The 72,089-nt window shown below is 40.1% G+C and overlaps 1 long non-coding RNA gene across 1 annotated transcript; it reads right to left on the bottom strand.

Moving 5' to 3' along the window:
• Nucleotides 1-26,188: 26,188 nt before the first annotated feature.
• Nucleotides 26,189-44,994, bottom strand: LOC141378399 (uncharacterized). The gene is made up of 3 exons (XR_012392964.1): nucleotides 42,649-44,994; nucleotides 42,422-42,550; nucleotides 26,189-28,439 (listed from the first exon to the last, which is right to left on the bottom strand). It is a non-coding gene; the product is annotated as an uncharacterized lncRNA (long non-coding RNA).
• Between the last annotated feature and the right edge of the window lie 27,095 nt (nucleotides 44,995-72,089).

Raw genomic sequence — 72,089 nt, 5'->3', positions numbered from 1 at the left:
AGCTCATTGTGGAGAATATGTTTTTACTTTCATTCTAATAGGCTGGATTTTCAACTGGGAGACAATAAAATGACTGAAAAAACTTTTATACTGACCAGAAACGGCACAGAAAATGCAGTTGTAATACAACAACTTGCTGTTCAGCACACATGAGAGATACTTTCCATTTCACGTCACGTTTCACCATGTGCAAGTTTTCGTGATAAAGCAGAAAGCGTGTGGTCATGCCATGCCTGTTTTGACCCGGTCTGTGGAAAATTCCTTTAGCTTTAATCATGGCATCATGGGTGAATCAGGAAAAATCACCACAGGGGCACCAACGTTTCCCACTGTCTCTGGGAATCAGATCTTCATTTGATATATTTAGCTCTGACAGTGATATAAATTTTTTGAAACTGGTTCGATAATGACAGTAGAAAATAGCATGAATACTGTATATATGGGGCAGCACGGTGGCGCAGTGGGTAGCACAATTGCCTCACAACAAGAAGGTCGCTAGTTCAAGCCCTGGCTGGGTTAGTTGGCAATTCTGTGTTTGCATGTTTTCCCTGCGTTTGCATGGGTTTCCTCTAAGCGCACTGGTTTCCCCCACAGGTCCAAAAACATGTGTTATGGGTAAATTGGATAAGCTAAATTGTATTTAGTGTATGTGTGTGAATGAGTGTGTATGTATGTTTCCCAGTGATGGTTTGCAGCTGAAAGGGCATCCACTAAACCTATGTAAAAAATATGCTGGATAAGTTGGCCGTTATGGCAACGCAGTGGCGCAGTAGGTAGTGCTGTCACCTCAAAGCAAGAAGGTCGCTGGTTCGAGCCTCGGTTGGGTCAGTTGGCGTTTCTGTGTGGAGTTTGCATGTTCTCCCTGCATTCGCGTGGGTTTCCTCCGGGTGCTCCGATTTCCCCCACACTCCAAAGACATGCGGTACAGGTGAATTGGGTAGGCTAAATTGTCCGTAGTGTATGAGTGTGTGTGTAAATGTTTTTCAGAGATGAGTTGCAGCTGGAAGGGCATCCGCTGCGTAAAAACATGTGCTGAAAAGCCGAAAAGAAAATGAATGAATAAAGTTGGCGGTTCATTCCGTTGTGGCGACCTCAGATTAATAAAGGGACTTAGCCGAAAAGAAATTGAATGAATGAAGTTGGCGGTTCATTCCGTTGTGGCGACCCCAGATTAATAAAGGGACTAAGCCGAAAAGAAAATGAATGAATAAAGTTGACGGTTCATTCCGTTGTGGCGACCCCAGATTAATAAAGGGACTGAGCCGAAAAAAAAAATTAATTAATGAAGTTGGCGGTTCATTCCGTTGTGGCGACCCCAGATTAATAAAGGGACTTAGCCGAAAAGAAAATGAATGAATGAAGTTGGCGGTTCATTCCGTTGTGGCGACCCCAGATTAATAAAGGGACTGAGCCGAAAAGAAAATGAATGAATGAAGTTGGCGGTTCATTCCGTTGTGGCGACCCCAGATTAATAAAGGGACTGAGCCGAAAAGAAAATGAATGAATAAAGTTGGCGGTTCATTCCGTTGTGCCAACCTCAGATTAATAAAGGGACTTAGCCGAAAAGAAAATGAATGAATGAAAATGGCGGTTCATTCCGTTGTGGCAACCCCAGATTAATAAAGGGACTGAGCCGAAAAGAAAATGAATGAATAAAGTTGACGGTTCATTTTGTTGTGGCGACCCCAGATTAATAAAGGGACTGAGCCGAAAAAAAAATAAATGAATGAAGTTGGCGGTTCATTCCGTTGTGGCGACCCCAGATTAATAAAGGGACTGAGCCGAAAAGAAAATGAATGAATGAAGTTGGCGGTTCATTCCGTTGTGGCGACCTCAGATTAATAAAGGGACTGAGCCGAAAAGAAAATGAATGAATGAAGTTGGCGGTTCATTCCGTTGTGGCGACCCCAGATTAATAAAGGGACTTAGCCGAAAAGAAAATGAATGAATGAAGTTGGCGGTTCATTCCGTTGTGGCGACCTCAGATTACTAAAGGGACTGAGCCGAAAAGAAAATGAATGAATGAAGTTGGCGGTTCATTCCGTTGTGGCGACCTCAGATTAATAAAGGGACTGAGCCGAAAAAAAAATGAATGAATAAAGTTGACGGTTCATTTTGTTGTGGCGACCCCAGGTTAATAAAGGGACTGAGCCGAAAAGAAAATGAATGAATAAAGTTGACGGTTCATTTTGTTGTGGCGACCCCAGATTAATAAAGGGACTGAGCCGAAAAGAAAATGAATGAATAAAGTTGACGGTTCATTCCGTTGTGGCGACCCCAGATTAATAAAGGGACTTAGCCGAAAAGAAATTGAATGAATGAAGTTGGCGGTTCATTCCGTTGTGGCGACCCCAGATTAATAAAGGGACTTAGCCGAAAAGAAATTGAATGAATGAAGTTGGCGGTTCATTCCGTTGTGGCGACCCCAGATTAATAAAGGGACTTAGCCGAAAAGAAATTGAATGAATGAAGTTGGCGGTTCATTCCGTTGTGGCGACCCCAGATTAATAAAGGGACTGAGCCGAAAAGAAAATGAATGAATAAAGTTGACGGTTCATTCCGTTGTGGCGACCCCAGATTAATAAAGGGACTGAGCCGAAAAGAAAATGAATGAATGAAGTTGGCGGTTCATTCCGTTGTGGCAACCTCAGATTAATAAAGGGACTTAGCCGAAAAGAAATTGAATGAATGAAGTTGGCGGTTCATTCCGTTGTGGCGACCCCAGATTAATAAAGGGACTTAGCCGAAAAGAAAATGAATGATTGAACTCTATATATCAGTATTTACCTTACATGATTGCCATCCTTTACATGAGCACACTTCTGTTTCTTCAAGGTGAAAAGAGACCATTACTATAAACTAAACAATGGCCACATTAAACTGTAAGATTATCCATCTAGGACTTTTGTGGGTGGCCATGAGAGCTAAAATAATCTGCAAGTTAAGGAAATACATGTAAATAAACAATGCTAACAAACTGAGAAATGTTTGACAGCTTACATACGCAAATTCTCCCAACACATGCAAATACAGAAACGAGCTGCAAGTCAGCAGTCTTGTCGGAGAGGTGAATTTTTGACTATATTAATGTTTTGGTCATACCGTTCCTTGTTGTTTGTATATGTTTAATCCCAAAAACTGCTGTATTAATGTTAAATGAAATGTTACTACATAAAAGTGCCACCATTTATTTGTTAATTACATAAATAAATAACAAAAAATAAATACTCATGTCAGCAAAACCTACAGTAGTTTGAAGTGCTTGTTCTCACTGCGATTTCTAAAAATTCTAAATGATTGTCAGCTTTTTAAATGGCTTCAAAATGTAGTTATGACGAAATAAAGAAGAAGTTTTGCTGCTGATGTAGAGATTTCTGAGTAGAAACAGTCATTGGTTTTTACATGTACAACAGTTCTGTCTGGTTCTTGAATCTGATTGGCTGATAGCCCTGTGATATTCTGCAATAACAGCCCTCGTACAGCCTCTTGACCCTTGTGTATTACTCCGCCCACATAGAGTAAGAGCAGATCAATAAATTCAGTACAGTTTGACAAATATTGGACAACATATTGTGCTTTTGATGCTTTTTAGGTGAGAATGTAGTTGTTTAGTATGCAACTATGCATTTTTTGTGAGGATAGTGCCTATTTTAAATATTTATAATTTCAGAGATTCAGCATGTCGACAGACATCAGCCTGTCATACTGAGAATAGGGTATATGCCGAGCTAGTGTTGTTCCCATACTGATAAACTTACTGTGACCTGGAATTGTTTCCTTTTACAGCATTGATGTTGTAATGTATTTAAGGGTGCTTTCACACCTGTGAATCGATTCAGTTGTTCCGAAACAGAGATTACAATTGTTACATTGTTGCTTTTTGCTCTTGGAGCGGTTCGCTTTCACACTGCAAAGTTTCTAATCGGACCAAAAGAGCTAAAACAAGTCACGTGCGAGTGAACTCTCCTTACATTGGTCAGAGTGTCAGGGTTTATTTTGCAGCGTCCCGCTCAGCTGTCAGGAGAGGTGGTGGTTTGGTGGTGATTGACAGGGTGCGCGCGCGTGACGTGTCTGAGGAGAGACACGGTGGGGAGGGGTGAGAAGGGTGCGCGACGATGCCTATTTGAGGACCGGGAGGGAGACGCCAGATTACCGGGAGATCATCACTCGTTTGCGGGCATCCGGAGACTCGCGAAACTTCCCGCCCTACTCATAATTCTCTCTTCATATAGCCGTAAGCCTATTACATATCCATGAAACACTGTGATATAACCGCGCTCGGATCAGATCGCTTTCTCACTGCAATCGAACCGCTCCAGGGTTCGTTTCAATCGAGCCGAGACCACCTCATTCAAGCAATCTCGGAGCGATTACTTTGGCGCGGAACAAAGTGCGATTGCCCTGTTCACATATGCCAAACGAACCACGATAACTGGGCAAACGAGATACGTTCCGAAACAAAAGTGTAGGTGTGAAAGCACCCTAAAATACATTCAGTTAAATAGACTTTGGCATTCATTTAGTTGTTCAAGCGTAAAACGAGACAAAAAGCCGTTTAATCGAACGCGCCCCTCAGAATCGGCAGGCTAACACAGAAGCTCCATTGAATATACTGGGGTAAAATAAATGCTCATATTATAAAGATATGGCGGGGGAAATGTAATTTAATGCGGAGCTTCTTGTACAACCTGAAACCCACTTTATATCTATCACTAAGTGGAGATCTTTGATTTTTAAAGAAAAAACAGACCTTAAATTCGCCGATTTTGCAATGGCATACAGTTCAACGGAAGCGCTTAACCCAGGTTACTAGCAAATTAAAAGTCCTATTAGTACCCCATTTGTAATGTAGTGAATTTTTGTGGAACATCATAAAGTTTCTGTTAAAGGTTGTTCATGGAGCCATCAATGCCCATAAAGAAACTATATTTTTAGAAGTATTCGTGTTTTGTCTACAAAGTGTTTTACAAGTACAATCCTCAAGTCACAAGTCAATGTAGACATTCTCAGACTCTCTCTCTCTTCTCTCATTTTGCTTGCCTGGACTTTCAGTGAATATATTTCTAAGCTTTTTTCTTGGCTGTTAACCTTGTTTTTGATAACACTGTATTGTGCTCATCTTTAAACTGTTATACAGAACTGCTTTACAATATTCTTCATTAAAACATTGTATAACAAGTCATTTAAAAAGTCATTTCAACTCAAATAAAAAGAAAATCTCCAATATGTATTTGGTAGACAACTTCATTAATTAGCTTCAGACCAGCTTAATCTAAAAAGATCTCTGTTCAATGGATATGGTTGTTCCTTTTCAGAAAGCTGGTTTCCAAATAAATGTACTCATGCTTTTTTTCAAATGATGGAACTTTTGGATGGGTCGCACCCTTAAAAGGCAAGACATCGTGATCGCTGACGTATCAGTCTAGCTCTTTGTTTGGTTCAGACATTATGTGTCTTCTGGGAGGCTTGCAAATATTTATTTGAGAAACGTGTGGCTCACTGTCTCATAAGGCCTTCTTTTTTACTTCCCATGAAAGATGAATACAAATACTACCGTTGGACACTTTAGAGTCACAATCTCAGACTATTTCTCTGGCACCATAAAGGTGCAAGTTAGGCCTTCAACTGGTCTGTTGCAAACGGATTCATTGTCTGATTTTACAAGACCAACACCATTCCTGTTAACATCTCCATTTGTATAGTTTTAAAAGGATTTGTAGGCATCCAGTGAAGATTCTCCACATTCCAGCAACTAATGAACGCGGTGTTTGTTGAGTTTTTTACCCCATCTGTCTGTCTTACAGGGTTTACTGGTCAAATTGCCCACCAATTAATTACAGGTCTCCAACATAAGGTTCACATTCATGCAAAATTTAAGCATTCCAAGAGCATCAGCTCTTCTCTCAACTTCTGAAATGGTTCATTCAAGGATTAGGGTAGGGCTCTCTGAATCTCGCCTAATCAGCTCTGACTGGTCAGATGGTTCAGCCTCATGTGACTGGTCCACCACTTACAGCATATGTAAGAAATTAAATGTCAATTACCATACCTTAATTTCAGCTACTCCTTAGCACTGATAAACCCATGGCTGCGTCCGAAACCGCATAGTTCCATACTATATAGTACGCTAAAATCAGTATGCGAGCCGAGTAGTATGTCCGAATTCATAGAATTCGAAAATCTGTATGCGAAAAGTACAAGGATGACTTAATACTTACGGCGAGGTTCTGGAGTGTGCATCCCATGTATGCTGCGCTATCCCATAATGCCTCGCGAGAGAATTCATAAATGGAAGTGAATCGACGCAACTGATGCAGGTAGACCACGTGGCCATTACAAAATGGTGGATGTAGTACGTCCAAATTCCATTCATACTTTTTACATTCATACTGTACAGAACGTACTTTTCTAACGGCCGAGTAGTACGTTTAAATTCAAATGCAGTACCTACTGAGTAGTAGGCGGTTTCGGATGCAACCCCAAGTGAAGGGAGAATCAAAGCTTTTTAAAGCTTACCTAAATGATTCACTGAGTCGACTCAGCACATGCTAGGAACACCTGCTGGTCAAACTTATGAAAATGCTATATCAAACTTTGCATTAAAATGCTTTTTCAAACGGTGCAAATATTCAATTGAAAGTATAACCCATCAAACGTCTTTAGTTTATCGTTTAACATCAATACATATGGGCTGTTTCTCAATATGCGTGCTTCAGCGGTCTTGCGTCCTCATGTTCTCGTACAACGTCATCATCAGCTGCCTAAGTTTAGTTCCAATACTCAAGACCGCAAATACGGAGGACGCGTGAAACTTCCCGGATGTGTTCTTGATATCGAGGACGCACCGATGCAGACTTGAGCGGCGAACTTGCTCTGGAAGTCCCAGAAGTCATTGCGACTGGAGGTGGGAAGCGCAGCATTTTATCTAGATTTATTATTAAAGTTCATAGATATGAATTATTTACCTCAGGAGTTTCCCTAAATGAAACGGTGAAAGTAAACATTACCATGGACTTCTTAATAAAGGAATAAACACATTAAGGGTGTTTGCTTGCTGAAATTCGTATTAAAATCTGTTTTATTTATATTGTGCAACATATATTTATAATGTTTTATGCAAAGTATATATTTTGAAAAGGGGAAAAACAATAAATCGTTGTATGAAGGCTGTAATGTTTAAATAATTTACCATTTAAAACGCGTGAAGGTCATGTGACCATCAGGAAGAACGCAGCATCTCAATTCTCAAAGGACGCATTCTTTGCCCTCGCAGTCTCCTGAGTTCGTTCTTCCTAGGACACCTGGCAAGACCGATCTCCACAAGAACACAAGTCCGTTCTCTGCGTTCTTGGAATTTAGAAACAGCCATTAAGTGGGCAACACATTGGCGCAGTGGGTAGCGATGTTGCCTCACAGCAAGAAGGTCTCTGGTTCAAGCCCTGGCTGGGTCAGTTGGCATTTCTGTGTGAAGTTTTTGCATGTTCACCCTGTGTTTGCCTGGGTTTCCTCTGGGTGCTCCGCTTTCTCCCACAGTCCAAATACATGTGCTGTAGGTGAATTAGGTAAGCTAAATTGTCCATAGTGTATGTGTGTATGTCCTGGCCCTTCAGATTAGGGGTTGAGCACTGGGCTAACCAATCACCTCATAAAAACTAGATGTCACGAAACACCAGTATGATGCGGTTAAGTATCAACTTCGATATAAATGGCCCTGGAAGTAAGTTAGTAAATATTAAGTGTCTGCATAATTTGTTCTTTTATCAATTTTTTAAGGATTATATGGTTTTTGTTGTGGGAAGAGGACAAGACATTGTTAGCTTTACATTTAAATTATTTCATTTGACTGCTTTTATTACTCACAAACGCTAATCTTTAGAAATTTCCAGGTTCTGAACTTGATTGAGTTTGCTTTTTGAAAGAGAATAGACTATAAACACTTATTACAACAATAATAAACTTCTTTACATAAAAATGTACAGTTATTTGTTTGGCAGACACTTTTAGCTTAAGTGAATTACAGATAAAGGTTGAAAAAGAATCCAATACCCCAGCAGACCAGCAATAAATAGATCCTATGACAGTAGATCCAGAGGGCTCTATTTTGACGGTCCTTCCGCAGAGCGCAAAACGCAGGGCGCAAACGTTTTCAGGGCATGTCAGGACGCGTTTTTGCTAATTTAAGGACGGGAAATCTGCCTTGCGCCGCAACGCATGTTCTAAAAGGGTTCAGTTTATTTTCTTTATGAGTTATAGGTGTGTTTTGAGAATAAACCAATTAGAGTCTCATCTCCCATTCCCTTTAAGACCCAGCTGTGTCGCGCCAAGAGCGCATTCGCTATTTACAGGACGCAAAGTAAGTCTAAGTGGAAAAACTGAGCATTTCACAAGCAAACAGTTAACAGTTTTTTAACAGAAAACTGTTAAACAGAGCATCTACTGCGAGAATGAGAGATAATAGATCTACTTTCACTTTCGCTCTTGGATAGGGAAACCTTTACGCACAGACATCAATTAGTCTATAAATAAATACTTTTGTTTGTTAAGCGCAAATATTCGTTTCAAAACTATTTCTAAATTCAGTTTTAATTTCCAGCAAACGAATAAATGAACAATAATAACAAAGTGTGCTCAAAAACCTGAGATATATCCTAAAACACATGCTGTGCCCCATATAGTCTAAAACCTGACAGGTGGGCAAATCTAAGCTTGTTTTTTAATAAAACAAATATAAATATGGATATAATAAATAATACTGCTAATAATAATAACATTATACAAAAGCAAATTGTTATGAATGAACTGAAAAAGCCTCCCGAGATGAAGAAGACATAAAAGCAGTGATTTTTCATATTTATGTAGGCTAGAAAATAATATGTTTTGTAATATTTTAATCCTTTATATTTATATTCTATATCTATTCTTATTATATCCTATATATATCCTTAATATTTACATTTTTTTATATGTAAAGATATTTGCCTATTACTCTTTTGTGTGTATTAAGCAGTGTGTAAGCGAGGTGCAACTTTTCGCCGGAGTTTAGACCAGGTTTGTTTTGGTCTAATGAAAAATCTATTATAGTTTTCAAAATAGCAACGCGCCAGCGGTCCGCCTCAGAACGCCTCCCTTTTTAGACCAGAACACCTATAGGCGCACAGATGAGCGTTAATGCATTTGCTATTTAAACAGCGTAGCGCAACGCCTCAAAAAGACTCTTGCGCCAAGCTTAAACTACCAAAAGACTATTGCGCCGCGCCTTGCGCCACATTGCGCCGGGTGTATGATAGGGCCCAGAATGTTTATAAGAAAGTGTCTGGTGCACGTTGAGAGGGAAGTATGTGCCTTCTGGAGGTGGTTTGTCAAGCCCACTCACTTGCCTTCTATATGGAATAGAGAGAGTATGAAAGTGTAAGAGAGACCTTTGCACACTTATCTTGATATGTATGAGAAAATAAGCTCTTAGAACATAATAAACCTAGTAAGTTTATGTATTAACACACACGCTATAATTTGCTGTTATACTATATAGATGTAACTTAAGGATGTTGGACATGTGTTCCATAGTAGCTCTGAAGATGTGTTTGTGCGCTGATAAATCTGCATCACAACAACATTACCCATAACAGCTTCCCTCATCTGCGCTCCAAATGGAAAATGTTACAGTGTTGTTCTGCTAAATGAATGCGGTGTGTGAGCTGGTCATTTTACGGCCCGGTCAGCTTTTGAAGGCTGATGGAGCTCTGAGATAATTGAGCGAGTAATGAGAAGTCGATAACTAGGCCGTGGCAAGCCGTCAAACGGCTCTCAAGAAACATTTTCCCTCTTCTCCCCTTTCTTGTGGAGTTTTCTCAGCTTCACGTCCAGACCCTGAGCCATGCTGTTTGCCATTAGGAGGTCAGTCTAAACGTTCCTCCTCCTGTAACTCGCAGACTGCATGAGCTCAGCTTCTGGAGCGCTCTCGCAAAGCTGCTCCCAAGATATGTAATACAATTTATTGAATTGTAATCTCACTGAAAATGTGTTTCTGTTCCTTTGGCATAATTCAGTGAAGAAAGCCGTTTGTCTTCTTCTAACAGTAGGCCTATACTGTCATGTTGGTAAGGTTTTATGGCATTGCGTTTTGCTTAATTTGTGCAATGTCCTCCAACTGCTATGATGAATGTGTTGAAGGGATGAAAGCCTCATTTTTGACTGTGATAAATGAAGTGAAAGGATACAACTTAGAACGCATGCCCAAAGTAGTTCTCTCTTTCACTTTAACTTCATGAATCATATATGAGCATTGACAGAGACTACAGAACGCAGTGTAGCACATCATGCGAATTGATTTATCCTTGCTTTTCATGTCACGTCTAGTGCCTTCAGCCAGTCAACTCTGTCTGTGGCCAGGCAGGGGTCGATCTTAGGCCCAATCCCAATTTTATTTTAGTACTCCTACCTCTTTCATTTCCCCTTGAAACAGAGTGTGAAGGGGAAGGACTTCCAATTTTACCCCTAAGAAATGGGAGACCACTTCAACACCTGCACAGTTCATTATATGTCATCGCGTTCTCATTCATATGAGATCAAAGATCGCGACTAGTTATTCCAGTTCTACCAGAAAGACTCTAGGAGGCAGATAAACGTTTGAACGTTTATTGTGAATTGTTTGCATGAATGAGAGTTCGTTACGGTCCTTTCATAAAGTTCTTTGGCGTAAGCCCCGTCTATGGTGCTGAACTCTGGATGAGCTGGCAGATCCTGCCTGAAGATGAAGGCAAGGCGAAGCCAACCCCCTGAGTGGAGACGAGGCCAACCTGGTGGTGGTGGTGATGGGGAGGATGGAGGGAAACTTCCGCAACGTCACCTGAATACAGCGAAACAGATTGTTTAGATGAGCTTATATACATGGCTTGCTTGGTTGTTATAGGCTGACGAGATAATTATTTTGAATGACGTGACATCTCAGTCTTCCTGGTAGAACCTTCGCTAAAGCTTTCATTTCCATTATTTTTTAATATTTATCTTCAGGAAATCACTGAAGGCAACAATATCATGTTGTCATAAGGCAATAAGATCAACTGTCCTGTGCATTTACACTGTGGCCTTATTCATTATGTAAACACACGAAAACATTATAGCCTACCAGACACTGTAAAAAGCTCATTCCCAGCCACTACACTTTTCTGGCAGGGTATTGGAGAGTCATTGAGTGACAGATGGTAAAGTATGTTGTGAAACTACTATACAGGAGTTATTATGATGGATTATAGGTAGCGAAATTTAATGTTTTGTAAATCGTTTTTTACAAAAGCATGACGGTAAATCCCGAACGCGGTTATGAATATAGTAAAACATGTGCTTGTTTGTTGTAAAAATTCAGAATAATGACAAAAAAAGACTAATTTGTGCATCACCTTGCTTCCGTGTGCAGCCATGCTGCCGTTGTAGATGGTGTAATCCGGGAAATTTTCGTACCCGTTGGTTTTGAGTGTGGTCCTGAAAAATCTCAGTTTCATGGGCCAACAAGCCTTTCCCCTTAGCCCTACACCTTTAAGCTAAGGAGAATTAGGACACCCCTAGTCTGAATGCGCAAATGAAGGCAAGGGGTAGAATTGGGATTGGGCCTAACTCTGCATTCACACTAGCAGCGACTTTAACTGTATGTTGCTCTTGGGGCCATTGAGGTCTTTAGTATGCGTTCCCACCCAGATAACATTTATTATTATATTCACCAAGAGCGAACGAGTTTGCATGCCACTGAAGATAAACATTCTTAAGAGAAAATGTTAAGTAAAATTGGAATCGGTACATTAAGTGTGTTTTCTATCACTGTGGCTATCTATCTGCTGTAGTCTGTATAGGTCTACGTCACTAAGAATACAACCAGCTGCTTCACAGGAGCTCTACTGATGCTCGTATTGGCTGTCACTTGCAAAAGTCACTCCTCATTTGCATAAAGTTAAAAGATTTTCAAGTTTGTCATGTTGCTTGAACCACCCACATCCAATTGCAAACGATAAATGTCAGACAAGTCACTGGAAGTCACTCGTTCTCTATTAAAATTAATAGTTGATTATCGATTTGTCCTGCATGTAGTGTGTTTGGAGCATTACAGGATGAACTACCTCCATATTACCAAATATAGTTATAGTTTTAAGTCTAATTTCGAGAGGATCACGTGCTTATGATTTATCACGGCCAGTCTCGCATTTGCTAATCACTATCTTCCAATCATATGAGCCCTAAGCTACTATAAATAGCCACAGTTTTCAGTTCACTTTATCTTCGTTTGGAAAAAACCCCCCTCCTTTCCTATTCTCCTTCTTTACCTTTGATTAGGCGGCACGGCGACCCAGTGGTTAGCACTGTGAGCCCCACAGCAAGAACACTGCCGGCCCTGGTTCCACAGGACCGGTGGGTGTTTCTGTGAGGAGTTTGTATGTCCTCCCCGTGTCCGCGTGGGTTTTTCCCGGGTTCTCCGGTTTCCTCCCACCATCCAAAGACATTCAACATGCATAACAATCAAGCTTTGTCTAATCCCTTGTGTTCCCTTAGCTACCGCAGCAGGGGAGTTCTGAGATCCACCGAGCTCAGGCTCCCCTCTTGCTCTGCCAACGGGAGGAAGCCCCGGGCTCGAGGAGCCCTTGAGCTCGGGGCTCTCTCCCGGGACAGCATGCCAAACAAGCTTTTGTAAATTATCAGCTAAGTGTGAACTCTTGAATAATATATTTTAGGTATATTTAAAAACATTGTGGCAAAATGTCACAACTGTGGTCTGCTTCCATCTCTAAACAACAGCTCCCTGTTAACATTCTGTGTCCTCTGAAGAGAGGCAATATAGAGCGACTGAAGACATCAAGTTATGAAGTGTATCAGGTGTAATTTTGTCTCATTCTTCTCACAAACAAGTCTTAAACAGTAACAGTAAAATGTCATTGTTGTCGCATATTGCATTTTAAAATGCGCCACACATTTTCAATTGGAGACAGTTTGGGACTGCAGACAGGCCAGTCAAGTACCTGTATCCTCTACCTCCACAGCGAGAATGTGGTTTTGCATGGTCTTATTGAAAAATGCATGGGCGTCCCTGGAAAAGAGGGCAACATATTGTGCTCCAAAATCTTTTAGTACTTTTCAGCATTCAAGAGTTCACACTTAGCTGATGATCTATCAAAAGCTTGTTTGGCATGCTGTCCCAGGAGAGAGCCCGGAGCTCAAGGGATCCTCGAGCCCGGGGCTTCTTCCTGTTGACAGAGCGAGAGGGGAGCCAGAGCTCAGTGGATCTCAGAACTCCCAGGCTGCGGTAGCTAAGGGATCACCTGAGAAAAGGGGTTAGACAAGTGCTTGATTGTTATGCATGCTGTATATCTGGATGGTGGGAGGAAACCGGAGAAAACCCACGCTAACACGGGGAGAATATACAAACTCCTCACAGAAACACCTACCTGCCTGGCAGGACCAGGGCCGGCAGTGTTCTTGCTGTGGGGCTCACAGTGCTAAACACTGGGCCGCCGTGCCGCCCGATCAGTGGTAAAGGAGGAGAATAGGGGAGGAGGGGGGTTTCTTCCAAACGAAGATAAAGTGAACTGAAACTGTGGTTATTTATAGTAGCTTAGGGCTCATATGATTGGAAGATAGTGATTAGCTAATATGAGACTGGCCGTGATAAATCATAAGCACGTGATCCTCTCGAAATTAGTTTATGAATAAACTTCACGTAATGGTGCATCACAGAAGTGAAAGCTATCTTTGCCAAGGGCACTGACACAACCCCCATATCATGGCAGACCCTGGCTTTTGGACTTGTTGCTGGCAACAGTCCGGATGATCCTTTTGTTATTTGGTCCAAAACACAGTGTCCATTTCTTCCAAAAAATACCTGAAATAATGATTCATCTGACCACAGTACACATTTCCACTGTGTGATGGTCAATCCCAGTTGTCTCATAGTCCTGAGGATTAACGGCGCTTCTGCACACTGGATGTAAACTATGTATTGTGGTACTTGACAAAAGTTTGCCAAAGTAGTACTAAACCCATGTGTTAATATCGCTTATAGATGAATGGGGATTTTTGATGCAGTGCTTCCTGAGGGATTGGAGATCATGGTTGTTCAGCTTAGGCCTGCGCCCTGGTCCTTTACGCGCTGAAATTCCTCCACATTCCTTGAATCTTTTAATACTGCTATGTGAAGGTGAAATATCCAGATGTATTCTTATCAGTCTTTGAGGACAAAATATTTTAAACATTTTATTAATTTTCTCAGATATTTGTTGGCAAACTGCCGATCCTCAGCCCATCTTTGCTACTTTAGGACTAGACCTTTCTTGTATGTGGGTTTTGAACCAAATCATATGTACAGTACAATCCCCTGTTTGACATTATCTGTATCAAATCACATCATTATTTAACTAATTTACCTGAATACTAGCTAAAATTGCGACTAAATTTCTCCTGTTGCAACTTTTTTTGGAATGTGTCGCAGGTCTGAATGACAGGACAGGATGTATATTTACAAATGATGTAATGTAATGTAATGTAATGTAATGTGTATTTATATAGCGTATTTATTGTGTTTGGCCGTACACCCAAAGCGCTTCACAATCATGAGGGGGGTCTCACCACACCACCACCAGTGTGCAGCGGGAGGGACTTTGGCCAGGACACCGGGGTTACACCCCTACTCTTTCACGAGAATTGCCATGGGATTTTTAATGACCACAGAGAGTCAGGACCTCGGTTTAACATCTCATCCGAAAGACGGCACCCACTGACAGTTTAGTGTCCCCTTCACTTTTACTGGGGCATTAGGACTCACATAGACCACAGGTTGAGCGACCCCTGCTGGCCTTACTAACACCACTTCCAACAGCAACCTAGTTCTCCCTAGTGGTCTCCCATCCAGGTACTGACTAGGCTCAGCCCTGCTTAGCTTCAGTGAGTAATCGGCCTTGGGCTGCAGGGTGACATGGCTGTGGCAATGATATGAAGTTGACAAGACAAAACATGAAATATTTAGTCTTCATATTGTCTGCAATAAAATACAAGTCAAAGAAAATCTGGAAATCACTACTTTATTTATTTGCGTTTTCCATACTGTCCCAACTTTTTCTAATTTAGGGTTGTAGTGTACATGCACAATTATATACTTCTCTTCATTTTCATTATTGTTTTGCACACAAACACACACCCGTGTGCAATTATCTTACAGTACACTGGCAAACTATCATAAATAACTCTGATAAACTTTAAAATTGTAGTTGTAATATGCATAATTTCTATAATATCAAACAGGAACCCATTCCAGACTTTCTCTGATTTGCTCTTTCTGCAGTAGTTTCCTAAATCTAATAATAAATTTTCTTTAGTACAAAGTATGACATTAGGTGACAGTTAAAGTCATTTTAATACTGATTTATTCATTAAAAATGTAAACATTTACTGTGACTTTGAGATTATAACTCCTGTTTTAGGAGAAAAGTATTACAGACACATTAAAATAGCCAAGAAGTGACAACATTTAGAAAAGTTCTCTCATGTGCTGCACTGTCAGACAGACGCACAGCTGCTCTCTTCATTATGAGCATGATGTCACATGTATGGCGTAGTGGAGACAATCTTTCTCAGGGCTAGAATGACCATATATGTGTGTGTGTGTGTGTGCTTTATCAGAATGATTCATCTCTCAGTTATGACAAATCAAATCTCTTTCCTGAAAAAAATAGATGAATTATTACCAGAAAAAAGTTCTTCAACAGACTTTGAAGAGCACTAATGCACAAAACGGCAGGCATATAAGTGGTTATATAAAAAAAAGGGGGGTCTTTTTAAATTATTCTTTTGGTATGATGCATTGGGCTAAAAAAAACTGATCAACCAATGAAATTGCTGCTTTTGTTCACATAACCAAAGCCATAGAATGAGTTGCAACTACAAAAATACAAAATGTTGTATTTTCAAACAGACTTAAATGGTTCCAGGATGTGCTTCAGGGTTAATTCTAATAATGTTTCATAAAACCTAGAGTTGTCACAACTCTTTCTCTAAATGGCTTTGAGCCTTGAGTTGCTGAAGTTATTGTAAAACACCAATTGGTGGCACAAAATGGTCTATTTGAGCAAATGGGAATGGGCTTTATAGACAAAAGGGCTTTTTAAGCCATCGCTAAACTTTCAGTGAAAGGTTGATGGGACTAGTTTAATTTCAAATGATTCCTTTTACAGCATCAGTAATTGAACTGAATCAAAATATCGCCAGTTAAATAGACAGGAGCATTCATTCATTCATTTTCTTTTCAGAGTAGTCTCTTTATTAATCTGGAGTCGCCACAGCGGAATGAACAGCCAACTTATCCAGCATATGTTTTACACAGGGGATGCCCTTCCAGCTGCAACCCATCACTGGGAAACATCCATTCACACACACTGTAGACAATTTACCCAACCCAATTCACCTATAGCACACGTCTTTGGACTTGTAGGGGAAACTGGAGCACCCGGAGGAAACCCACACCAACACGGGGAGAACATGCAAACTCCACACAGAAATGCCAACTGACCCAGCCGAGGCTCGAACAAGCGACCTTCTTGCTGTGACGTGCTACCCACTGCGCCACCGTGCAGCCCAGATTTAAGCACTCATTTAGTTTGTCAAAGCATACAATGAGATGAAAGGCTGTTTAAAGATAAGCGGATCTGAAAATACTGCGGGAAAATAAATGTTCATATATTAAAGACATGGTGCTGATCAATGGAATTTAATGCAGTGATTCTTGTCAGTGATTGTACAAATGCTTGTAATTCGCAGTGTGAGACCCACATTATATTGTGTCTCATTCAAGCAGTGGAAATTTTAAACAAACCAGTTCTTTAATGCGACGAGTGTGTATAATCACAGTTCACCGGAAGCACCTGGGCGGGCTTATTTAAGAATTGATAGCAACCAAAGCTCATTCTGAAAATGTTCCTCTATATTCATATCTAGAGGCTACCAAATACATCCTAGGAGCTACGTTTTTTGCAGTCTTTGTTTTGCCATATCTTCTCTGGGCCGCTATTGGCTCACAGCCACATTAGCCAGAGCTAACTTTGCCAAATACTTGCCAAAAGTGGCCCACGTTTGTTTTTGGATAACTGGGCCACATTTGCCATATCTTCTCTGGGCCACTCTAGGCTCAAATCCACATTAGCCATAGCTTACTGTGCCGAATATTTACCAAAAGTGGCCCACATATGTTTTAAAATACCTGGGCCACATTTGCACTTACACGGTCAAGCCACTTTAGGTTTTGACCTAGATTACCCTTAAATGACTATGCCACATTTTTGCCAACTGTGGCCCACATTTGTCCATCATTTGGGCCAAATTTGCTATTTTCCACATGGGTCGCATTAGACTCACATTCAGATTACATTTTGCATTAAATACCAAATCTTTGCCTTAAATGCCCTATATATGAATTTGAATCTTAGGCCCCCCTTTGCCATTGTACAGGTGGGCCACTTCAGGCTCACATTCATTTGTCTGGGCTAAAGGAACACCACTAGTGCCGCATAACTGCCTAAAGTAGCCCACATTTGTATGCTTTTTGAGATCTTTAATTTCTCTTGTGAGTGCCATTCGTACCTGCTTTTCTCGCGTTAACTCACCACAGACTGATTTCAACTGAATGTTTGACTGACTGACCGATCGACTTACCCACCCTCCTCCTTCCCTTAACCAACCATGAGCTCATTTGGTTGACCAATCAGAGGAAAATGGTAGTTTCAGCACCGCCTACATGTGTATAATGCATTTTAATTATGTTTATCTGTTTTCCTACCCTACAATAAAGATACGAAAATCGAGTCAAAATCCTGTTTTTTGTTTTGTTTTTGTGAGCAAACAAAAAATGGACGTTTTCTTAGTTTTCCTTTTCTTTGTTTGAAAACAGATATGGAATAGACAGAAGATACCCTAATTTTCCTGCTTCAGCAAATTACATACTACTTTTTGGTATTTGGCGCCAGTTTAAATGGAGGTGACAATTTTATTCTTTTTGACTCGCAGGATGCTTTACTCGAAAAGGTTTTATGAAATTCTAATTTAAATAATCGAATTTGCATATTCGAATGGAAACATAGCTAGTGATATTCAAAGAAGGAACTAAAAAATACTAAAGGAGTCAATGGCTGTTTTTACCCCAACATTCTTTAGAACATCATGTTCAACAAAAGAAAAAAACATGTTTGAAACAAGTGGAAGATGAGTAAATGATGACTACACTTTCATTTTTGGATGAACCGTCTCTTTAACTGTGACTTACAGTATCTAGTAGCTTGAGTTGTAGAGTTTGTCTGTGGTTATCGGTCGCCTCTACGGGCATATACCATGATCAACAGGACACTATCCACAGTTTTTCCCCCCAAAAGACAGCGACTCACTCTTCCTTCTTGGAAACGTCAGCATCTGTCCTGAGACTTTAACATGTTTAGGCTACTTCGACATCTCCTGTCTCACAATCCCCTAGTTACTCACTGTTGTGAAATGACTTGATGTTTACAGGAAACTGCCCCTGACCCCCTTCCACAGCATCTCTGTTAAACCACTCGGCAATTCCATTCACATTTCTGTTCCTGTTCCTCCCACACATCCAGTAACATTCAGAGGAGATTTCCACCTCTTCTCACATTCTCACTTCAACCCCTCAGCTCTTACCTCACTCCTCCTTCCACTTTTTCCTATGTAATATATCTGCTGACACAACATATTCCCCAAAACACCCTCGTGCTCCTCCATAAAATTCCAAAGCCAACCCACAAATGTGAATCTAGCCAATCACTTTGAGGAACGAAGGCAAAGCTGATTTTTGCCACCCATTATGGAGCAAGCTGCCTCTCAGGACCTGTCCTCCCTCTCCAACCCTTTTCTCCAGCTCCACACTGTTCATATATCCAGCAATACAATCTGTAGCAGTGTTTGTGTTTTGCATTTTCAGCCTTGTCTGTTTGTTGTTTTGTAATTCCGTACATTAGTACTTTTTTTTAAAACTTTGAAGTTCCTGTTTCTGTCTTTGATGATTATTTCCAGGTCTTCTTTTAAATCTTGCTTCCCTGCTTGTTCTTGAGTATAAATGCCTCTTTGTTTCCTAATCCTTTGTAAGGCCTTGCGTCTTTCAAAGCTGCAATTGTGGTGGGTCGTGCTTATGGCTTTCATTTTAGATCACGGCCTTTCATCTTGGTTTTTGTTTGCTTCAATGAAAAGCTGCATTTAGATCCTAAAATCTGCTTTCTGAGAGTCATGGCTGTGACGCTCAATAATCAGGACGTGGAACCCAATTGCAAGTAAAAGTTATTTAATGAAGATCACAGACAAAAGACAGAGAAAATGGTGAGTGGCTGGAAGTACACAGTCTTTTAGCAGGAATAACAGTAGCGATCTTGGTCGGCAGCGCCGATAGAAAGTTCATGACACTCGTCAACAGAGTGAATCAAACAGTCATCATCAAAGGAACCGGAAGCATCCGAAAGTGAAACGAGGAAGCAACCGAGCCACTCACCACCAGCGAGAATCAGCGAGAGGATCCTGACAAGAGACAAAACACCGTGAGCATACAACGAACTGACAAAGTGAGACAGGAACGCTGAACATTTATAGGCACAAAAATGCGCTACACCTGTAGCGCGCTGATTGACAGCCGAGCGGTGACACGCAATAGTTCCGGTAACAAGGATCATGTGACCGCTCAGCTGATGCCACGAAAACAAACACCCACTGACAGGCACGCGAGTCCCACACAAGCACAGAGAGAGAAGCACACACACTTAGAAACACATACCATAAATAATGAACTGTCACACAACGCAGACACTTCAAATGAAGAGCAGATAGATCCACAACCGTGACATTACCCTCTCCCCTACGGACGCCTCCTGGCGTCCCCAGACGAGCCTACCTGGCGATTGTAATCATCGATAAGAGAGTGGTCCAATATGTCCCCGGCCGGAACCCAACTTCTCTCCTCCGGACCGTAACCTTCCCAGTCCACCAAGTACTGAAATCCTCGTCCCCTCCGTCTAGAGTCCAGAATGCGCTTAACCGAATAAGTAGTCTCCCCATCTACGAGACGCGGCGGGGGGGGAACTGGTGTGTGCGGATTAATTGCCGTATGAAAAACGGGCTTTACTTTGGATACATGGAACACGGGATGAATTCTCCTGTACGCTGGAGGTAATTTGAGGCGGATTGCCACAGGATTAATGATCTTAGTGACAATAAAAGGGCCAATAAATTTAGGGGCTAACTTATTGCAGACGGTGCGGAGCGGAATGTTTTTCGTAGAAAGCCACACTTTTTGACCGACAACGTAAACGGGAGGCTTAGACCGGTGGCGATCGGCTTTAGCCTTGGTGCGCTTCCCCACTTGGAGGAGGGTCTGTCTGGCCCTATTCCAAGTGCGGCGGCACCTCTGGACAAAGGCGTGAACAGAGGGAACCGCAACTTCAGATTCCAGACTAGGAAAAACTGGTGGCTGGTAACCTAGACTACACTGAAACGGAGAAAGGCCCGTGGCAGACACTGGTAACGAATTATGTGCGTACTCCACCCACGAAAGTTGTTGGCTCCAAGAGGATGGATTCTGCGAGACCAAACATCGCAATGTGCGCTCAAGATCCTGATTGGCTCTCTCGGTCTGGCCGTTACTCTGGGGATGAAAACCAGAAGAAAGACTAACAGTGGCCCCCAATAAACGGCAGAATTCTCTCCAAAATTTAGAGACAAACTGAGGCCCCCTGTCAGAGACCACATCCGTCGGGAGGCCATGAATGCGAAAGACATGATCAATGACAGCAACCGCTGTCTCTCTGGCTGATGGTAATTTGGGCAGAGAGATGAAATGAGCAGCCTTCGAGAACCGGTCCACCACGGTCAAAACTACCGTGTTACCGTTAGAGGATGGAAGACCCGTAACAAAATCTAGCGAAATGTGTGACCAGGGTCTCGAAGGCACTGACAGCGGTTGGAGGAGTCCAGCAGGTGGGCGATTGGAAGACTTGGAAACCGCACAGACAGAGCAAGCCAAAACAAAATCACGCACATCGCGAGCCATAGCTGGCCACCAAAATCGTTGTTTGATAACAAATAATGTGCGACTCACCCCTGGGTGACAAGCTACCTTGGAGGAATGACCCCACCGGACGACGTCGGACCGTAATCCCTCTGGCACAAACAAACAACTCGGTGGACATCCGATCGGGGGCGTTACCCCATCCAGGGCTGCACGGACCCTCGACTCGATCTCCCAAGATATGTTAGCTACGACGATGTTCTGAGGAAGTACAGAATCAGAAGATGACTTGCGATCTGAAGGATCGAAAAGACGTGATAACGCATCAGGTTTGATGTTCTTGGAACCTGGTCTGTACGAGATGGTAAAATTAAACCGTCCGAAAAATAATGCCCACCGAGCCTGCCTGGAGTTCAATCTTTTAGCGGATCTAATATATTCAAGATTTTTGTGATCGGTCCAGACGATAAAAGGCACCCCCGAGCCTTCTAACCAGTGACGCCACTCCTCCAAAGCAAGCTTGACGGCCAACAACTCTCGATTACCAATGTCGTAATTTCTTTCTGCAGGAGATAATCGATGAGAAAAATACGCGCAAGGATGGACCTTGCCATCCGAGGCGGAACGCTGGGACAGGATGGCTCCGACCCCAACCTCCGACGCATCGACCTCCACCACGAACTGCCTGGAAGGGTCAGGGGCAATGAGGATCGGGGCTGAAACGAAACAGCCTTTTAGTTTGGAGAAGGCAGCCTCGGCTGCACTGGACCACCTGAACGGCGTTTTGGAGGAGGTCAAGGAAGTCAGAGGTGTGGCGAGCTGGCTGAAATTGCGGATAAAACGCCGGTAGAAATTGGCAAAACCCAGAAACCTCTGCAGGGCCTTACGGGAATCTGGGGTTGGCCAATCTACCACAGCCTGAATCTTCTCTGGATCCATGCGCATCCCCTCGACTGACACGATATGTCCCAAGAACTGAACCGACTGTGCATGAAAAACGCATTTCTCCGCCTTGACATAAAGCCCATTCTCTAACAGCCTCTGCAACACTCGTCTGACATGTTGAATGTGCTCCTGGAGAGAGTGGGAAAAAATCAGAATGTCATCCAGGTAGACATAAATAAACTGATCTATCATATCTCTCAACACGTCATTGACGAGTGCCTGAAAAACAGCCGGAGCGTTGGAAAGGCCGAAGGGCAGAACGCAATACTCAAAATGCCCTCTAGGGGTGTTAAACGCTGTTTTCCACTCATCCCCGGGTCTTATGCGAACCAAATGATAAGCATTGCGAAGATCTAATTTTGTGAAAAAGTTCGCCCCCTGCAGACGCTCGAAGGCTGAAGACATCAGCGGCAAAGGATAAGTATTCTTAACCGTGATGCTGTTCAGCCCTCGATAGTCTATGCACGGACGAAGGGAACCATCCTTCTTTTTCACAAAAAAAAATCCCGCCCCCGCCGGTGAAGAAGACGGGCGGATGATCTTGGCTGCTAGAGAATCAGAAATATATTTCTCCATGGCCTCCCTCTCTGGAACAGACAGCGAATATAACTTGCCTTTAGGCGGAGACGTACCTGGCAATAAGTCTATAGCACAGTCATAGGGACGGTGAGGAGGTAGAGAAGCAGCCCGGGACTTACTGAACACTCTCTTCAGGTCATGGTACTCACGGGGCACGTTTGACAGATCCACCTGCTCTTCCTGAAACACAGAACAAGACACAGTGGAACAAGCAGACAATAGACAAGACTTATGACAGCTCTCGCTCCAAGAAAAGACTGTGTTGTGGCCCCAGTTAATATGTGGCTTGTGTAACACCAACCACGGATGTCCCAGAATGACAGGATTCTTAACAGTCTTAGTGAGAAAAAAGGAAATAGTTTCAGTATGATTTCCTGAAGTAATAAGTCTAATAGGGGCCGTGATGTGCGTGATAGTAGGAAGAGGTAGTCCACTAAGTGCATGAACAGCTATGGGTGAAGAAAGAGGAAAACAAGGAATTTTTAACTTATTAACTAGATCAGAATCGATAAAACTCCCTTCAGCACCTGAATCGATGAGCGCATCACAGGAATGAAAGTTCGAGTTAACTCCCAATTTAATGGGTAGAAAAGTGGAACCTGAAGTGTCCTTCCCAGTCAATATTTCGCCCACCAAAAAACTCTTACCAGTGGATGGTTTGTTCTTGACTGGACATACGGCTGCATAATGACCACCAACCCCACAGTACATGCACAGTCCCCCTGTGCGACGACGACGTCTCTCCTCCGACGAGAGGCGAAATCTTCCCACCTGCATGGGCTCAGGTTCCGGATCGGGGGTTGTAGCCTCTGGAAAGCAGGCCTGAGGACGGAACTCCTTGTGAACGCCTCTGCGCTGCAGACGGTTGTCCACCCTTATAGCCAGACTGATGAGACCGTCCAACGTCTTGGGCAGCTCCAAAGCATAAATTTCGTCTTTTATGTGGTCCGCGAGTCCGTGAAAGAACATGTCCCACTGGGCTTCACTGTTCCAGCCACACTCAGCCGCCAGGGTGCGGAAATCAATGGAGTAATCCGCCACACTGTGATCCTCCTGGCGAAGCTCCGCGAGACGTCTGGATGCCTCCCTCCCCGAAGCAGCTTGATCAAACACCGTCTTGAGCTCCTCTGAAAACGACTTAAAAGACAGACAGCAGGGAAGTTTCTTCTCCCACGCCGTGGTTCCCCATAATGCCGCTTTGCCAGTCAATAGATTAATTAAAAACGCCACCTTGCTCTCTTCGGTGGGAAAAGATGATGGTTGAAGAGATATGTAAAGTGAACATTTGGCAATAAAGGCTCTACATAAATGGGGTTCACCTGCATAAGGTTGTGGTGGAGGTAGTCGTGGTTCGGTGGTTCGGGGAGTTTCGTTGACCAACGGGCTGGCTGGTGGGTCGACGGAGGGAGCTGGTAAGGAGGATCCGGCGCTGAGACCCGAGCTGAGTCGTTGGACTTGTGTAGTCAGCTCCGAAACTTGATTGACCAGTGCTTGGATGGCTTGGCTGGTCATTTTCATCTGTTGGTCTTGATGATCCATCCTGGCGACACTGCGTGAAAGCACCTCCTGAATTTCTGCGGCACTTGCTGGGTCCATGTTGGTCAGTTCGTTCTGTGACGCTCAATAATCAGGACGTGGAACCCAATTGCAAGTAAAAGTTATTTAATGAAGATCACAGACAAAAGACAGAGAAAATGGTGAGTGGCTGGAAGTACACAGTCTTTTAGCAGGAATAACAGTAGCGATCTTGGTCGGCAGCGCCGATAGAAAGTTCATGACACTCGTCAACAGAGTGAATCAAACAGTCATCATCAAAGGAACCGGAAGCATCCGAAAGTGAAACGAGGAAGCAACCGAGCCACTCACCACCAGCGAGAATCAGCGAGAGGATCCTGACAAGAGACAAAACACCGTGAGCATACAACGAACTGACAAAGTGAGACAGGAACGCTGAACATTTATAGGCACAAAAATGCGCTACACCTGTAGCGCGCTGATTGACAGCCGAGCGGTGACACGCAATAGTTCCGGTAACAAGGATCATGTGACCGCTCAGCTGATGCCACGAAAACAAACACCCACTGACAGGCACGCGAGTCCCACACAAGCACAGAGAGAGAAGCACACACACTTAGAAACACATACCATAAATAATGAACTGTCACACAACGCAGACACTTCAAATGAAGAGCAGATAGATCCACAACCGTGACAATGGCACTGCCAAAGTGGTAATGATTTACTAAGAGAATAGAGCAAATGAGCTTAAGATAATATTTTTCTGCTACGTTATCTGTCTGCATCCAGAGTTCAGGTCAATTCCTCTATAAAAATGAAGTCTTCTTTAACAGAATTTTAGAATTGTTATCATGGAAACTAATGGTGATACGTCTCCCAACTTGGTTTTGTAAGAAAATTAAATATTAAACAGTAGATTACGATTATTTAAGTTAAAAGAATGACAAAATAAACAAGAAAAATATTAATCACAGGCAGCACGGCGGCTCAGTGGTTAGCATTGTTGCCTCACAGCAAGAAGGTCAATGGGTCAGTTGGCATTTCTGTGTGGAGTTTGCATGTTCTCTCCGTGTTGGCATGGGTTTCCTCTGGGTGTTTCGATTTCCTTCATGGTCCAAAAACATGTGCTATAGGTGAATTGAATAAGCTATGGCCATATATGTGTGAATAAGTGTGTGTGGGTGTTTTCCCAGTACTAGGTTGCAGCTGGCATCTGCTGCGTAAAACATATGCTGGATAAGTTGGCGGTTTATTCTGCCGTGGTGACCCCTGATAAATAAAGGGAACAAGCCTAAGGAAAATTAATGAATATATTATTATTATTATTATTATTATTATTATTATTATTATTATTATTATAAGCAGAGATAAATGTACACCTAGGCAGTTATTTTCTCAGAATTAAGCTCTTAAGATGCTGATAAACCTGGCTTTATAATGTAAGATCAACTGCCTAAATGTACATTAAGCTAACCTACAAAATGTGGACCTTCTTGCAAGATGCCTTAAAAGTGAACGTTTAAGAACTAGGGATGTAACGGTATCAAAATTTCACGGTACGATAATACCTCGGTATGAATTACCTGATCACTGAACATATCAATGACATACAAAACAGCCATCTATCTGTAAGTTTCGAAACAGAACTTTAATTTTTCAATTTTAATAACAAAAAAACTATTAAACCATATAAAAAAATAAAGTTTCAATTTAGTATTGTTGAAAACTCATCACATTCAACATTTAATCACTCACTCACTTGGATAGAGATGGGTTTTTAAGGAAAATGATCATATAACTATAATCTGGTAAAAGCTGGGATCTCTGGGCATGTCCCCTGCAACAGAAAAAACCCCTCTCATTTGGGACTGAGGTTTCTGGGACAGAGAGATATGATTTAGCCAAGGTTGACAGCAGTGGGTAACGTTGTGCATTGTCTTTCCACCACTTGAGAGGACAAGCCATGAGTGAGATAGAGGTCTCTTTGCGGTACTAGTCAATGTATGCATCAATCTAACAAGTGTGCTGTGTTCTGCAGTCCCCATGACTGTTTTTAGTCGTATTCCCCGACTTATATTTCACCACAGTCTGGCAGTGCCTGCATACTGTTTTTTTCTTTGTCACCTTTTTGTCTGTCACTGTCCTTTTTCGTATCTTTTTAGAAAGAAACTGAAATACTTCCACACATCCGATTTAAAACCCGCTTTAGGTTTGATCATTTACAGCTCTTTTTCTTCCCCGCTACTAGCAGCACACTCCATTTTCGCATTACTGGATCTGTAGTGACAACAGACCGCAAAGGATGATGGCCATGCCTAGGCTGATGGGAATTGTAGTTCCCGCTACCTCCCGTTCGCTTCATTCGCCTAAGCAAACTTTTCTCCGAAATATAGTTTTATTAAGTCATGCGCCTACGGTAATATTGAAAAAAATTACTATTGCGGTATGACGGTATTTACAATATTGTTACATCCCTATTAAGAACATATTTGATTTATATACAGGCATATTTTATCATACAGGAATTATAATTCTCGGTCAAAACTGTATCCCAGAACTAGAGAAAAAAAGTGTTGTGTTAATTGTGTTGTTAATCAATGGATAACACCTGTGTAATGCATTATTATGCTAAAGAGAAACATTCGTGATTATTTTGAGAAGCTGCTGCACAGAGCTGAACTGCTTATAATGCACATTCTTAGACCTACTGACTCATTTCTCAATGATGTAAAGTCTGGTTTATGTCTTTGAGTTGAAACTAAACGAGTGTCTCGCAGATAAAACCAAAACCACAAATGTCAAAGAGCTCACTAACCATTAAATACATAACAATGACTGTATAGAGTAACCTCATTAAATCTGGCTTTTGTCACTACTTCAGATTTCACAAGCAGAATTCCCACTCAGCTCCACATCTGTCTACTATGTGCTAACAAGTATTCATAGTCCACTTACTGTGCGGATGAATGCATTGTGATAACAAATAAAGGCATGCAATTAAATCTGGTTTTCATTTCTGTAAATATAAACATGAATTACAGAAGCTTTCATTTATTCAGTGATTACACACATTGCCAGCCAATGATTTGCAAGTTAATCAGCTTGCCGACAGATTGGGGGAAAATCTGTGTGGTCGTTGGCTGCATTCCAGTCAAATGTTTTATTCCCTTCACTCCATCTTGTTCCCTTGGATGTACATCATTGATTACATTACACAAGTGCCCACTATTGATGGAGCATCTGACTGGGTTTAAATGAAATGCCATAAACCCTTGCGCATTTGGGCACTACATTGTTGACACATTGCATTCTGGGATAAAATAGTGCTGAAGTGGATATATCAAGCCGACTTAATCCCTTGGTCAAAAGCTTGGAGGGTAAGCTTCCCTCATACACTTAATGAAGTGGAACAGACTTTAAAATGGCAGCAGGGAAGCCCTCGAGGGAACATGTGGAGGAAAGTTTGCGAGTGCAGGTCGAAAAGTAAACTGGAATGCAGTCTTTATGTGTGAACTACTGAACAACGCATCAAAGAGCTCGCTGACAACGAAAATCTAATATCTAGCTTGTTAAATATTCCAGACCAGTTGGCCATCTCAACCCAACTGCAGCCAGTGAGAGAGAGCAATTTATAAGCTAAATGGCCTTTGTGTTCAGGAGCGCAACAGAAATGTTATTGGCCAGAATGGCCAATGATGCAGGAGCATATTAAAGCCACATCTATCAGCTGAACTGTGCAGATATATGAGTGACCACTGTTATGTATTTAATTGTTAGGCTCTTTGACATTTGTGGTTTCAGTTTTATCTCGAGACACTCCTTTAGTTTCAGCTCCGCTCATAGAGACATAAACCAGACTGTTGAGTCATTGATCCATACACACTCATTCACATACATACACTAAGGACAATTTAGCCTACCCAATTCACCTGTACCACATGTTGTTGGACATGTGGGGGAAAGCAGAGCACCTGGAGAAAACAACACGAAAAAAACACGGCAGAAATGCCAACTGACCCAGCCAAGGCTCAAACCTTTTTGCTGTGAGGCAATCGTGCTACCCACTGCGCCACCGTAATGCCCTTTGACAATACTTTTTTTTAAATTATATTTTTACCTTTATTGTATAGGACAATGAGGAGAGAGACAGGAAATCATTGGAGGCAAATGGGAAGGATTAGCAAAGGATCTCAAGCCGGGAATTGTTCCCGAGTCACCGTAAGAACCAACACAGACCCATTCTGAAAACGTAGTCCAGCGGACGATTCTGGAGACGGAAAATTATGTAGCTGGAGGTACGTATGCCAACATTTTATTTTTTGAAGCGAACGCTACGAGGCGGTATGACGCTGTTCCTTTTGGCGCTTACCTATGGAAGGCCGTTGGGGCCAAAACGTCTGCAACAAACGTGTTAACGCGTAATTGCGTGTTAACACGTAATTTACGCGTTAACACGTCATTTACGCGTTAACACGTTGGTACGTGTTAACACGTCATTTACGTGTTAACACGCAATTTACGTGTTAACACGTTTTTTTTAACTAGTCTCATTTTTAAAGTGCTATCATTTACTAATTACTCCAATTAACCTACTTATTATACTATGTGTAAAGTAATTTCACTTAAATCACAATAAATGCTTTGCAGTCAATGATCTGTAGCAGATATTTAGCATTATAAAAGGCCAGACATCTTCTGTAATGTTATGTTTGATGGCATAATAATGTAAAATAATAATGTTTGTTATTCAGCTGCAGTGATTTCTCTGAAATGTGTGCAGAGAAATCAGAATGAGATTAATTTGACAAGTGTGTGCAAACACACTTTTTTTTCAGGAACACAAACTTACAGTATATACAAATCAACACAAGAACACAGAATGACATAAGTGGATAAAGTAAATAATAAAACATTGGTTACAAAATCATATACAATAAGGGTTGTGTATATGTATGACTAAAAACAATAAGCAACTAATCTAATAAAAAAAGATCTATAGAGATAAAGATGTGTAGAGATCTGGAGGTTGGGCAGGTGCAAAGCAATAATCCTCTCCGCTAACCTGACAGTCCACTGCAGTCTTCTTGTGTCTGATTTAGTGATTTCTAAATGGCACTTGAGAGTTTTTTTTTTTTATTTGAACTTTTTATACATTTATTGTTTGCAAAACTTTACACTATATACTTTTGGTCTCTGTACTGGAAGCTCCAAATCACCAAGACAAAACACTCTTGTGTGCAAACAATTGACAATAAATAATTGACAAGTTTTGATAAAACTGTAAGCTCTTTTCTGCCTGGTAAGAACAGCCCAAGTTATGATATACTAAATCAAATTACAAGACAAAAAGTCGAAAAAATGATTCATTACTCAAAATATGACTAAAATATGTAGAAATGACATAACGACAATAGATGGCGACAAATCACCATCTAAATGTGTAACTTAATTCTCTAAAGGTGATTAATCTAATCAAACTTTTTTTTTCTTTTTAAAAGAGTTATTGAATCTTTAACTGAATGTCATTTTTTTCATTCATTAGCTTATGAAAACTGCATGCAAGAACTTAAACTCAAATGGTCCATGGTAACTTTGCAACGTAGTGGGTAACACATGCAGTTTAGGTCAATTCAATATGAAGTGAATTTAAAATCATATTTCCCACATTATCTTTAACTAACCAAGGACATTTTCACAGTATTATGCCACAGTATCCAATAAAACAAAAATTCTTCTGTAGTCATAAGTCTTATTTCTTATAGTTTATATAAGTGATATGGGTCGATCAATTGTTACTTATGCAAACTTCAATACTTTCTTTAAAATATTAAAGGTGCTGTAAGCAATTTTTCATCTTAACAGGCTGGCACAATTCGGCGACTCTCAAAAAAAAAAAAAAAAATTGTGGTTAGGCATGCACAGAGCATCTTCTTTCTCACAATGAGTTTCTTCTATCATTCATCCAACCAAGTTCGTTCTTCCGAAGTGATCTGGGAACAAGGTCAGTGCTGCAAAGAGCTTGTAAAGCCTGCCCTGGCTCATTTAAAGTGACCAGCGCAATGAATGATAAATGTCAGTAATAATCAAAACAGTTTAAAACGGGGTTCTCTAGAAATGTAAATATTGCACATAATATGAAGATACAAGAAAGATACAAGTGTATGTTTTTGTTCCTGCCCATGAATAGATGATTTCTTTTGTTCTGTGGGAAATAAGGGTTTCTTTAATGCTCCACTGTAATTGGGTCACAAACCCCTGTCATTTGTTTGCTACATTTTTAATTTGTCATTATGTTAAAGATTGTCATAAGCATCTGATTTTTCCTCATTCTAATGTGCTTTCATTTTCTCCTAACTTGTTACAGGAATTTTAAAATCCCAACGGATAATGAAATCTGGTTACAGTGCACACAAACCTTAAACGTGCACACACTACAAGACAAAGAAAACTGTGGCATATAGCACACTACAAGATACTATTAAGATTGTGCCTGATGGAGCACATAACCTGATTGCAGAATAACTCTGCTTTTTAATGATAGGCTAGCTAACAAATATTTGACCAGCTGCCAGAGCGAACAGCCTGCAGAATTAAAAAAAAATGCTGCTTGAAAAGAGCACGTCCAAACAAATGTCTAATATTATTATAAATAACTATAATAAACACTACTACTACTACTACTACTACTACTACTACTACTACTACTATTATTAGGGACCGAGCACCGAACGGTGCAAGGCCCTATTGGAATTGCTCCGTTTATTATTATTATTATTCTTCTCTCCAATGAATCGCGATTTTGAGGGGCTAAACATGCCCGAAAACTCACGCAACTTTGCACACACCTCAGAAGTGGCGAAAATTTACGTTTTTTATGGTCTTCGGAAGTGGGCGTGGCAAAATGACTCGACAGCGCCACCTAGAAAAATTAAACGGACAAGCCCCCGATCCACGAATCACGCACATGCACGAAAATTGGCCCACACCTCAAACATGCCAAAACATACAAAAAAGTCTCTTGGAGCCATATCTCAAACCCAACAGGAAGTTGGATATTTTTGACTTCCTGCGACGAAAAAGTGGCATTTTTGCCATTTCCAGGCGTTGTATTTTAACGAACTCCTCCTAGGGATTTTATCCGATCGACACCAAAATGGGGTTTTGTCATCTAAAGGCCTTGGCGATGTTAAATTGCGAAGCTTTAGAGTTTTTGTCGATGGGCGTGTCCGTGGCGGCCTCGCAAACTTTGACGATTCGCCACAAAACAGGAAGTCGTTATAACTCAGGCATGCATTATCCGATCTGCCTCAAAATTCACACGTTTGATAAGAGCCCTGACCTGAAAACGTTTACATGCCGATATCCAGATACAGTTACAGCGCCACCTGCTGGCCACAGGAAATGACATGTTTTACATCATAACAAACTCCTCCCACAAATTTTTTCGTATCAGCACCAAATTTGGGTTGTTTTATCTGAAAGCTCTAGCGATGATATATTGTGAAGATCTAGAGTTTTCGCAGAGGGGCGTGTCCGTGGCGGCATGACAAACCTCAAAGCTTCGCCATGGAACAGGAAGTCCTTATAACTCAAGCACACAATGTCAGCTCTGCCTGAAACTTCACATGGTTGATAAACGTCATCTCTTGAACACATCCTCATAACAATAATGAAGTGGGCATGGCAAAATGACTCTACAGCGCCACCTAGAAAAATTAAACGGACGAGCCCCCGATCTACGAATCACACACATGCACGAAAATCGGCACACACCTCAAACATGCCAAAACATACGAAAAAGTCTCTTGGAGCCATATCTCAAACCCAACAGGAAGTCGGATATTTTTGACTTCCTGCGGCGAAAAAGTGGCGTTTTTGCCATTTCCAAGCGTTGTATTTTAACGAACTCCTCCTAGGGATTTTATCCGATCGACACCAAAATTGGGTTTTGTCATCTAAAGGCCTTGGCGATGTTAAATTGCGAAGCTTTAGAGTTTTCGTCGATGGGCGTGTCCGTGGCGGCCTCGCAAACTTTGACAATTCGCCACAAAACAGGAAGTCGTTATAACTCGGGCATGCATTATCCGATCTGCCTCAAAATTCACACGCTTGATAAGAGTCCTGACCTGAACACGTTTACATGCCGATATCCAGATAGAGTTATAGCGCCACCTGCTGGCCACAGGAAATGACATGTTTTACAGTGTAACAAACTCCTCCCACAAATTTTTTCGTATCAGCACCAAATTTGGGTTGTGTTATCTGAAAGCTCTAGCGATGATATATTGTGAAGATCTAGAGTTTTCGGAGAGGGGCGTGTCCGTGGCGCCATGACAAACCTCAACGCTTCGCCATGGAACAGGAAGTCCTTATAACTCAACCACACAATGTCCGATCTGCCTGAAACTTCACATGGTTGATAAAAGTCCTCTCCTGAACACATCCACATGACAATGTTGAAGTAGGCGTGGCAAATTGACTCAACAGCGCCACCTAGAAAAATTAAACAGACGAGCCCCCGAGCTACGAATCACGCACATGCACAAAAATTGGCACACACCTCAAACATGCCAAAACATACGAAAAAGTCTCTTGGAGCCATATCTCAAACCTAACAGGAAGTCAGATATTATTAACTTCCTGCGGCGAAAAAGTGGCATTTTTGCCATTTCCAGGCGTTGTATTTTAACGAACTCCTCCTAGGGATTTTATCCGATCGACACCAAAATTGGGTTTTATCATCTAAAGGCCTTGGCGATGTTAAATTGCGAAGCTTTAGAGTTTTTGTCGATGGGCGTGTCCGTGGCGGCCTCGCAAACTTTGATGATTCGCCACAACAGGAAGTCGTTATAACTCAGGCATGCATTATCAGATCTGCCTCAAAATTCACACATTTAATAACAGTCCTGACCTGAACAGGTTTACGTGCCGATATCCAGTTACAGTTATAGCGCCACCTGCTGGCCACAGGAAATGACATGTTTGACACTATAACAAACTCCTACCACAAACTTTCCCGTATCAGCACCAAAATAGAGTGGTGTCATCTGAAAGCTCTAGAGATGATATATTGTGAAGATCTAGAGTTTTTGCAGAGGGGCGTGTCTGTGGTGGCATGACAAACCTCAACGCTTCGCCATGGAACAGGAAGTCCTTATAACTCAACCACACAATGTCCGATCTGCCTGAAACTTCACATGATTGATAAAAGTCCTCTCCTGAACACATCTACATAACAATATTGAGTCAGTAATAGCGCCATCTGCTGGCAGAAGGTAGTTTGGCTTGTAACTCGGCCACACCATGTCCGATCTGTCTAAAATGTCACATGGTTGATGAAAGTCCTCTCCTGAGCACATCTACATAATAATATTGAGTTTTTAATAGCGCCACCTGCTGGCAAAAGGTAGTTTGGCTTATAACTCAGCCACAAAATGTCCCATATGCCTGAAACTTCACATGGTTGATTAAATTCCTCTCCTGAAGACATCTACATGCCAATCTTGAGTCACAGGTATAGCGCCACCTGCTGACAGGAGGAAGTTTGGCATAAATCTGTATTTTTCTTAGGTTTTTTATATATATATCGGCTTATATTATTATTGTTCGCTGTTCTCTGTCATCGTAAGGTCACCGGGCGGCGGTGAGCCCGGGTGCGAGGTCCCTATCATCGCTGCTTGCAGCTTTAATTATTATTATTATTATGGATCAGAGAGAAGACAAAGGCAGATTAACAGAGAATGGATATTTAATGATACTTTAAACAATTTTGAGGTTGTTCAGAAAAGAAATATCATCAATACCAACAAAAAGAAAACAAACAAACAGAACTTAACTTCGGGTTGTAACTGAAACAAGATGATGCCAGTGGAGGTAAACACCATACAGGATTCACAGGACAAGATAACAGACAGGATAACAAACTGGTGAGCAGGCAGGCAGGCTACATTATCAGGTAAATGCTGTCACACTGTAGAAAAATGAGTCTGGGTAATAACAAATAAATCAGACCATAAATGAGTGATTGTTCCAGGCTTACAGGCTTATGTAGTGTGAGCGATGATGAGCAACAGGAGAAGGTGATTGGTGATAAGTCTGGTGATTGGGGCTGTGCAGGTGCAGTGAATGAATCTGATTGTCCAGAAGGATTCCTGACAATTATTATTATAAGCTAATATCATAATACTGGAATGTGCCATGCTTTGACTGGCTATTTATTTCAAAAGAAAAATTGTTAGTTGTTGCACTGCATAGCCTATAGTGTGGAAAAATATAATTCACAATGCAACAAAACCCTGGTCTGCAGTTACAGTACTGTCTCTCCCTGGGAATTTTATTTTCTATACTTTAATTTTCTAAACCTTACATTTTAATGTTTAAGCATTTTGTTTCATTGGCTACACATCTGGGTCATAGCAACCACACACACAGAATAAAGTGTGGCTAATAAAAAAAAAAGATGGTTTAAGCATATTATAAATTAGCTTATTAATTTATTCATTTGTTAAAACCAACACAATTCCCACCAGCTTTTCTTTTTAGGCTTTCAGGATGTTGTCACAGCCATGAACAGAATAACTGGCTTTATTAATAGCCTTATTGTTATTATTTGACCAACTGCCTATAGGCACAACCTCAAAATGGTTTCTGGCAGTTATAAAAAAAAACAAAAACAAATGCATGCACTCAAGGTGTGCTGCAATTGTCTTTCATATATAAAATAAAAGTTTGTATGTTAGAGGGAAACAGAATTGCGGCTCATCTCGTGTATTTACTTAATTTTATAAAAGCCAGTAAGAGATATGCAAACCGGGACATAATGACACCTATTTTAAGGTTTTGCTTATAGTGGCAGGTAATCAAATATTACCATAATAATAATAATAATAATAATTTATTATTATTATTATTATTATTAGCAGGTTGTTGTTATTCTGTTCATTGTTGTGACAAGGTCCTGTAAGCCTAAAAAGAACAGCTGGGGAGAATCATGTCACTTAACAAATAAATAAATAAATATATATAAGCTAATTTATAATAAGATTAAATGATAGTTTTTTATAAAATAGTGTAAGTATAAAAAAAATTTAGTCCCATAGCCTAAACTGAAACGAGTTGGCTATAGGCTATAAGATTTTTTTTTTCAGAGAGAGATAACTGCAGGGCCAGGGTTTTGCATTGTGAATTATATTTTTTCAATACAATAGCTAACAATTTTGCTTTTGAACTACATAGCCAGTCAAAGCACAGTATAATAAGTAAAACTGGCCACAATTTAGTTTGGATGCGATAAATTGGAAGAAAATATATACATTAAATACAAAGGCTGGTTATTTTACTGGTGATGAGGCACACTACAGTGTAACCTTATATTTTACTCATTATTTTAATTGATAATTTGTTAATTAAGACTGGGCGAGGCAGTGGGGCAGTAGGTAGTGTTGTCGCCTCACAGCAAGGTTGCTGGTTCGAACCTCAGCTCAGTTGGTGTTTCTGTGTGGAGTTTGCATGTTCTCCCTGCCTTCGCATGGGTTTCCTCCGGGTGCTCTGGTTTCCCCCACACTCCAAACACATGGGGTACAGGTGAATTGGGTAGGCTAAATTGTCCGTAGTGTATGAGTGTGTATGTGAATGTGTGTATGGATGTTTCCCAAAGATGGGTTGTGGCTGGAAGGGCATCTGCTGCATAAAAACTTGCTGGATAAGTTGGCGGTTCATTCTGCTGTGGCGACCCCGGATTAATAAAGGGACTAAGCCGACAAGAAAATGAATGAATAATTAATACTTAAATGTAAAAATGGTATTGAATCAACTTAGAAAGATTTTTTATTTACTTTAAAAAATGTCTGGTGCAAAGTTTAATAGCTGTTAGTTGTGAAAGTTATTGATGTACTCTGGCTCCTTTAAGGGAGGTGCACCGGAAAGTAGGAGAGAGGGAAAAGAAGGAAGTGGAGAAAAGTTCGGCAGATGCAATGCTGTAGTAATGCTGTTTGTGAATGTTATGTTGATGCTCCAAATTAAAGACAAAGAAATGAATTATCACCCTGGTAACCCGCGTTTAATTATGATACCCACGTTGGAGAGACTGGTTTGTAAACAGCCAGAAACAATGGTTACAACAGATTTTCAACAAAAATATTATAAGGAAACTTATTTGACAACAACAGATCCTATAAATGTTATAACAAATGCCCTTAATTACCTAGCCTAGTTGACAGCAAGCATCAAGTGTTTATTGAGATTGTGTCTGTCATCTTTCTTTATGAAGCATTAAACAGAAGGGCGTACGTTGACCAGAGTGATGTTCCGCTGACGAGGTGCATTTTTTTAGCCTGTAACCTACCCTATAGATTTTTTTTTTTTTTGCACATAATGTTCTTAAAATTTCATTAAAATGTATATTTATAGTTTTTATATAAAATATAAATATATAAAAGGCCTGGATAAATTATGTATTTTATAAAAGGTTTGTTTATGGACTATGCGCGTCTTGCTGGCGCATCTGTGACCATGACAGAACGTGTTTATTTGAGATGATCAAGACCCACGGTATCCAGAGTAAACCACCAAATGAAAAAGAAGAATAAGAACCACATCCATCAGGAGGAACTGTGGATGCCAGAGGAATCTGTCTGAAATAGATGTCTTTTTAGTGAACAAGCATGAATAACATGCAGGTTTTAGAGTATGTGGAATTCCCAGCTTCAACTTACATGTTTTTCATGTTTGTTAACCATTTATTAATATGATTTACCATTAACAAAGCATTTGTTAGTGTAATTATAAACCTTATTATAGTCTGAACTCCAGCATTATAATGTAATATTGGTTCATTAATGGTTCTTGTAAGCACTAATTTTAATTTAACTAACGTATTAATTAACACTGTAACAGACGTAAATAAGCGTTATCTTACATTTCTTTATGCTGAAGGATCACTTTATTTCTATTGTTTATGGGGGACTTTTATTTTGACAAGAAATCGTTTTTTCAGAGCTAAAAAGTTATGATGAGAGAACAGTATGGATAGCGGACATTTCATGACGGTTTAACAGAGCTCGTATTAAAAAGGACGGTTTATAAGTTTATTCCTTGCTGCCAAATATGTTGAGCTTCTTTAAAGGAAGTGGAGCAGATGACGTAGGCTCAACGTAGCCATTGTGTAACGAAACGATTGAGCGCATCACCACATTAATATTCACGAGAAGGATTACAAGCTGCTACGACAGACACAATCATCGTGACACCACAGCTACGTTTTACTTGAATTATTCATGATGCAGTGACCGAAGCACTACGCTGAGCTTACGGTGACCTTACCTCATCATCCAAGATCATGACGAGAGAGTAACGAACGCGGAAGTGCGTTAAGAAATACAAACCGAAAGCAGCAAAATACAAAGCAACAGAGTTTTGCTGCTGTTTAATGTCGTTCATCATGGGTAACACTTTACAATAACAGCATGAATAATGATGTATTAATATGTAAACTAAACATTACTTTATTATTAACTAATGATGAGTTAATGCATGCCAATCATGAATTAACTTTAATTACAGCATGAGTCACGAGTTCATGTGTGAATAACGGCTACCTTAATTGTTAGTACATGTTTATGCCTAACGTTAATTTAACCATCATGAACTCATGCTATCTTAATGTATAATTATATTGTGACTTTACTTGGAGGGTCACATCATCATTAATCCATTCTTAACTACTCATGAACTCCTTATGCACGTCCATCTAGTATGTTACACTGAATAACAATAGAAAAGTGTTCTGGCAGCATCAACATGAACAGGAATTCATGAGTAGTTAAGGATGAGTTAACAGTAATGTGCCCCTCCAAGTCATGACATAATTATACATTAACAACTTATGAGTTCACGTTAATTACTTTTAGCTTAAACTTAAATGTGAATTAATACATTAATCAACAGCATGTACTAACAAGTAATTAAGGTAGCTGTTATTCACACATGAACTCATGTGACTCATGTTGTAGTTTACGTTAGTTCATGATTACGGCATGCATTAGCTTATCATAAAATCATTCATTCGTTTTCTATTCGGCTAACTCCCTTTATTAATCTATGTTTGCCACAGTAAAATGAACCGCCAACTTATCTAGCATATGTTCTATGCAGCAGATGCCCTTCCAGCTGCAATCCATCTCTGGGAAACATCCATTCACACTCATTGACACTCATACACTACGAACAATTTAGCCTAATTTAACTGTATCGCATGTGTTTGGACTGTGGGGGAAACCAAAGCACCCGGAGGAAACCCAAGCGAACCCAGGGAGAACATGCACACAGAACTCCACACAGAAATACCAACTGACCCAGCCGAGGCTCAAACCAGCGACCTTCTTGCTGTGATTCAACAGCACTACTGTGCCACCACGTCGCCATCATGAATTATGAATTTATAATAAACTAATGTTTAGTTTGCATATTAATACATCATTATTAAAGTACTGTTATTGTAAAGTATTACCAAATCAATTATATAATATAAAACAGTATATAATTACAAATAAATATCATATAAATAAATTTATAAATATATCATTTAATTTTATATATATATATATATATATATATATATATATTCATTTTCAGATAATGATAACTCTTATAAAGACATATTTCTTTAATTCTTTTTTATTTTTTTAATTATGCAGTGTCACATTTAGTTGGATCTTATATGAAAGCAATTGGCATGACTAGAACGCTATTAAAAGGATTTTCACTCCAGTGTGGTGATACATTAAAGTATTTAGAGGCCTAAAATCACCAATAATACACATGGCCACATCTTATAGTACACATATATCACACAGAATAATGGAAATATAAATACTTTGTGCATGATGTATTCAAATAACTGTAAATATGATTTGCTATCAAGCCATATAAAATGTGATAAAATGTGAATATCTGCAAAGTATATGAAATACAAGTTCATATTTAAATTATATATATATATATATATATATATATATATATATATATATATATATATATATATGTTATTTTTTTACATTTTGAAAAATTGGGCAACACGGTGGCGCAGTGGGTAGTACTGTCGCCTCACAGCAGGAAGATTACTGGTTTGAACCTCGGCTGGGTCAGTTGGTGTTTCTGTGTGAAGTTTGCATGCTTTATGAAAATGGTTTTATATTTTGTATCAAAATACTTTAGTGTCTTGTATTTTTTATTTTTTAAATACTGTAAAATACTTTGAAAGTCTACATAATGACATAAAATGCGGCCTCTGATTGATGTTTTCTCAGTTGTTTGCCCAGACTTGAGATCAGAACAGAAAATGTATTAAGAAGGTCATCAATGCTTGAAGTATTGATGGAAATTATGCTCATATAAAGAAAATAACAGACAAATGACAGGGGTATATTTGAGAGCAAGGCAACAATCATTGAAAATGGTATACTGCACAATACCATGAAAAAATATAATGGAAAAAAAACACCTAAAGACGGAGTACTGGAGTTCACCAAGGGGGTAAACGAAGACTTTAAGTTAAAGAAGAACTGAAAAAATCTTCAGAAAATGAGTAAACTGCACAAATGGATGGATTGCTGATGTAGATGCCAAGACAATAAGACACACCACATAAAAATAAGTCCTACAGTGGTGACACCTATACTTCATTGGTTCTTTCAAATGTCAGAATTTTGATCTGCAGGTGCACTTATATAGTTAATGAAGAGGAAAGATGTCAGTCTAAAGATAGCAAAGTGGCACAATACAGTATATGAGACACATATTTAATAATACTCCAGCCTATACAGACTGGTCAAAAACTCTAGACTCCAGACTTCGCAAAAACAGATAAGTCCATTTTTACAGATGTCATGTTTTTACAGATGTCATGTTTTATGTTTTGCATTTGTTACCGCTAAAACACAATTTTATGTGTAGGCCCTGCATATTGTGTTGTGCTCCACCCTGCTTTTCCACCCTGGTCTCTCACCAGCTCTCAGGTTAATTAGCTCCCAGCTGCTAATCATTATGAATCTGCCTGAATCAGAGTGTTTTGGCTTTAAATACAGCCCTCTGAAGCTAGAGAGCTGAGGAACACTTCTCCCCAGCTCGGAATAGGAATAGGAATAGGAATAGGAATAGGAATAGGAATAGGAATAGGAATAGGAATAGGAACAGGAACAGGAACAGGAGCAGTAGCAATTAATTAATTAATTTTATATTTCTTATAATTTTATTGTTCACTTGTGGTTGTGATATTGGTCACTAGTGTTTTTGTAGTTGGATCAAGCCTTAAAGCCAAATAACCTTTATTGTACCATTATTGCGTTTCCGTTGCTATATAGTATTTTGTGTACTTTGAGATTTAAGTTCTAATTCCATATTATTTTACAAATATATTGTGTATATATATTTTTACAAATTCTTTGTTACACCTTTTAAACAAAACTAGACTTAAAGTAAACAATTTTAATAACCTCTTTATATAACACCCTTTTAAAATATAAGACTGTTAAGAGATTATGTAAATCTTACTGGCCACTCAATGGATGAAAACACAATGATGAGATCTAGTCTAACTCATTATCTGCAATACATGTTTTTTTCTTTTTTAAAGAGATCATTTTCAAGACAGGACTTTCTGTATGTATTTTGTACAATTTTTTTTTTTAATGAAAGAGAAACACGAGTTTATAAATGCCTCATGTAGAGGTAAATGCGTTGACCGGTAAGCTGATTTAAACTTGCTCAAGCCCTGTTGCTGTCAAACATTGTTTACTTAATGTAGTCAGTGTAACGGTGAACGGTGACCAAACATGCCTATTTCGTGACGAAATTTCCTGCTCGCTTGTAAAAGTATTTTGTGTATTTTAAAATAAAAGATATATAGAACTTTACTTTGATACATTTGTGGCTGCTGTATTTTGTAGTTTATATTGATACATGTAAAATTGATGGATTTGGGATTTTATTTTAAAATGTGGTTCAGTGTATTTTTGCCCATTCCTGCTCCCTGTGTTGGCTTGTGTTTCCTCTGGGTGCTCTGGTTTCCCCCACAAGTTCAAAGGTAAAGGTGTGTGTGTGTGTGTGTGTGTGTGTGTGTGTGTGTGTGTGTGTGTGTGTGTGTGTCCATTATAATCACAAATATGTACATGAATGTTCAATTATGTAAAACATTTTAACTATATCAGGTTTTATTATACAAAATATTTAGAGAATTGTTACACATTTAGATGTTTAGAGAATCATTATTTTGACTTTATCTTGTACTTTTGATTTAGTAAATCATAGTTTTGGCTTTTTTTTTTTTTTTTTTTTTTTACCTCAATCGTTTACACAAAGGAGTGTTTTGTCTTGGTGATTGGAGCTTCCAGTACAGAGACAAAAATATCTAGTGCAAAGTTCTGCAAACAAATATATATTACATGCATAAATATATATTATAAAGAAAACAGGATTGCTATAAAATGTTAGTCATACAATATGTAAATTATTTGCAGACATAAACCTCAGCAAGATAGGTTACTCTGCATTTAATAATTTGTGCTTAGTAATTTATGACATGTTGTATACAGTAGAGTATGAGAATGAGAATGTAGAATCTGCAGCCATTTCCTCTGACAAAAATTCAATTACTGTCTGGTTTGGATCGGCCACCAAATCAGACATAAGACTGCAGCGGACTGTCAGCACAGAGGATTATTTCTGTGCACCTGCCTGACCTTTCTACACATCTTTATCTCTATAGATCTTCATTATTAGATCAGTTGCTGCCTGTTTTTATAGTCATAAATATACACAACCCTTACTGTTTATGATTTTGTTACCAAAATGTTGTATTTACTTTATTCACTTATGTCATTCTGTTTTCTTGTGTTGATTTGTATTTATGTATCTGTACTCCTGAGAAGAAAAAAAACATTTCTTGTGTGTTTGCACACCCTTGTCAAATAAATCTCATTCTGATTTCTCTGGACTCATTTTTCAAAGTAATCTCAGCAGCTAAATAACAAACATTATTATTATTATACATTATTATACCATCAAACATAACATTACAGAAGATGTCTGGCCTTTCATAATACAATACATGACATTATACATTTTTTAAAAAGCAGTTTGGAGAATGAATAAATGATAGCACTTTAAAAAATGAGACTAGTTAAAAAAAACGTGTTAACACGTAAATTGCGTGTTAACACGTAAATGACGTGTTAACACGTACCAACGTGTTAACGCGTAAATTACGTGTTAACGTGTAAATTACGTGTTAACACGCAATTACGCGTTAACACGTTTGTTGCAGACGTTTTGGCCCCAACGGCCTTCCATACTTACCGGCTGATTGCTTACCTCCGTGTGGAGAGCTTTCCCATCGCAACCAGTTTGTCCAGTAAGCTCGTCGTGTACGTTGGGGAACTTGAAATGCAGAGAGGAGTTGACCACGATGACAAACAGGTTCGAGTCCTGGGAAGATTGGTTCCAGAAATCAGGTAAGACAAAAACAGAATCCAAAAAATAAAATTAACAACAGAGTGAGAATGTGGTAAAAATCAGACAAGGGCTTTTCTTTTTCTAGACGGCTTTTGCAAACCGTCGGTTGGGTTTAGGAAAGTAAGCAGGTGTGCGGGTCAATCTGTAAAATTGGTTGGGTTTAGAGAACGAGGTGAGTGGGTCAGCCGATTGGTCAGTTGCCCAGTCAATCATTCAGTCGGTCGACATCGGCCGCGTTTCACGCGAGAACAGCAGGGGCACGAACCGCACTCGTGAGAGACATTTGAGATGCGAAAAAGTGCACACAGCAACCTCTCACAGGTTTGTGAAAACAAAAACTGCAAAAATATGTACCTCCCGGAATGTATTTCGTGGTCTCCAGAAACGTCCGCGGGACTTTGTTTTCAGAATGAGCCTGAATTAACTCTGATGCACTTTACTACTAGGCTATAGGCACCAACATTGACATAACCATGTTGCCAACTATTTTCAATGGAAAGGTACTATACAAGAGGATCATTTGTCATTGGTACAAAGAGCCATTCAGATGCTCCACCAGTGGTGGACACTTGTTATGTAATCATTGACGTGCATTCATGTGAATGAGATGGAGGGGCATTAGCAAGTGAAAACATTGTACTGGAAACGCAGCGGTTGTCAGATCATGTACTGTGTAACCCCCACTTGTGGCTCATTTACATAGTAGTGTAAACACCACAACTATTTAAAGACACAAAGTCAAGTCATGTAGCCTGAACGGCACAAAGATCTGTCAATGTTTGAAGTCATGTAGTGTGAACTAGGCTTAACCAACACAATCCTACTTGTATCTCTTAGCCTCGATACCTGTAAGAGTTTTGCAACACAAACTAAAAATTAATCAATTGTCAAAACATAAAAATTTATATATAAAGAGCGACTTTCCACTCTCATGCAAGTATCATCATGCATATGAACATTTAACGTTCACCGTTGAAAATAAAAAGTAAGAAAAATGAATAAGTTAGGTACACAACTATGTCAAAACATGGAATAGTATTTATAGTATTTGTACTTAAACATGGTATTTGCTTTGTTTTTTATGTGGATATATCTCCGATAGCCATATCAGACATCCCAAGTAGTGATGGGTCGTTCATGAATGATTCGTTCATTTTGAACGAATCTTCAATATGACTCGGGAACTACGAGTCCTCTCAGGGAGTGATTCGTTCATCCACACCTTTGTGCAGGTAGTATCGTTAATTTCAAGTCTTCATCCCATTGTCAGAAGCCAATCATATGCATTTAGGGCCGGAAAAAGAATTGATCTGCTCACCTCTCGAGTCCTCTATCGGATCTGAGTCACTCGTTCATCACGGGCCAATCATACACGTTTAGAGCCGGAAAAAGAATTGAACCGTTCATCTCTCGAGTTCTCTATCGGGTCTGAGTCACTCGTTCATCATGGGCCAATCATACACGTTTAGAGCCGGAAAAAGAATTGAACCGTTCATCTCTCGAGTTCTCTATCGGGTCTGAGTCATTCTGTCACGTGATGAACGAACGATCATGGCTCCTATCGGCTTAGACTGTGCATTGATTAAGATATGTGACTGTCAGTGTAACGTGAATGAACCCCTGACATTTGAAGACATGAAGAGGTGAGCTGAGCAAAGAGACAAAAATGCCTTCATAGACAGAAGAGCAGGTAAACATTGAATTATTATTTTCTCCATGTTATATTCTACTTTTGACTTCTTTGTCGTGTGATTAACCTTTTGGGCTTGTTGTACATGTGTTTGGAAGCAATTCGTTACATTTTAATAATATTTTGGCAAATTGAACCAAATGAACGAAATGACTCGAAAAAAAGATTTGTTCATCTTTATGAACGAGACTCAAAGATCCAAGTCAGTAAAATGATCCGAACTTCCCATCACTAATCCCAAGTTGGTTAAAGAAATTTCCGGGAGGCGCAGAGATTTCTGCAGCTTCAGGGAGACTTGGAATGCCTGCCATATAATCAAATTTTTAATTTATTTAGTAAATAGATGAATATTTAGTTACACACTAAGACAAATAATTTATCTCCTTGAGAATAATGTAAAACAAATGATCGTTTACATGTATTCTGTAATTGGCCGTAAAAAAACATTTCCTAAGTATCTCTTTCTCTCAACACCGTTTGTTTGATACTACAGGGGCCCTGCAGAAAGAGATGAAACCCAATTGTGTGAAGCAACATGACAAATTGCAGACATTAGTTCAGTGTTTCCTCAGGGAGAAAAGTTTGCGTGCCAAAGCAACATCACTCAAGCTTCTGATGGCACAGCTGAGTGACGTACTGCAGTGAAAGGCAAGAAAATGATAAACGTGACATGACAGTATACGTCTGCATTAACATAACCTTAACATGATCTGAGTTGTGAAATTAACAATTTCCAGCAGTCTCAGGAAAGAACCACTTCCTCTAGCATTTCCGAGGCAAGCTAAGAAACATAGTTCCTCCAAGGTGTCTTTGGTCTCCTTTCAGCCACTTGTAAGCACATGACCATAGGTGAGAGTAGGAACATAGATTGACCAGTAATATGAAAGCTTTGCCTTTTGCCACACTGAGCAAGCACATTGACTACATTACTGTTGCCACAGCATTGATTTGCCTTACAATTTCATTCTACCCTCACTCGTGAACAAAACCCCAAGATACTTGAATTCCTCCACATGGGTAAGGACTCTCCTCCAAACACATTTTTTCCAGTGGATCACCATGGCCTCGCACTTGAAGGTGCCGATTCTCATCCATGCCATGTCACAATCAGTAGCAAACTGTCCCAGTGCGTGCTGAAGATCCATGTCCAATGAGATGCAGAGATGAAATCCTGTGGTCCCCTAACCAGAACCCCTCTGGCCCTAGGCTGCACCTAAAAATTCTGTCCATAGAAATTAGAAACAGAATCGGTGACAAAGAGAGAGTTAAACATGTATCTGGAACAAGTTTGACTTATTGTTGGCAATGCAAACCAGCGGACAGAAGAAAAAAAATCAGTTATGCAATTATTTTACTACTGAACATTAACAGTGAAGCACAGTGTGTGTGTGTGTGTGTTTGTATGTGCTTTCAATTTATACTGGTCTGCACTCTGTGTAGTAATTCAGTAGTAAAACAAAAAAAAATATATAGATTGTTATCTTGTCATTTAATATATCTATTTGCTTGGCCAGTCTTTGTTGCATTAGGTGACTTTTGTTGTTTGCAGTAAGAACCTTTGGTTTCCCAACAGTCCAAAGACATGGAATATAGGTGAATTGAATAAACTAAATAAGCTCTAATGTGTGAATAGAACAATGCACGTTTGTGTGTAATTAGCAGTTCATTCTGCTGCGGCGATCCCTGATAAAAGCAAGGAATAAGCCTGAAGAAAGTGAGCGAGTGGAACAGAAGAAATAAGAACCCAATGAACTTCTAAACCAGCAATTTATTAAGCAACCGATTCCTGTTTCATGCATCAGGCATGTTTCAAAGGGAGGTTTTTCATTTGGTGGAAAAATAAAGTGCACAATCTCAAAGGAGTAAAGGCTGCGGGGATGAGAGACATTCGACTATTTGTTTACAAACCACAGGGCTCCGCTCTTTTCCTCGGATCCTGCTGTGTGACTCCAGACACTCTTGACATTCCCTCAGCAAACTCAGACTTCCACACAGCTCTCTCTTTTTGAACTGTCACAATGAAGGACCTCCATCTCTGACATCATAATAATTCATCAAAGGAAGGGTACAAGCTAACAAGACCATTCAGCAGTTAGGAGACAACATGGACAACATGTTATCATATTAGGTTAAGTGTCCATGTTAGACCATGTTAACCATGAACATAAAAATATGGAAGACCCATTGGCTGCTCAACTGTACTCCGCCATATTGGTCATGACAACTTACCATAATTGTCTAATTTGGATGGTAGAAAAAACTAATTAACTATGGTTTATTGATGGTAAAATTGTAGCAACTGTTGGAATATGTAATCAATTCCATGCATGTTCAATAAAAAGGTCAGGAGAGGGTTTTTTCAATGTCAAAAATATTAGTAATTTATTGGATACAAATGAATGATTTGATTCACAGAATTTTGTTTTCCTCGATGCACTGCATGCGTTACATTCAGGATGTTGATTTTTGTGTGGACAAACAGCCAAACCTTGCAGAAAAAAAGTGTGGTTTTGAAAATACCAAGTGTTTATGTTTACAGGGCCCCAGTTCCTAGAGGGTCGCAGCCCTGTACAGTTTAGTTTCAACCCTAATTAAACACACATGATCAAACTAATTGAGTGCTTTAGGCTTGTTCAAGAGTTCACACTTAGCTCATGATTTATACATAGCTTGTTTGGCATGCAGTCCCGGGAGAGAGCCCTGAGCTCAAGGGATCCTCGAGGCCAGGGCTCCCCCCCTTTTGCAGGGCGAGTGGAGATTGAGCTCAGGTCTATCTCAAACTCCCCCGCTGCTGAGGCCAAGGCGAACTTCCTGAGAGTAAGACATTATAAAAAAAGGTTTAGGGTTGTTTTATCTATAAAATAGAGCACATTTGGATGGTGGGAGGAAACCGGGGAACCCGGGGGAAACCCACGCGGACACGGGGAGAACATGCAAACTCCACACAGAAATACCAGATGGCTCAGCGAGGACCCAACACCATTGGTATTCTTGCTGTGAGGCAACAGTGCTAGTCACTGGGCCACCGTGCCGCCCATTCTGGATAAAGGAGGAAGAAGGGGAGGAGGGGGGTTTCTTCCAGACGAAGATAGTTGTAGAAAGGAAATGAGGATATATATAGTGATTTGGGATCCTTTGATTGGAGGATCATAATTAGCTAATGTGGACCAGCTGGGTCAATCATGAGCACATGCTCCTCTCGAAATTAGTTTAAAATTAAACTTCACTTTGATACCTACATATATGTGCTTCAACACAGGGCTAAAACTAAACTTTGCAGAGCTGAGGCCCTGAGTTTGACACGCCTGATCTAAAGGACTGATGCTCAATTCTACCTGCTATCATAAAACCTCACATTCGGCCTAGATAAGAACAGGTGGACTAGAGAAAATGTTGGCAACTGCAGAAATCCCATTTTCCCCCATCTATACAAGTCCTAGGAAGATGATAATCTGAACATATGTCAAGTTTTTCACTTGCATGTCTTATTTTTATGTGCCGCTGTAAATTTCTCAAGCAAAATCTCACATTACATTTAGGACATGAAAAACATTTTTAGCCTGTTCCCCACTGCTACGTAGTAAATGGCTGATTTTTGTAGATGGCTGGTCCCCTTTTCTATTGGTCATTGGCAACTGCAAAAAATCCAATTTTTCCATCTATACATGTCCTAATAAGACGATAATCTAAACAGCATGTCTAAACATATAGGTTTTTCACTGGCATGCCTTCTTTTTATGTGCTGTTGTAAATCTTTCAAGTGTAATCTCACACTACATTTAGGAGATGAAACACTTTTGAGACTTAAAAGATGTTTTGTGTGTGTTCTTTTGGTCGTTCATTCATTTTCCTTTGGCTTAGTCTCTTATTTATCAGGGGTCGCAACAGCGGAATGAACCGCCAACAATTTGGGCATATGTTTTACCTAGTGGATGCCCTTCCAGCTGTAACCCAGTACTGGGAAACACCCATACACTCGCATTCACACACGTTACAGTACGACCAATTTTGTTTAACCCAATTTACTTAGAGCACGTCTTTGGACTGTGGGGGAAACCGGAGCTCCTAGAGGAAACCCACACGATCACAGAAACACCAACTGGCCCAGCCAGGACTCGAACCAGTGACCTTCTTGCTGTCGGGTAACAGTGCTTACAACTGAAAATTAAATTTTTAAGTTAGGTTTTTATGAAACTACATTTTTGTGTGGATGACAAGAGCTTCAACAAGTTAACTTCTTCAGAATTTGAATAATTTATTTCAACAATCTAGATTGTTAATTGTTGCCACAGGCTGGTTGACCAGCCTGGTTTTAGAGGTGTTTTGGCTATTTCCAGGCTGGTTTCCAGCCATTTCCAGCCTGGGGTCCGTTCTTCGTACGTGGATTACTCAGTTAGCTAAATTTGGTTATTGACAATTTGACATGATCCAGGATCGTTTCGTTCTTCAAAGCTGATCCGAGAGTTGTTGTCATAGCAACATTTCTTCTAGCTCAAACCTGATCGGAAGCAGGTTCAATTCATATAAACAGGATTAGATCGGCTCAGTTCAAGCAAAGATAATAGAGAAAGTATGTACCGAATTTTTATATTTTCTTACAGTAGTAGTTATATACACTAGGAAAAATAGTAAATATTTTTTAACTATATATATAAAGTTATAGTTATTAATAAAATAAATAAAGTTTTATATAATAATATCGATAGCCTCGATAATACCCTCGAAATGAAAGTACAAAGACTGCCACCTGGTGGTGCAAAGAGAAAACTTATTGATATGAACTTTTTAGATCGCTTTAGTACAATTTGTGTATGATGATAAAAAAGCACAATATGTGACTTTAAAAAAAAAGAAATTATACATTTATGCAGTCATAAACATGTTTTAATAGTTAATATGCCGGTGATTTGATGCTTCACAAAAGTTGCAGACGCCTTTACCAATATCAAAATGCTTTTGGAAACATCCAGTTATTCTTTACACCGATTTAAAAAAAAACGGCTACTATAATAAAGAAAATCTTTTCTAAATATAAACTAAATACATTGATTTGCATTGAAATACATGATGGATACTCTTGACGCATGAAAGTGGAAAGCCTGCAGCTCACAACAAATGTGGAAGGTTATTGCGTGTCATATTTAACAAGCCGTTTACTGCTAATTTGATGTAATTTTGCTCACATGGATAATTGAATATTATTCAGATGATGTCATTACGCTGCTGTGCCGTCAGCCAATCGCTGCATATCTGATCATGATTTCGAGGATCGATAGATCTGTCCTTCACAACACATGCAGCGATCTCAGATCAGTTTATCCAGACATTCTAATCTGATTCGCGAACTTGTTTGAAGAACCAAATTAGCGAGAGATCAGTTATCAAGATTGAAAGATCCAGGATCTGCCAGATCATCTTAGATCATTTAAGCGAGGTACGAAGAACGGACCCCTGGTCTTAGCTGGTAAAGCTGGAAAATGACCAGCTCAGTCCAGCTAAAATCAGCTTGACCTGGTTTGAGCTGGACATAGCTGGTTTTGGCTGGGCTTCCAGCCTGGCTAGGCTAATCAAGCTGGTTTTAGCTGACCAGCTAAGACCAGGCTGGAAATGGCTGGAAACCAGCCTGGAAATGGCCAAAACCCATCTAAAACCAGCCAACCAACCAAACAGCCTAGGCTGGTTTAAGCTGTTTTTTTCAATAGGGTGCCCCAAAAAAGCAGTGATTCTGCATATAATTTGCATATAGTGTGAGTATTTGAAGTTCGGAATCATATTCCTTTAGCTGAGATACATTTATGCAGATAAATGTAAATGGAACCATTTTCACAAATGAGATAGATATCCAATGAGAGAAAATGCATGAAGGGACCAGGTGGAAACAGGCACATTGTTACCGCCACAAATTCTCAGAACTTTTGTGTAGCTTATTCTAAATCATATATTCCCACTCGGATGGGGAAAAGGGTGGGAGAAAGTGTGAACACTTTATTTTATGATCTAACAAGTTTTAAAACCCTTGTTCAATTAACTATGGATGCAGATAAATTTCTAGTATGTTTGCAATCAGGAAACATAAACTGCAGAAATTAGCAGAGCCAAACAGAATCAATTTTTAAAATAGTTTTCAGAGCCACGCCATTTACTTTTTTTAGGAGTCAAACTACAAATAGCTTTAGAGTCTACTCCACAATAAACTCGAGAATGTATTTTAGAATGGACAAAATTGCATATTGTATGTTCGAAATAGCTTCAAACGCATCCAATCAATATGTTTGTGGTCACTTTGTTTATAAACAGAAATCTAAATCAAGCAAATCTGCATGCGAGTATGTAATTATCACTCCAAAACTGCAAATACTCCAACTTTAAACACCATTTTGAAGTGTGTGCTAGTCTTTTATCGGCATCTGACAGTTTGGCTCTTAAAGGCAGCAGCCATTTTAGATGTGGTCTGCGACATGTGAGCTTGCAAAGATATAAAGCCCGAGCTGGAATAAAGAAAATGTTTGACAGAAGTGAATACAGATGGAAAAAGCGAGTTACAAACTCATGTAAGTGCTGCCATATGTTGGTGTAAAGGGGTTGCTCAATCAGATCATCTAATCGCAGCACCTTGTATGTGATTTCTTTCTTGAATATTTGAATATGGCCATGGGAAAATGCTAGCAATACCTTAAAGGTCACAAGCCATAAAGACAAGTAGTTCTTCTGTCCCTGGAGATCTGATTCAGTGTGCAGCCATATAGAGATTGTTGCTCATAACTGAGCTTATTCTGATTTTAAAAACAGATTTGACAATCATTCAGTTCTGAATTTACTTTTACAGTATGTTTTACTTGAATTGATAGTTTAAAGATTGTTCTATCATCATATATTTTGGGAATGTAAGTATATTCAAGAATATTGGAAAGAAATACAGGAAGCTCTTATATATTATTATAATTAACATATAATTTAAAAAGATATACCTCTAGAATAGGGGTTTTCAAAGTGTGAGGCGCGCCTCCCCTGGGGGGCGCCAGAGCATGTCAGGGGAGGCGCGGGAAAAAATATTATATAATAAAAATATAATTATTAAGTTTAATTATTATATGTATTTTTATTATTTTTAAACGTTCTAATTAAACAAAGCTAAAAAAAATAATACGCCAAAAATAAGAAAATCTTTTTTATCCAGAAGGCCATAGCTGTGAATTCGCTTCTGTTTGGCAAGCCTGCCAATACAGGTATATGCCTGCTAATACAATGGATCGGTTTCTGAGACCCCCCGATTTAAAGCCTTCAAGTTCAGGGCTTAAACCCAAAAGACGACGATATGATGATCAGTATTTGAGTTTAGGATTTACGTGGACAGGACAAGCTGATGAACCACGACCTTTGTGTGTGGTTTGTCAAGAAATTTTGGCTAATGACAGCATGAGACTCACTAAATTTCGACTGTTTTGACTGGGACGGACAGTTCTTGGATCTGTTCTATTCATATTGAACCATCATCCTAGTTTTAAAAACGTTATATTAAAATACTTATTGCTCTGTAAATAATTGCACTTTCATGCAAATGATGATAAAAGTGAGTTAACAGTCTGACATCTGTCTGTGTCTTTATATATACTGTACATATATATACTGTACATATATATATATATATATATATATATATATATATATATATATATATATATATATATATATTGTGTGCATGTGTGTTTGAGAGGAGGGGAGCGCCAATGGATAAGTTGTGTCAAAAGGGAGGCCCACTGTCTTAGACTTTGAAAAACCCTGCTCTAGAAAGTAAATTATTATATTTTGGCTGTGTGGATCCAGATACAGTAACGGCAGACAATAAATACCTTATGCGTGTTCTCATGGTTGCCAGCAAAGAAAGCAATCACACGCAAATGGCTACAGCATTTGCGATCAACCCTTAGTAATTGGATAGATGCAACTATTGAGATCTATACGATGGAAAAAAATCACCTTTGTTGTCAATTTAAAGAAGGATATATTCCTGAGAAAATGGAGGAAATGGGTTGAATATATTTTAGTTAGAAGACCTGACTTTGTTGCTATAAATGAATAGAAGATGATGTTCTGATAGATAAATATGTTAATGTATGTACATGTACAGTATATGGTTACACTTATTCATATTATAATGTGTCCCCATGTGTATAATGAATATGGTCACTTGAGATTACTCTGGAAGGAATTATATTATGACATGTGTTCTAACCCTGGATGTAAATAGTGTTTTAATTTCCATTTATTTTATTTTTGATTTTTCCTATTATTTTTTACTTTTCTTCTCGCTTTATGTTATAATTTACAATATGTGAGTACTATTGTGTAGTAAATACACCTGACAATAATGTACGTAATTTTTATATCACCTAGGTTCACTTACTGAGATACCAATGTACCTTGAAATGCTGTATGATTGTACTCAATTAAATGTTCAATATAAACAAAGTTTAAAAAAAAGATTGTTTTATCATCATTTACTCACCTTGAAATTGAACTTTAATTTCTAACGTAACAAAACACAAGCAGAATTTTCACATGCATGCAACTTGCTGTTCTGTCCTGCTTCACTTATGTTGTATAGCCAGAGCTCTGTGAATGGTTGTGTTCCCCAGCATGAAAGTATGGACAAAACAAATGATGGCAGGATTGACTTTGCTTCAACTATTCATATTAGAAGAAAGGTAGTGGTGTTCTGTGTACAGTAGATCACTGAGCCTGTCAGCTGGGGGTTTTTATTCAATGAATACTTATTGTTCACTATAGCTATATTTGGTTTCTCCACACATGTAGTCTATAAGCTAGTCAATAAGTTACTGAAATGAAAAATCAAAGCATGCAAGACATCTGTATGCCATGTTTGCTTTGTTTAAAGAACACTCCTTGCTCTGCCTCTGCAGATGTTGTTGAGATTTCTGTCTTTGAGGTAGATTGTCAGGTAATATAATGGGTTTCCTCAAGTCATTTACAGGAACACAAATGAGCAACTCCCACTACATATATATTTTGTTCCCCAAAGAACATTTATTAAAAGGTTCTTCCCTTTTTTTATGTGAAGAATATTTTGTAAAAACTAAAGAAAAAACTAAATTTATGAGCTTAAATAAGTTTTAATTGACATGAGATTATTAATAATAATTGCTTATCTTTATATAGCTATTATTATGGACACTCAAAGCGCTTTATGCTGTGTTCACACCAGACGCGGAACGAGCGGATAAATCGCGCTATTCGCATGTAAATTGCCGCGTGAACATTTGAGTTTACTCGCTTCATTCATCGCTTCATTCATCGCTTCATTCGCCCGTCAAATCCACTTCAATCGCGTGTCAAATTCACTTCAGAACAGACGCGGATTCGCGTGATGATTCGCGTGATGGCAGGGCTTCTGTCTGCCCGGTGACTCTAGCTTCATAGCTAAATGGCTAACATGGACTTAATTAAGAAAATAAGAGTGTTAATATGCTTTATGGAGACTAAAAAACAGCGTCGATACGTTTAGGGTCCTGTATGAGTCCACTGTATCCTTTCAGATGTGCATCCAGCTCTGTGAGCTCATAAACTCCTCCAGAAACTGAACCTGGATGACGGAGACTTTCAGCGGTGCCTCTGATTGAGCCAAACCCAGTTTGATGACTTGTTGTCGGTGTCGCCTGGAGGATTTGCCCCTGGGACACCATCAACAGGTTCTACGTCACAATCACGCCCCCACAAGAGCAAGCTTCTGATTGGTTAACGCGGCGCGAATGTCCGCTGAAGTTCAGATTTTTGAACTCAAGGGATTAGCGCGAAACGCTCGTTAAGCGCGTCAAACGCTCAATTCGCCTCGCGCATATCACGATATTCGCACCGCGCAATTCGCGTCATTCGCTCCGCGTGTATCGGGCTGCAGGATGTCTATTCGCGCGTTTGCATAGACTTAACATGTAAATCACTCGCGCTTGACACGTGTTCCGCGTCTGGTATGAACACATCATTACACATTTTTGCGGGGTCATCCACCACCAGCATGCAGAATCTACCTGCATGACATGGGGGTGGTTAGGAGGCCATTATGGACTTAATTCTGGATTTTTTAATGACCACGACCTCTATTTAATCTAATCATATTCATCTGAAGACAATATAGAGTACCCATCAATATACTGGGTCATTAGGACCCACACAGACCACAGGCTGGTCTATCTGTAATACAACTTCCAGCAGCAACCTAGTTTTCCCAAGTGGTCTCCCATCCAGGTACTGACCGGGCGTAGCTTCAGTAGTCGACCATGTGAGACAGTGGTCACCAAACTTGTTCCTGGAGGGCCGGTGTCCTGCAGATTTTAGCTCCAGCCCTAATCAAACACACCTGAGCAAGCAAATCAAGCTCTTACTTGGTATACTTGAAACATCCAGGCAGGTGTGTTGAAGCAAGTTGGAGCTAAACCCTAAAGGGACACCGGCCCTCCAGGACCGAGATTGGTGACCCCTGATGTGAGAGATGCAGAGAGTTAGCTGTCGGCTGGTGATTAGGTGATTCCATATTGGTGGCTGCATTATTTAAATATATCAGATATCATTACTGAATTTGGTTTTAGAAGTGATACAAAAGACTTAAGTGACCTTCCTCCAGCGATAGTCGATGATGTCACTTAGGGTAAAGCTCCGTCTACGAGGCACCTATGCCCTGAAATGGAGTCTTTTTATTTAGTGGTGTGATTATTACTGAGAACACCCCTGAACTTGTAAAGTTTCTTTCACTAAAGACAGCACTACTGTTCTCATGTTGGCTTCAATCACAGGTTAAGGAGCTAGACGCATTTTCAGTCAGTGAATTGAGAGCCTGCCTGACCCCAGCCTGGCTATGTGCCAAAAAATTTCACCAGCAAGTGCTGCCTTTGGCTATGTGCTGTTCTCTCCTTTGGAATTAATGTTCACTCTTCGCACATCACTCTTTTTCACACAGAACATTGAAGTTCTGGGCAGCTCTCCACTGTTATGAAGCAGCGGAAGGGAAGTGTTGTGTCCAAACAGAGGCTGGGCCACTGGATAGTGGATGACATCAGTTTGGCAGTCACTAGGAGAGTCTTGTCCCTAGGGAGTAAAAGCTCACTCAAAGAGGATGTTGCCTCGCATAAGCGATGGCGCCTTTCTAACAGACATTTTAAAAGCTGTGGGCTGGGCAATACTTAGCAAGACTTTACAGTTTTAGAGTGGAGCCTCTTGCCTCCTGCTAGTTGTAGGGTAACACCAGGTAATCGCAAGAAAACTGGTTGGTGTCAACACTTGCTGTGACATTCAGGACTTGAATACTTTTTCAGCATACTGTCACGTACAGAATTATTAGTTTTAGCTTAGCTAAATAAAACTCCTTACAACACCTCCTTAAATTCCAAAATTTCCAAACAGGTAATACCAGTGCATTGTGGAAGTTAGATGGCAAGACTTTGGAGATGCTTGTGTATTCATGCTAGATCACGTGTCAAACTCCTGGAGGGCCGCAGCTCTGCAGTTTAGTTCCAATCCTAATTAAAAATACCTGATCAAACTAATAGAGTGCTTTAGGCCGTGTTTAATATCTACATGTAGGTGTGTTGAAGCAGGGCTGGAACTAAACTCTGCAGGGCTGCAGCCCTTCAGGAATTGAGTTTGACACCTCTGTTAGATGCTTGATGACATTGGCCCAAACATGTAATGTGGTTCAGCAGATGTGATGCTTTCCATATTCATAGACCTTGTTTTTAGCCAAGCAGAAATACTTTAAGGATGATTTTCACATGTGGCTGTTTATATACCCATGAAGAGATCAGCATAAAACTCAAGAGTGGATAGTCTCCTAGCATCTCTGTAAAAATCTCCTTCTGAAACCTTTATTTTTAAGTGTGTAGGGCACACCATACGGCGTTAATTTGGCCAAATCTTCTTTACTTCTATATGTTTTACCTGTATTTTAAGTTGGACACTTTATTACATTGTGTTATCAGAAATGTCTGGACTAGTAATGTGCGGATCGATACTAAAATATCAATATCTCCGATACCAGCTTTGGATGTTCTAGAAATTATTATCTTATGAAAACATCGAGATTTCAGTCAGTTGTAGCAAATATGTATTTTATTGGAAGTAGAAATACAGCGGAAATTAACCACAATTAGCCTAGTTTATCTGAAAAATGCCAACTTAGTCAGACTACTTGTTCTTCTGCCTGCAAAGTCATGTGCGTAATATGGCACTGTACAACAGCAGAGCACACTAGCTAGCCACTTAGTCAGCTGGCCTGGCACATGCGAAGTACTTGACTTCCATAAACTCAAACGATGTGGTTTATGACACGTGTAACAAAACAGTGAGGTACTGTGGTAATACCACAAACCTAATCAAACATCTACATAGAAATCACAAGACAGAATATGACAACATCATGAGGTGGTCAGACGAGGAGGAAAGTAGAGGTACAGGTGCTGCTAGGACAAGGCAGGCATCGCTTTCAGAGTCCTTAGGAGCAGCACCCTACTGAAAAAAAACAGCTTAAACCAGCCTAGGCTGGTTGGCTGCTTTTAGCTGGTCGACCAGGCTGGTTTTAGAGGGGTTTTTGCCATTTCCAGGCTGGTTTCCAGCCATTTCCAGCCTGGTATTAGCTGGTCAGGCTGGGAGATGACCAGCTAAAACCAGCTTGACCAGCCTAGCCAGGCTGGGAGCCCAGCCAAAACCAGCTATGTCCAGCTTAAACCAGACTGGTCAAGCTGGTTTTAGCTGGATTTAGCTGGTCATTTTCCAGCCTGACCAGCTAAGACCAGGCTGGAAATGGCTGGAAACCAGCCTGGAAATGGCCAAAACCCCTCTAAAACCAGCCTGGTCGACCAGCTAAAACCAGCCAACCAGCCTAGGCTGGTTTAAGCTGGATTTTTCAGCAGGGCAGGCTGGCACCATCCAGGTACAGAGGGAGAAAATGCGGCGATGTGGCTGTATAAGTGGTCTTGGGTGTTTTGTGAGAATGATAAAACAATGAAAAAAAGGTTCAAAACACTTTCATGAGAACCAGATTAAAATTTTACTAAACATAGAAGTATGAATGTTTTATTAAGATGTTCAGGCAGGCGTTTTAAGATATAAATGCTCAGATGCTGTCAATAAATATGTAAGTTGGCTTTTTTGTATGATAATTCTTCATCAATAAAAAAGAATAACCAGTAATATGGTTGTATTCAGTATAAAGTGACACTTTTAATTACACTACTTGATACTTTAATTTCCCAAACAGTCATTTTTGGGCAGTATCAGAATCGTATCGCCGATACTCGCCATCATTTTACTTGGAATCGAATCGGAAATCAGTGGTATCGCACATCACTACAGGACAATTGTTTGTTGTTTTGTTTTTCTTAGTTGGGCATGTTACATTTTCTGGTGAAAATTGAAGTTGTCGGATCTTTGATTGTGAAATACAGTACCTACCTCAGTGTGGTGAGCGACAGACACAAATACAAAACATTAGGTTGGCTGATAAACTGGATGACCTTGTGTTATTATATTAATGGGTTGTTAAACCTTGCAATTTCACAATTGATCAGATTCAAGTATTCCAGAGAGCTGAAAATAGTACATAATATGTAAGCATGGAACTTAACTGTAAAATAAAGGACTTCCAAAAAAAAAACATTCACTCAAAGGAACTAAACATTGTTGTTGTTGGCAATGCTGCAACCCCTATTTTGGAACCTTTTTTAAATTTTAATTTAATTGAACCAACCTGTTTGGAAAATAGACTCCTTAATGAACACCATCAGACGACTTTCTCAATACAACTTAATTGCTTTACAAAAAAAGTAAAAACATTTCATAGATGAGTGTTAACTTCCCAGAACTGTAATAACTTCAAACCGTTCCAGTTTTTGTAGCATCAGTCCTACTACAATGCTGTTTGTTCTTATGTGGTTTTGAGCTGACCGAGTGTTGAGTATTTTCACAGTAGAATGGATGGAGATTTTCCACTCAGATCTGTCAGCAGGGAATGAGTAAAAGTCTGCCTGGACCACGTCCACTAAAGGAAGATTCCAGATTAACGCTCTTGCCAATAATTTAATTCAGACCACATGTGCTGGACAGCAGAGAAAGGAAGATCATGAGCGAGAGGGACAACATAAGAAAGACAGCTACCGCATTTCTTGCTAGTGTTAAAAAAAGAGGCATAATTTTGAAAAACTCTGTGACTTCTTACACATTAAATTGCTTCATACTGACATTTTCACTGTGAAAGTCATACATTTTCACCCAAACAAGAGCTGAATGCTTGACAATAGAGAGCTCACTTATGTTGTAGAGTCAAGAGTTTCCTGTGCGTTTGGAAAATAAATCAGTACTTACATCAATAGCAGAGGAATCATGGAATGTTCTTGCAGCTCTGGACTGATGAGTCATTGATAATCCACACCATTAACAAACATGCATTGGTTGTTGTGGGAATCTCTTCTACAGGGTGGTCACGTCTCACTCACTTCACTTTTTTGTTCTTTAAAGTGGTGGCATTAACCAATGTGATTCATCATTTAAACTGCGTTTTTCGTTGCCAGTCTTGATGGAGTGGTTTGTGGCAAAACTAAAAATGGCCTTTTGTTGATTGTTGGTCTATTTAGAAAACAAAACTGTGGTCGCTCAATATGTTTACACTCCTTTAAGGGCCGGAACACACCAAGTCGACGCCAAGCAGCTAAGCTAGTGCAGATGAAAACCAACTGTGTTGAGTGTCAGCTCACTTCTGGTTTCATCTTGACCAAGGAGTTGCACATGAACACACCAAACCAATGGCAGCCGACTGAGAGTCTAAGTTTCTCACATCACAAAGGGAAACCAGTACATAAAATGTACACAAAGCGTGAAAAAAGCTACGTTTAGTACAATTATAACGGTACTTGGAGGGACACTGTACAAAGTATGCCAAATAGATGGCAGTATGCCACTGATGCGATCCAAGACCTGTGAAGAGATGATCCCAAGGTTTCCACAATCCCGGACCAGGCCGTATCCCGAACAGCTGAGGTGGGGGTCATAAAGGTGTAGAGAGCAAGCGTCTGATTCCTGTGACACTCCAAGGACAGCCAAGTCTTCACTGACGTCCAGCATTTTCCAGCTTCCACTGCCTAGTCTGCAGATCTGCACAAGATGTTTGGCCATAGGAGAAATAGTTGTGCCCAGCTGAGCCTGCTTTCTTTCGAGGTATTTATCCTTCACTTGTACCAATTGGTGAAGTTTTTCTCGGTGCTGTCGCCACTGACTTGCTTGGTTTGGGACTTGTGGAGCTGCGCATCGATGGATTTGCTCTTCATCGTTTGGACTCTCAGCAGTGAATATTAAACCACAAACTTAATCCCACCGCTCTTCAGGTACGTCGCACGCAGCTCACCCTCACCGCTCTTCACTTACTATTGCATGCAACTCGCTCCCACCGCTCTTCAGGTACATCGCACACACACGCCTTCACTGCTCTTCATTCTGTAGTTAATAACAAAAGATATACTACATGACCTTGCATTATTTCCATGTAACTTCTTGCGTGTTTGTTTGTGAGACATAGTTTGGACAAAGTTGTTGGCGATTCTTCCTATTGTAAAGTCATGCAGTGTTCCATCTTGCGGTGTAAACAAAGCAGCGACGAAATGCTACCCCTGATAGTCATGCAGTATGAAAACATCTGTGACATGACTACTTTTTAAAATTTTGCAGTCTGAATTCGGCTTGGTTTGTGGTATTTATTTATTAAGTGTTGTGCAAAGAATTACATTAAAATAATTGTTATTTGTCAACTACATGTCCCTGTAAATATCATTAGTGTGAAAAGGAACAAAAGTTGTTGGGTTCATATTGCTTGAAGCATTTATTTAAATAGAAACTGCAGTTTTTTGACACCATGTTTGCGGTGTTTCTATTGGACAGGTATGTTTTAAAATGTTTTAGTCAACTTTCGGTCGGGCTGTGAAGAGACATAGCAGGCTAAGCGTTGAGCTCCCCAAAGTTTACTTCATAACTCTGCAGAACTTGAAATCGACTAGAAATTTACTAGTAATGAGAGATGAGCAGAGGGGGTAAATCTAAAGATAAAAGAAAACCCAAAAAAAAACAATCTCAAAGCCTAAATCAGACCGAAACGGCAAACATGCAAGAAGGAGTGCACAATGATGATCAGAGAACTACAGATTCTGTATGCACAAATTTAAGATACATAAGTAAACAGATAAAGGAATTCGATAGCAAACTGAAAGGAGAGTTCGGCAGCCTCCAAAAGGAGCTCATGACACAGATGAAACGTGAATTGGATGAATTTAAAGAGTATACTAACAAGAGTATCATGACTATGGCTCCAGAAATAAACATGCAAGGCGTGAAAGTCAATAGCCCCTTTCGCACAGTGATAGCGGTATATATCTGGAAAACTTCCGGAACGACTTTACCAGTATATTCAAAAAAGTGCTATTCACACAGGCGAGGACGTTACGAATTTTTTCAGAAAAGACCGTTCACACATCCATTCCAAAATACCGGTAAATTCTGACATCATTAACCAGAAATGAGCTTTAAACGGCTGGCTACATTTGACTACATTACAAACTCTGTGGATGGATCAGTATTCTGAACAATTTCGATGAAAACATAGAGAAAAGCTTTTACATGTCGAGATGTTTATAATATGTGTGCGTGCTGGCGCTCACAGGCTGTTTCACAGACACACTCCAAGCTTGAAGGTAAACAAACAGCAGCTTATCATAAGTATCTTATCGATTATTATTTACAAACTTGGCATTAAGAAGAACATATAAACGTTATCTTACTAACTTCTAGCAGCTAAATGTGTCTGGAAAGATATTCTAAGGCTTTTATTCTTATAAACCGCGCCAACGTAAATGCGACTGACTGTTTGGATTGGCTAAAGCAGACATCAGCACGTTTTAGACGTGCACGCGCTCTTTCCGGCAATCTTCCTTCTGCATTCACACAGCGCCACATTCCGGCAAATGACCTGTAATGTTACAACTTCTCTTTTCGGAAAATAGCCAGAACGAATTTACCGGTATTTTCAAAAAGGACCCGTTCACACATATAGACCTTTTTGGAAAATTGCCCAATAGTATCTGGATGCAGCCTTTATGATGCAAGCTGAGACTGTATCACTCAGCGATGCAATTTCAGAGACAATGCACTCAAATGGAGCTAGCGACGTCACTGTGACGGGTAGTGTTAGGGGTGGGCTTAGGTGAGCCTATTAAAAAGCATTGGATGCAGCCCAGATTGCACTGCACCAGGTCTGCAGCCAGACCCCTCTCAAATTGCCGGTAATTTTCTGGAAAGGTCTGTATGTGTGAAAGGGGCTAATGTCCCTTTGGTGCGAGTGGAAAAAATTGAGTGCTGGAGTTCTGAGACTGATTATTTATTACAGGAATTTGCACAAGAACACAGAAAATGATTGAGAAGTTGATTAACCTCAAGTCACGGCCTAGAAAAAATTGCTTGCATATCTTTGGAGTCCCAAAAGATGTAGAAAAAAAGATCCATGGCCCAGTTTATTGAGGAATTTATTCGAAGAGAATAATTCCAACGAGCCTGTGTTGGTAATTAGTTTGACGCAAGTACCAAATTCAGATTATTTACATATCTTTTTAAATAGTATATTAGCCTAAATGATGTATTGTGTTTTGCATTAACTGGATTTTCCTACGTTCTCAGGTCTGACAAATCTTTCACCGAATGAACCCACTGAATCTGTCGGAGCAATTATGAATCAACATGTGACGCACTGAACTGAAAGTTATCATTACTTTCTGCAATCCGTTGTACTTTGCACAGTCACTTTCTTGTGCAAAATCCCTCAGCATAATGCTACAGTGTTCTGCGTGTTTGCCAGACAGTTGTTGACAGTTGCCAAAAGGTGTTTTGTTTGGTTATATATCACTTTTCTTTAAAGTGCTTTAGTTATTTTCTAGTCATTTTCAAGGATAATTTTAGGGTCTACCAGGATATATTCGCCTCACAGTAAGAAGGTCACTGTTTGGAGTCTCAGCTGGGCCAGTTGGCAAAATGGAAAGAAATCCACACATCGCGGTTGTTTTGCTTTTACTGGATCTTTTGTTTTTGGACATACAGAAAGCGTTCAAAAAACATTCCGAATGTTTTTGGACGAGACAAGCAGACATTATACATAATTTGCATGTGTGATACACACACACTCAAACACACAAATGAATGTTAGCAAAACTACAGTTTGTTGTACTGTAGGCTGTTCTCTTTCGTTATTTAGTAGGATTGCATTCATACTAGAAGTGAACCGGACCAGAGTTCGCCAGAACTGTACCCCAGACCACCTCTTTCAGGCGGACTTGGGTACAGTTCTTGGTTGCGCACTCGAGTTCACACAAGAGACATGTTCACACAAGCTAAACCTACCATACTCAGACATCAAATGACCACTAGTGTGGACCAAAAGTGCTAGTGTTAAAGCACCCTGAGAATGTTGGGGTGTTTCCCATTAATGGGTTGCGGCTGGAAGGGCATCCACTGCGTAAAACATATGCTGGAATAGTTGGCGGTTCATTCTGTTGTAGCGATTAAATAAAGGACTAGGCCGAAGAAAAAATTAATGAAGGTGATTAGCAAATTGATTGATTCCCAGTCAATCAAATCAGATAGAAAAATTGCATCTGACCTCAAACTGAAACTGACATCAAAACACTGACATTAAAACATTACAGTGTGGAAACATTAAAAGTGTCCAAGAAGAGGCAACATCAGACATAATAAACACGTCTGTTTTCTACTGTATGACTAAAATTAACAATAGATTGAAACGTTAACTAAATGAACTACAGAATGTTACGTTTTCAGACTCTCGCTTGGTTTTTGGCTGGCTGGACATTAACTTTTTCCACCTCTTTTTAATTGAATTATATTTTAATGTGCAGTGTTAAAGATTTATTTATGATACTTGAAATGATTTTGGAATTTACTGATCAAACACCCTTTATTTTTTCCCCACACCATTCTAGACCGCCATCGGTGTGTAATTGATGTACTTCATTTCCAGTACAATATCAACCTTCAGGTAGCAGCCAGACTGAATCAATCCCGTATGAATTCTGATGATTGAGAAATCACTATCAATAAATGAATGGCTGACAGAACATTTCAGACACACTATAATTTAGCAGAATCATTGGAAACGTCTCATTATTCACAGACTAGTGGTAACATATGAGCACAGGCATCCAGAAACGGTTATATCTCTTTGCTTTTGACATTTTTGAGTGAGAGGAGCCCATTGATGGCTTCCACTCCAAAGGAAATATGTGTTGCTCTCAAGTGTGAAGCAATCATTACTTCAAAATCCAGAGGTGATGACGGGTCTTTTCATGTCATCTCCAAAATATATAATAATAATAATAATAATAGATAAATAATTATGACAATTGAGATTTGAACCGCACACATCTCAATTCCACAAATAGTCAGTTATCACACTGATGAAATTTCAATACGTAAAATTACTTTTACTGAAAGATATTATTGCGAATAATATTGACTTGCATTTCAACGAGTCAGTTGTTGATTCATAACCGCGCTGAAAGTTTTAGTGAGTTCATTCGGTGAAAGATTCATCAGACATGAGTGCAAATGACCCTGTGTCCCAGTCATGCTATTCATCCTGATTTGAGAGATTAAAATAAGTGTTTGTTAAAGCAAGTATGCCAAAAATCCCCCAATGGCAAAATATGTCTCATAAACTTTTAAAGTATAAATTCATGGACACTTTAACAGCTAATATCACACAACCAACTGGACTTTAAAAGAGAATTCATTCCAGAGCTGCAAATAAGAGTAACATAACTACAAATGTAGCGTGTTTGTGAAATCAATTGTTAAAGTTATAGATTACCCAAAAATTTAGTTTCCGTAAAATACCGGACAAGCGACTTAATTAAACTAAGGGGTATAAATACACAAGGACATGATGACACTGATGATACACAGGGGAGGAACACGGGTGGAACAAATAAACATAAGGAAACAGTGGGAAATAGAACAAAAGAGCACATGAGGAAGGTCACATGATGAAAACATAAGCACATGGATACAGAACCTGTCATTACCCCCCTAACTCCCCCAACAGAATAGGGCGTGATAGGGGGCAGTCAGGGAAGAGTCTTAAGAGGGAGGAGCCAGGAGATGAGCCAACCATGGGAGACGCTGTAGCTGGAGCCCAGGGAGGAGACAGAGAGCCGTTGGGTGAAGGTGACGTTGAGGTCCTGGAGGGCCATCACAGATCTGGAATCCCACAGTGGAGCAAAACCAACAGAGAACCAAGGCATAGCTGGAGGGAAGGAAGTCAACGTAGCTTGCAGGATGAATGGACTAGGCACAGCCAGAGGAGTGGAGTCCAGAGATGGAGGCAGGGCAACGACTGATCAAGGAGCCTGGTGAAGCTAGTGGGCTGATAGCCCATGGAGGAGATGAGGGAGGAGAGAGCCAATATGAAGCCATAGGGTCAGAGGGCTGAGGCGGAGTCCGTAGCTCAGAGGGCGGAGATGACTTCGGACGACAACCTCTGGTTGGCGAAGCAGGGAGGCAGGCCCTCAGTGAGACCTCCTCTCCTGAAGATGGAGGGTGAGTTGGGGGACTGGCTAAATGTAGCAGCGCAGGAGTTGGCTGTTGTCGATGATATCAGTGGAGGTAAAGAGGCTGGGTTGGGTGGGATGCTGCTCGTGACCCTGGAGCTATCGTCCTTCGGGATCAACGGGGCAGGAAGGCTGGGAACAGCGGGAGGGTTGTGACTTTGCTCCAGAAGTCAGTGAGCAGCATATAGTGGTCCATTACTACAGATTTCTGGCAACAGGAGATTCTTATTGAACATTTGCATTTAGCTACAGGGTTGGGTTCTCTACTGTGGTGGGCATTGTCAAAGAGGTGTGTGAACCGCTCTGGTCATGTCTTGTTGGGGAGTACATGCTATTTTCTGGAAAAGATGAATGGAAGACCATTGCAGAGGACTTCCAGGAAAAGTAAAATCTTCCAAACTGCATTGGAGCAATCGACGGCAAACAGTGGCTCTCAGTTCCACAATTATAAAGGTTCTTTCTTCATTGTCCTCCCGGTTGTCGTAAGTGCCAGATATTGGTTTAGAATGATTGATGTGGGGAAATATGGTAGGAGCAGTGATGGAGGTACACTCTAATCAACCTTTGGCCAAGCACTTAAGCATGATGCTTCAAACCTTCCACCAGATACATCTTTTCTGGGAGCTGAAGAAGCCATGCCCTTTGTTTACGTTGCAGATGAAGCCTTTCCGCTGCAGAGGAACATGATGAGGCTATTCCTTGGACCAAACCTGTCATCTGAGCAGCGAATTTATAAGTATCGCCTGTCTTGAGCCCAGAGGATGGTAGAATATGCTTTTGGCATCCTGGCCTCACAGTGGCGGCTATACAAAGTTCTCGGAGTCTCACCTTAAGTTGCCGAAATCATGTTTTATAGAGATACGGAATGATTTTAAGAAAGTGTTTGGTGCATATGTGCCCGAAGGCTTTCCCTAATCAAATATAAAACCAATCCAATAATATCTCCCTGATCACAGGGCAACCATTAGATGATTGTAATGATGCTTAGAGCTGGAAAGAGCAGCAAGTTTCCTTTTCTTGAGTTCTGAGAAGCAAAACTCTTCACTATCTTCACTGTATCTGCTCTGTTCTGATGTTTCTCCTGCATCTGCAAGGAATGCATGAAAGAACGACTCCCACAGCATGAGCCAAAAGATAAAAATCCCAAAAATCCAGCCGTTATGGAGTTATCTATCAGCTTCAGCCCTGACAGCTTTACTATCCTGTTTCTCACTTTTAAAGAACAAACTGAAAGTGGCAGAGGTGATAAGGCTTGTTTAAAATACCATTTTACTACCACTCAAAATGATTAGCCTTTAAGTGGAATTTTATTTATTTAAACATTTCCCAAGTGTTACATAACAGAGATTTTAGAACACATTTTTCAACAATATTCATTCTAGCTAACTTCTTTTGTCTTTGCTAGGGTGACGATGCATATTCTTTTCTACTTATATTACAAGATACTAGTATTCAGCTTTAAGAGCAATTTAAGACTTAATTAGGTTAATAATTTTGACCTTAAAATTTACTTATTTAAAAAAAAAACTACTTTTAATTACAGCCGAACTAAAAGTAATAAGACTTTCCCAAGAAGAGAAAAACAATTATAGAAAATACTCTGTATTTGTACTTATTATTAAATCCCTATTATGGATTTAAAAAGGTCATATTTTGGATTTGGGGGTCTCCAACAACAGGTTGAAACGCATGCAAGGTCAAAAAACACTTTCATTGTCTTATAATATGCATTTATTTTTACCCAATGACTCCCATATGATTCATTCAGTGATTCATTTGTTCTCAAAACACTCCTTTGCGTGTGGCTGCGTAATCTGCTTTGCATAATCTGCGCTGATTGACCCGATGACCCAGTCTATTGTGTAACCCCAAGTTATAACAATGACACACATAGAGTATTAATCCACACCGTGGCAAAAGTTAACATTTTTTGAAAATTGACTGCGATGCGCACATGAGGATTAGCAGATAGTTGCCATATAGCAATGACAAATGGCAGAGAATCGTGAGTTCTGAAACGCTTTTAAATTGGTAAAGGAAGAAGCGTTTTTCAACGTGGTTTGAACATAATATGTGAATCGCCCCATATAGATTTAACCTATACATTACAAGCACTAGTCTATAGATAAGTGATTACAAGCCACGTGGAGCAATTACAAGTTACAACACACAATTAAATATATTTTTTGCAAACTACAGAAAATGAGGCAACAATTTTAAATACACATACACATTCTGATCCAGAGGCAGAAGAAACTGGCCCATATGAAGTGTAACAGTTACTGATGAAGTCCCTGACAAAGTCCTATACATAATAGTGTTTGCTGCTTCCTCCTTTAATAGCATGAATGAATTCCGCGTTGCAGCGTAGGTTATCATATCAATCATCAGAAAAATGACAGGAACAAACACAGCACTAGTTTGGCTATACTGTGGTATTGTTGTGAAAATGAACTTTAACCCTTTATTCCCAACAGCCGAATCTCCATCTGTCGTGTCATGATCAGTCATGTGATCCCCCACACTCTGCTAGTGTCTGAAGGGAAAGGCGCGTTCACGTTTTACCAGACCCAGCACTTCATATTTGTTGATGTAAAACTGAAAACTGGAATAATGAGGATAAAATTTCAGCTCTGCAATAATTAGGCTGGCTTGTCAAAGCCAGACTACTGAAATCCTAATTTTCTTCTGAGACTAAAAATCAAACTCTATCTAGATCTAGCTTTCAAGCTATGATCACCAAACTCACACCAGACCTCCAAACTGGTCAGACTCAGGTTGCTATATCTTTTCCGACTGATCCGACTTTCGGTTTTCCGGAAAATGTCTCGGGACCGCTGGAAATATCTCATAGACTTAACATTGGACCAATCTTTGTGACCTCATAACTCTGTGTCAGACTATCACACAGACTTCTAGCTGGGCTCATTTAACTGAGACTACCTAACTGCCAATAACTGATGAGCTTTTAACTTTCTGGACATGCCCTAGCAACCACTTTTGGACCCTAGAAACTGTCCCATAGACTTAGATTCAACTTTGTGAGCTCATAACTCTGCATCAGACTGTCCTACAGACTAATGGCTGAGCTCATTTAACTCAGTCTAGCCAGCAGCCAATCACTGATGGCCTTTTAAGTTTCTACCCACATCCTAACAACCAGATACTGTACCCTAGCAACTGTCCCATAGACTTCCATTGCAAGTGACTGTCATTGACTTAACATTGAATCTATCCATCCATCCATCCATCAATCCATCCATCCATCCATCTATCTATCTATCTATCTATCTATCTATCTATCTATCTATCTATCTATCTATCTATCTATCTATCTATCTATCTATCTATCTATCTATCTATCTATCTATCTATCTATCTATCTATCTATCTATCTATCTATCAACTGTAACTAATCAAACTGTTTTAACTAAATCACCTATTACCAACAGGCTTTTTCAAGCCAGCCTCAAAGTTTGTTTAGACAAACTTTAATAATCTAGTTTACATTGTAAGTAAAGAAACACAGCAACAAACAACCCTGGTATGCATAAGAAATAAATTGTGATCATTCAACTTTTGACTGGAAATGTATAAAATATTGAGAGGTAAAGGTTGTGCTGTTTACTAGTTTCTTTACAAATGGCCCTTCACTGTGTGATGTGTTTAAACAACACGCAGTGAACATGGAGAATATATAAAGTATACAAGCACTCCAAAAAACCTATAAAGAAACCACAGCTCACTGTGCTCAAGCTCAGGGAATTGTCTGCAGAGGAAACACTGGTGAATGCAGGTAATTTCACAAGATTTGGATGTAATTGTTTTTCCATAATTCAGGGCTGTGAGATGGCCTGTGGGCTGAGTCGAAATGGAAACGCTCCAAGAAAAGCTGGAGCTGTTGTCAGACATAAAAAAGATCTGGTTGTTAATCACATGCTGCACAGTGAAGTCTTTAAATCTCCCTTGGCCAGTGCAACACCTAATAATGATGTTGCTTGTTATTAAGTCCACAGTCAGCGAAAATATCGCTGAAATAACGATTGAGGAATCGGCGGAATGATCAATTGCAACAAACAGTCTCCAGGCTCACGGAAAAGCTGGAAAGGAATCCCTGCAAAAACCTCCCACTCGCATGACTTGGTGGTTTTCCCATGATGCTCTCTGGAAGAGGAATCACCATAACATTTGTTTGTGGCTTTCATGTTCTGGAAACTATGCCGCACCTCTAAATCAAATTTACAATGTTTATACTAGCTTTTACATTATAAACACAGTAAAATGCGGCAGCATTGATTATTAAAATTACTTTAATAAGGGATTTAAAAGAGTTGTGTGGCAACAGTGTGTGAATAGAACCAGCCTGACATGGTACAAATGTATTAATTTTATTTTTAACAGCCTGCAGAAATGCTCTGATTGACATTCTCCCTTGTACGTGTCTTCAGAGGGGGAAAGCCCCACCCACTAGTGACCATCTCTCCCTCATTCGTATAGGACAGGGGTCACCAATCTCGTTCCAGGAGGTGCCCTGCAGGGTTTAACTCCAACTTGCATTAACACAACGGCCTGGGTGTTTTGAGTATACATATAAGGCTGCGATCACACTAGAGTTTGTGTGTGCGAAACTCTGACGTACGGCACTGCGTAAAGGGGCGGGATTAAATAAGCTTATTAGACATTTTAAAAGCGAGCGATTGCTCCATGTTTAAAATTTCTGCCCAAAGATGTCGTGTTTTGATCCTCGATTGATCTTACGCAGTCAAGTGAAGCGATTTCGCAGGTCAGAAATCACCAAGCTTGTATTTTCCACCGCAGCAACCTACGAAACTTGACGCATGACCCTGCGTTTCTGGTCTGATGAATTCGCGTGCATATGAATGGAAGTCTATGGGAGGAAAAGCCCAGTGTGACCGCAGCTTAAGACCTTGATTAGCTTGTTCGGGTGTGTTTGATTAGGGTTGGAGCTAAAATCTGCAGGACACCGGAGCTCCAGGAACAAGTTTGGTGATCCCTGGCACAGGACGTTAGTCTTGTTTTTTAATCTCCCACTATGCTGATGCATAGGCATTTGTAGCTCCGCCCTCTTTTTTAAAAAGGCACAATCTCATTTGAATTTAAAGCGACAGTGACCAAAACGCCACAATTAGGGTCAAAGCCCTAGGTCAAAGGGGCCATTTCAAAGAGTTCTAAAACATTATTTGTGTGGTATTTTGAGCGGAAATGTCACATATACACTTTAGGCACATCAGAGACTTATTTGATATCTTGTATAAAGTGGCATAATTGGTCCCTTTTAATAGTAATGCTATCAGGGATTAGCATCGACTGCTGCAGACATCCCAAGTCTCCAGAAAGTTCTGTGAGTCTCCAGCAAATGCACAGAGACTTTATAACGAATGATAATCTCCCTGAAATTGCACCTCTCCTGGCCGATGCTCAAAAGTTTGCGCACCCCTCTCACTCCATCCCTCCCTGATCTTGAGATACATCGAGAACCCTCTTCCCGCTCATCTGATACGTCGCACGCACCCCTGCCTCGACCGCCTCCAGCCCACACTCTTCAGATACGTCACGCAACACCCCCCTCCCACACACACCCTCCACCCGCCAATCGGATACATCGTGCAACACTTCATCCCCCACCACCGCGCTCTACGAATAGCGCACTCCCGCCTGCTCTTCAGGTACGTTGCTCTTTACCCCTCAATCTCCCGCAAATAAGCTCTGTCTCCCCATGAAACTGACTTCTCCAAACTTGGGATGTCTGCTGCTGAGAAATGTCAGTCAAGAAAAGCAAAAACTTCATACCCAAGGATATTACAAATGTGAGATTTATGAGGTAGCTTAAAAGTTCAGAGCCATTTGCGCTCAAATTATTCTCATTTCTTGTCTGCAGAAGTTCAAAATAGATAAATCATAATGTTTTTTGGGGGTTTTGCCATGATTTTTTTCCCTTTCTGCCTCTGTCAAAGCTGTTTGTGTGCGCAGATGCCAATGTCAAGCTTTAGATCACAATTCTGAATGGAAATGAGATGATATTCTATCATGGGCTTCCTCCGGTGCTATGTCCTCTCTTGTCTGCATGCCAAAGTGGTAGGAAAGTTCCTTGAGAAAGATTCCAAAAGCAACAAGAGCAGACGAGCTTTCCAGGCGATTTTTTTTTTCTTCCTATGTGTGTGTGTGTGTGTGTGTGTGTGTGTGTGTGTGTGTGTGTTTAGCGGAAACAGTGGTGCTCAGGATCGTGGAGGCAACTTGAGCAAATACAGCGCAGGAGAGCCAAAGTGTCTGAGGTTGGCCATTACTCACAGAACACTTTTTCAAGAGACAGTCGATATATATGCATATATTCACGTGAAAACAGAACAAAGAGAGAACTCGCCTGGGCTGACGTTGTTTGCGCAAAAGCTGTCATATCAGATTTATCCATACATGATTACGCCTGCTGTCTCAGTGCATATATCATCATGTGCTGTTATTACTGTTTTTTCAGACTGTCAGTCATTTTAATATTAGAATAATAAACTGCTATCTAATGACTTATGATCAGATACAGATGTGTGGGTTTTTTTTTTTCAAAATAGCTGAGGTAATATCTGTATTCTCAGTGTGTTGTATGTGGGTTTGGCATTGTGTTTTTCTAGGTATTTTTCCAGGTTGACAGTAAATCTCAAACATTATACATAACAGGTTTATTTATGTGTCATAGTGAATACTCTGTACTGCAGTAACACCTATGACATAGAAGTAAAAAAATTAATTGTTGTCAGGAAGTGAAACGAGAAGCAATTTCCGCTTATTAACTACCAATTTCACTGGTTATTTTTGCTGAGTTATTACTGATATCTGAATAGTTTGACCAGAGATTGATCAGGAAAAAAAAATTGTTTAAAGGGGACCTATTATGCCAATTTTTGCAAGATGTAAATTAAGTGTCTAATGTCCCTAGAGTGTGGATGTGAAGTTTCAGCCCAAACTTCACATACACGTGTGCGCGCGAGACGTACTTGAAGAGTGGTGGGGGTGAGTTGCGCGTGACGTACCTAAAGAACGGTGGGGGTGAGTTGCGCGCGACGTACCTAAAGAACGGTGGGGGTGAGTTGCGCGCGACGTACCTAAAGAGCTAGTAGGGATGCAGTGGAGAGAGGGGTGTGCAACATAT

Source organism: Danio rerio, chromosome 17 (genome assembly GCF_049306965.1).
Source record: "Danio rerio strain Tuebingen ecotype United States chromosome 17, GRCz12tu, whole genome shotgun sequence".
Lineage (NCBI taxonomy): Eukaryota > Metazoa > Chordata > Actinopteri > Cypriniformes > Danionidae > Danio > Danio rerio.
Note: the sequence above shows the minus strand (reverse complement) of the source record. Positions and strands in the feature narration are given on the sequence as shown.